At 42.1% G+C, this 71,824-nt stretch overlaps 2 protein-coding genes across 6 annotated transcripts; both read left to right on the top strand.

Annotated features, from left to right (window-relative positions):
- Nucleotides 1–31,890: 31,890 nt before the first annotated feature.
- Nucleotides 31,891–54,944, top strand: FERMT1 (FERM domain containing kindlin 1). Of its 4 annotated transcripts, XM_049800338.1 has the most exons (16): nucleotides 31,891–31,929; nucleotides 33,365–33,496; nucleotides 35,772–35,944; nucleotides 38,745–38,978; nucleotides 40,523–40,669; nucleotides 41,262–41,475; nucleotides 42,535–42,637; nucleotides 44,242–44,349; nucleotides 45,255–45,386; nucleotides 45,527–45,576; nucleotides 47,782–47,906; nucleotides 49,234–49,340; nucleotides 50,079–50,300; nucleotides 51,002–51,126; nucleotides 53,073–53,214; nucleotides 54,493–54,944. In XM_049800338.1, exons 2-16 carry the CDS (start codon nucleotides 33,369–33,371, stop codon nucleotides 54,664–54,666), a joined length of 2,184 nt encoding a protein of 727 aa, XP_049656295.1. In that variant the 5' UTR covers nucleotides 31,891–31,929; nucleotides 33,365–33,368; the 3' UTR covers nucleotides 54,667–54,944. The 4 variants fall into 4 exon arrangements, with proteins under 4 accessions (XP_049656295.1, XP_049656297.1, XP_049656299.1 ...); XM_049800340.1 differs by lacking the exon at nucleotides 33,365–33,496 and having other exon boundaries at nucleotides 31,897–31,929; XM_049800342.1 differs by lacking the exons at nucleotides 31,891–31,929; nucleotides 35,772–35,944 and having other exon boundaries at nucleotides 33,455–33,496.
- Nucleotides 54,945–60,028: 5,084 nt separating this feature from the next.
- Nucleotides 60,029–69,307, top strand: LRRN4 (leucine rich repeat neuronal 4). 2 transcript variants are annotated; one of them, XM_049800337.1, is made up of 5 exons: nucleotides 60,029–60,258; nucleotides 62,097–62,676; nucleotides 63,904–64,108; nucleotides 65,375–65,515; nucleotides 66,670–69,307. In XM_049800337.1, exons 1-5 carry the CDS (start codon nucleotides 60,241–60,243, stop codon nucleotides 67,994–67,996), a joined length of 2,271 nt encoding a protein of 756 aa, XP_049656294.1. In that variant the 5' UTR covers nucleotides 60,029–60,240; the 3' UTR covers nucleotides 67,997–69,307. The 2 variants fall into 2 exon arrangements, with proteins under 2 accessions (XP_049656294.1, XP_049656293.1); XM_049800336.1 differs by having other exon boundaries at nucleotides 61,953–62,676.
- Nucleotides 69,308–71,824: the final 2,517 nt, after the last annotated feature.

Genomic DNA, 71,824 nt, shown 5'->3' with positions numbered 1-71,824 from the left:
CAGCATTCGTCTGTGACCAGACAATCCTCGTTAGCTCCTATTTTATTAGGATCACGTGCTGGAAAGAAACAGGATGACAGCACACAAGCTAAGCAGCCTCTAGTCTGCATGGCAAGTTTAAAAAACAGAAAAATAAAAGCTTAAAACCCCCAATTCATTCAAAAAAGGGAAACAAATAGTCTCTTTTCTTAGCAGAGAGGAAAGAGGTAGAAGTATTTCAAATACCGCAGTTTAGCACCTTACTGAAGCTAATCTCCCTAGGCTCCCTGGCAGTCCATGGAGAGAGGAGAGAAGGTTCCTCTGAAGATGATCCACAGCTGGAGCCCCCAGCTCTCCACTGATGGTACAGTGAGCATAGGGACCCGAAATAAGCACCTGAGAGGCGTAGGCTGCGCCACTTGTAGATCCAGGCTGAAAGAAATCAATTTGTACCGGGTCTATTCCAAACTGAAATTCATTATACAACCTTTTGACGACATTTCTTTGTTTTCTAATTGATTCAGGCTTTCTTAGACTGATCTCTCGACACAGAGTCTAAATAAAGAGAAACATAATCAAATGCTTGCTTTTGCAGCAGGGTGGGAAAAAAAAATCACGGACATTGCTCTGTCTCGCGCTGAAGCTTTCCTGTGCTGCTCCCATCTTTATTTATTGTTCTTCCTTCACACCATGGGTTCTTGGATAGCAAAGAAAAACAGTCCCTGTCTTCAAGAACAAAAGTTGGCAGGGAAAGCAACTTAAAAACAGCAATCACATTTGCAGTGGTGTAGTCAGCTAAAATAATCAACATTGTTATTTATACTGTGCCTTCACTTCAGATATCAAGTAGCTCAGACTCCTGTTATGCCAGCACCCTGTGAATGGAAAGGGAACAGCTATCACAAGCATATGGAAAGCATACCTGGCCAGTATCTTCAGGTGCTGAAGCTTTAAAACATATGAACATGCCCTACTAATTCCTTTATTACCAGCTGCTTTCAATCACCTGCCAAAAGCAGGTGCTTATATACTTCCCTGAATAACAGATGTAATACGGGTTTTGTGAATCGGGGTGCAAGAGTCAAGATACGACAGGCAAATGGGACAGGTTGGTGGAGAAGGGAGAGAGGAAGAGAGGACAAAGGTCAAAGTCATAGGAAGATTTAGTATAAACTTGTCACATAGGACACTCCAGCAGAGAGTTCTCAGTAGCAGCAAATACAAACCACGACACGTTTGGACATAAGTTTTCAGCAAGGCACCTGAGCAAAGGTATTGGTATAGTCAGAGCAAGAACGTGCAGCAACCTTGGTTCAAGTTTGTTCTCTGCCACAAGCTTTCACGTAACTTGGGTCCAGTCACTTAGCCTCCGACTGCTTTGGCCCCACAAGAGTAAGCCCATGCCAATACTGACCTCTTTGCTCACAGGCTCGCATCAGTAAAGGCAGTATGGATGACCAGCAGGTATTTGGGACACCTAGTGCTTGAGGTTGTATAGCTTCCTTAGATGTAACCAGCTATCCTCTCAAGTCTCTGGGAAATAGGATAATTACTCCAAAACAACATTAAAGCTTCTTCATCAATTTGTGAGCTTTTTGCTTCTAGCTGAGGCAATTCAGGCCAGTCCCCCAGAGCCAGGCAGGCACCAAGCTCTCGTACGTAGTTTAAAGAATGATAACCTGCTTCCTATCTTCAACCGTCATTCACCTTGAAGAACCCATGGGAGTATTTCCACTCATTCAGCAATATACAGCTGCATTGTACTGGTCCTGGCTTAGGTAGCTCTTGTATGATCAAATCTTGCACTTAAAGGAAAATAAAATAGAAACGCACGTTCAGATGGCAGTAATGGCGCGTGAGCTCAAGGGCCCAATTTTGATTTCACATACGGTATTAGCAAAAGCCAGAGAGTCAGTGGATATCAATTCACAACAGCTGTTCCTCCCACCTATGCTCTTCTCATATACGAGAGGTTGGCTGCACAGAAGGGAGCAAGACAACTTCAGCTGACACAGGGACCCTCCGGAAAACAAGAGCCATCTTCCAGCAAGCCTCTACCCATCCTCTTTACCTGGACAAAAAGTGCCCACAGTCTGTTACCGCAGAAAGGGCTTAGAAAGGAGAGCAGGGAAACTGCTGCAGCTCAGTCACTGACGTAGGTAAACCCACCACCCTTGCTGCCAGAAAGAACCATTTCAGGGACTCCTTTCCACAATATTGGGAATTCCTGCAAAACTCCCATTTCTGACGCGCTGCTCTTATGTGAAATATCCGCAGTGTTTGCAAAGAAGTGATTATGAATGACTAACCAGCCATGCATATATTTCCAGAAAACTTGGAAACAACCTTGTTATTTTTGGAAACACGTACGCTTGTTCAGGGCAAGCTGGCAGGAGAGAATTACTGTGGAAAGTTACCTAAAGAACAGAGAGTCTGTAGTGCCACCTACTGCTTTACTCCGGATTTTAACTTCTGATTTCAAAAAAAAACCCAGAGACACAAAGTGCCACCCTGGAGTAGACCCAAGCTGATACAGTCACCCAGACCTGACAACCACCCACACCAGATTCCTCACCAGAAGGTGCAAGAATGCTGCCACAGATGACATAAGAGCTAATCCCACCTGTGAGCTTTGTGGCCCAAAGCACGAAGCATGACAGCCCTTCAAAAAGCACTGTTAATTTTTGTTATGATAATGCTGAGTATTCTTGTTACGCACACGAATACTAAAGCTGATTTGGACTCTTAGTACCTCCTCAACTTCACCACAGATCAGCAGCAGTAAGTTCCAAAGATACTCCAAAAAATATTCCAAGAGTATTCCAAAGGTACACTGTATGAAAGTGTGGTTCTTTTTTTTTTTATATATTTTAATTTTAATTTTTTTTCCCGTAATTTAACCATTTAATGTAATTATAAGCCTTCCTGCTACACAAGACAGAGAACAATTTCCTGGCCTCCAGTCTGCTGGTCAGTCATTACCATATAAACTTTCACTAGGTTCACAGCTTCTCAGCCATTTGCACAGAACTAAAAAAATAATTAAAAAAAATAAATAAAAAAAAAATAAATCCAAAAGTAAAGCCCCTTTGTGTTTATTTTGAACTGCCCAGTCAAATATATGACTGTTCCTTGAATACATTTCCATTTTCCTAACCACAAATTCGCAAAATATAGATGATTCCACAAAGGAAACAGATACTCCTTTTGGATTATGAATTACAAACCAGAAAACAAAACATGCAAAAATGCAAGGGGAAGATTGCTTTTCTCCCCCAGCTAACAGAGTATCAAAGAACCATAATTAGAATTTGCTACTCAGTACAACATATTATCAAAATCACTAAAGAGAACATACCCATTTACTCATAAATGTGGTCTGGATTATACAGGCACTGTCGATGCTAGGTTGTATGTGTGTCTGGTCTGTTTTGTGTTTGGTTTGGAATCCATTCATTTAGTCCTTAATTTGCCATTAAGGAACTGATACAGCAAGTGTGCACATTAAACATTCAAATACGGGTGCCCAGAGGCATATATAGTTAAACAACTGCAAGTGGTTATCGCTGAAAGTTTAAACAAGTGATTTTCCTTCCTCTACAAAGATGAGGTTAAAGGTTGGACTAGAAGACCTCCAGAGATCCCTTCCAGCCTAAATTGTTCTATCATTCAAGCACATGCAAGTGCAGGAATAGGCAATCAATAAGTAGGCGCAATATAGAGTATAATGCTCTGGAACATCACTTCCCATTTATACCAGGACTGGACAGAGTTCATACTAAGACTGGTTCATACATACAGATATCAGGAGACTTCAGTCCATATCTTCAAAAGTATTTAGGTGAAAAACTGTCACTGACATCAGCAGGACTTGAGCTCCCGTGTACCTGGGGGGGGACGCAGGACCCAGGGTCTTGTACAAGCTTCCAGACTACAGACCTGTCGACAAAGCTCAGAGACACAAAGTTCACCACAGTCCCAGTGTCGTGAATTTAAGAGTTCTCATTTGGAGCATAAAACAATACAAATTACATATAGACCTGAGATGTCTTGAAAGCCCGCAACTGGCATAGTATGCTTTTCACTGGAGAAGGGTTAAATCCACTGGAGGGGATTTTAATAGCTAGTTTACAGAAACTTACTAGTTATGTTTGATTATATTGTATCTGTACCCTGTAAAAACTGACCTGAAACCCTCTTGTGCCAAATGCAAAAGTCCTTCTACACAGATTAAGGGGGGGATCATTCCACAGCCTGTAAGAAGTTTTCCCCATTTATCTTAGCTAAAAGAAATTCTACACGGATCTTAATAAACCTTGACTACTGCCACACTACTTAGAATGACATTTTGGTGGAATACAGCAACAGGAAAATGTATCACATTTCATAGTCTGTCCTTCCAAAAACTCCTACAATTTGGCCTGTCTTAAAAAAAAAAAAAAAAAAGGGGGGGGGGGGGGTGAGGAGAAGAAAAGCCTGCTTCAGCTTTTAATTGTGCCAAGCTTTTAACGTGTCCCAAAGCAATGCAGCTTAGAACAGAGAGTGAAAAATACCAGATCTGTACAAGAGAAGACTGGGGACAAAAGACCTTAACTGTAATGGAAGGAAGACAGCATAAAAGAATCATCAGGAACACTTGCCCTCTACTCAGCACTGGCAAGGCCAGTTCTGAGCTCCCCAGTATACAAAAACAATGGGTTTACTGCTGCAAGTTCAATGAAGTGCCACAAAGATGATAAAGGGACTGGAGCATCTTTCACATGAGGAGACACAGGGAGAACTGGGACTGTTCAGCCTAGAAAAGAGAGGGTTCAGGGAGATCTTATCACCTGATATAAATACCTGATGGGAGAGAATGAAGAAGAGGGAGCCAGACTCTCCTCACTGGTGCCCAGTGACAGGGCAAGAGGCAACAGGCACAAACTGAAACACAGGAAACTTCATCTGACGATAGGAAAAATACTTTTTTTACTGTGAGAGTGGTCAAACACTGGAATAGGTTGTCCACAGGGGTTGTGGAGTCTCCATTCTCAAAACCAGTATTCCAAAACTCCTCGGTTTTCCTTGGTTCTTTTTAAAAGTGCTGATAGAGATCAAATTCTACTCAATTAGGTCATGTCAGAATCATTAAACTGCAATAAAGATCAATAAAAATGCAAAACTGCAGACCAGATGTAACATATGCTGAAGTACCTTCAACGGCAGGTACACAAATGAACGGATATCATGGACTAAAAAGACTTGCTTTTACCTCCATGTTTGAATCAGAAGGAATGAGACAACTGTTTTCTGGTTCTGAGTAGTACTAAGTTTAAGGGTTAGAAATGGGTCTGAGCAAATACAGATTGAAAGAATCTGCAATTAATAGAAACATTGAATACTGACATGAACTCCTCAGTTTAACTCCATTAGTATCATTCTTTTGTGCAAAATGCTTGAATTTAATGGCAAAGCTTCCAGAATAAAACACATAATATACATAAAAGTGTCTTGCTCCTACACAGGAACTAGATCTGATCCTGCATCTATTTAAGAAATTGGCAGGATATATTAATTATGTCCCCAAGAACAAGGTTTGGCCGACTATCTTTAGTGCCTCTGTATAACCAAGCTTTAAATAAGTCTCCAGTATGTAGGCAACAGTGTGCAGAAGTCAGCAAGTGGCACTTAAAAAGCACAGCATCAATTCACAGTACTTAGCAAACAGCCATGGTTTCCGTGGTGGTTATAAGGAATTTGCCTTTGAATCTGCATTAAATAGCCAAATTTTCTACATCCTGTTTGATGCATTTAGAAAACATCTGTTTTGATTAACTTGAAATCAGTGCAGCACGTTAACATCTCAGAGGAAATTAGGTTCATTTAATATGGATTTTAAGGCTGTGCTCCCCTTGTGCTGGTGATATCAGAAAGGGCTTTATATTTAGAAATTGTGCTTCTGCAATGCCTAGTGATGGTGGAAACAGAGTACTCTGAGCATAGAGCAAGATACACTGAGCCAAGATATCCCTTGATTTACTTCCCTGGGTGGTGGGTAATAATTCAAGGGAGAAATTGGCCAGAGGAGAGTTAAATCCTGTGGGATCCAGACTCTGATTGGGATCCTAAGTGGTGTAGTTTCCCCTTTCCTGGTTTCCCTTAGAAAGACAGAAAACAGCAGGAACTTTCACAAGCTGATCTTCTTGTTTTCAGGCACTCAAGAAAAGGGGTGACGCTAGACAATTCTGAGAAGAAAAGGAAACAAACTGAAGCAAGCTGCCACCATCTTGTGGGTAAGAATCACTCCCAGAGTAAAACAGCTTTCCAATTGTGTCTGTCAGGGTGCAGCAAGCTGAAAGATGGGCTTTTTCCACAGAAAAGGTGATTTTCTTCTGGAGGAAAAAAAAAAAAAGAAAGAAAAAAGCCAAAGCCAGCAGCAAACCCATTTGAAAATACCACTCCAGTGTTACAGGCATCATAATTCAGTTGCCCCACACTCCAAAACTCCTCTATAGGCAACTATCTCTGGTTTGATGAAAGCTCTCAATATGTGCTGCTGTCTCCTCCCAAGGAAAAGAACGGAATCTTCAAGTGTGGTTCACTATGGACATCTGATTAGGCAAGCCTGCTCAATGGGACATGGGCACTGACACAGGCTTTTGAGGTACTTAAGCAGGTTAGTGAAATCAAAATAATATAGCAGTACCAGTGTGAGCATCTATGGAAAACCTTCAGAAGGCTGTGACTAAAATATAATGAAAATACAGCATTAAGAGTATTGCAGGCACAGCTTAGAAGGCAGGGCCTAAAGCAAATGCCCGAGGATGTCCCTTTGTAGCTAAGGTACATTTTGATCCCCCATTTTCTCAGACCACTCTCTCTCATTTTTATCCTTTGGGTGCTACCAGACTCCTGCAGCTAAGATTTTCAAAGCAGCTTAAAATTATGAATGAGTTTCAATAAAGTTTGGTAACAAAGCTCCCTCAAGCTGACTTGAAAAGCTCTCCTGTGCCTGTTCAGCCTTTGGAGATGTGGACTAATCTATCGTGTATTTCTTCACATAGAGTCCAGCTCAGCAAAGAGGGCTTCAGCTGGGAGGTTGTGCATGTTGCTGTAGTAATGATGGCAAGTTTGAGTTGTCTGATGAAGCTTAGCAGTTGGTGATGTTTCCAGGGTTTAAGCTTCTTACTACAGCAATCATAGTAAGGCAATTTTGCAGACCTTAGTTTCTTATTTCCCCTCTCATTTCAAAAAACCATCTAGTTTTCAACACAGCTCTAATGATAACTTCACAAAACTCTGTGGTTTTGCTTTGTAGACCATTTAAGTATTTTTTCTCAAGTTGCTCCACAGCTCTACTGTGTCAGCTCCAAATGAATCAAAGAAATCTCAGAGCGCAAGCTGTTTGAAACTGGTAGTATTCTTCTGGATTCTCAGTGGAACCACCAATTTTGCCTGATGAGGTTCACTCGAAAGACTTCATTGACTTAAGCAAATCTTTCAACATGCATGGCAGGAGTTTAAAGTTTCTAATGAACCATGAAACCAGGCAAGTTTCATAGGAGCTTTTTTGAGAATGCTTTTCTTAATTCTAACTCCACATCACCTAACAATTTTGCCACCAATCTCATGATGCACAAGACACATGGGAGAGTTGTACAAGTTGTTGAGGAAAGCTATGACAACTGTATTAGAATATACAGCAGGCCCAGGGAGACCAGAAGCCATTCACCATCTTGTAGGCCAGAGCTCCAAGAACCAGTCAGAGAGCAAGATAAGTACTGTTCAGAGCAACATTGATCTCCTGTAACAAATAAGAACAAGACTTTTTTTTTTTTCCTTTTTAATCGGGGTTTTGTTGTGAAATGCTGATTCACCAATACTTACCATGATGCACTTGAATCCAGAACACAATTTCTGGACAGAGAGGGGGACTCCGCATTGCCACATATTCTCTGGCATGGTCCTGAAGTGGCTTTTAAGCTCACTTTTTTAGAAAGATTAAAAGCTACAGAAAACAATTCAGCTGCTGAAATCCAAGATCAGTGTTTTGCTCTGTCACAGTGTTCCTACACAAGTTAGTTTCTCTGTGCTCTATCTCTTCATTTTCCAAGCAACTGACACTTCCTACCTCATGGAAGTCATGTAAAGATAGAAGCTTTAAAAGACTTTCTGGTGTTCAGCTGTAACAAGGACTGGGAACATGAATACCTCATGTACGTTACCAAGAAGGTATAAAATTCACAATGAGTCTCACCAATGCTACCAAAACATAGTACTGGCCACTGGTCAACACAAGCATTTTGAGTGAAGTTGGAGGCTTGACCAGTTTGAAGCCAGGTTTTAGTTTATGCTTGTGCTCCATCCTAGAGGGATGCTAAGCATAAGCAGAGTGATAATAGTTTTATGCTCATTTTGAATTCCAGAATACGCATCAGCATATGGCAGTTATCTTCAAGCAATGAAAGAACAATCCTTTTTATTTCTAGCTGAAGAATTCACATGCAGATTCTTCCACAACAGAGCTTGGAGAAGTCTGTTTAGCAGCAGACCTGCTCAAGATCTGCTACTCGGTCACAACTGCCCAGTGTTCAAATACAAATCTGCTGCAGCTCCTAACAGCAACTGCATTTATCCTTTTGGTTACAGAAGCGGCAGCTCCACCAAATTCTAGTTCCTCTTCACTAGACAACTCTGGACTGACCTTGCACTCCCTTTTACTGCAGTTTAAACACTGTAATCTGTATTTTCTTTACTTGTTTCTCAAAATTCTTCTGTATCTATATAAGAAAGGATACGTGAAAGAGAGAAGCCTTATGTTCTTTTTAACATATTAACTTAGAGCAGAAAGATTAGAAACCTCTTGGTGACACAGACTGGAGTCAATTAAGACAAAATATTCTGTGTGCATACACTCCTCAAGGCAATATCTGCAGCTCGTATGTAATGCAAACCATGTTAAACAGCTATGTCTAGCCTGATTTCTGTCCAGCTATCAAGGATTCTGACTGAATTTCACCAGACAGAAATGTGCAATTTTTTTGTCATTAGAGAGCACCCAGGGAAGTAGCACAACAAAACGCTTCCTGCTGCTGTTAAATGCAGGAGGCTGTGATTTCAGCTCAGTCATCTGCTCTCACATTGAGTAATCCACAAATATTTGAGCTTTCTGGCAGCATAAACCCCCCCACAGTAGCAGTCTTTTTCTCTAAATGGTCCAAGACATTTCCATGTTTGCCTTCTCAGGCTATTGATAGTAAACCGCTTAATAGGAGAGGGCATCTGTGATGCTTTTCCTGATTATCGATAACATCTAGAAGGCTTAAACATGGCCTTTCCTGCTTCAGTTTTTAAAGGAGGTTAATTGAGATCAGATACTTAAAGCTGAACTTAATAGCAACAGAGTACATGCACAGTCCAGACTATGGAGAAAAAACATGTTAAAAAATATTTAGAATAGTTAAATATATCCAGATCAGCCACACTTGATAACTTCAGAGCTCTTAAGAAGCTAAATGAAGGACCCGGAGCCATTCCTGGTTACCTGTAGAGTGCTCACTGAAGACATGTATGGAACTCCAGGAGACCAGAGAGCATAATTTTGCTGATTTTTAAGAGATAGGGAACAGTTTGGGAACATTTAGCCTGGTCTATATACCTGATTATAACCCCTACCATATAAGACAGTAAGAAATACCTTGTACACATGCAACAGACAGATCAAAATTTTACCCTTTACAACATAACTACCCTACAGAACATAAAGAAATTATCGAGGCAAGCAAGGCTTTGAGTATAGCCCTCAAAACACAGCTCCTCTAAGAAAACAAGAGAAAACACGAACTTTCTGAAATTATTATAAAGTAGCAAAGCAAGTGGTTGAGAAGTTGTGTTCAATGAGTCGGTGTTAACCGTTCACTGGGAGACTGAGAGAATGTATTTATTAGGGTGCAATAGTATTCAGAAGTCTTTAAAGTGCTTTTGAGAAAGACTTTTTCTTTTAATTTAACAAAAACCAAACCAAAACACAACCAAGTGTATGATGCCAAGCCAGGAGAGAGTGCAAGTACTTTGGAGGACAAAATCAGAATTTGAAGTTACACTAGTCAGCTGGAGAAGCCAGCACAAGAAAAGTTCAGAGACCTGTTAGGCACCTTTGGAAAAAAGTAAATCAGTAGGAATAACAGCAAATTTTAGCAAATCAGAAGACTGAGAGAGTATGGAGAGGGAAAATTAGAGGACATCTTGCAGGACACCAAATTTGGTGAGGGGAGTCAATTATTTGTTCTCTTCCTCCCTCATGGAGAGGACAAGAATAAAGGGCTAAATTTTAAAGACAAGAGAAATTCCATTGAAAGGTCAAGAAGATTTTTTAAAAAGCTAAGTAATAGTTACTTGGAGAGATTGCGAAATCACCTGTCACAGATTTCTAGAACATGCCAGGGTGGTTTAGGCTAATTATTTACTCAATTATGGGTATACCTTCCAGCCTCCAGTACTGCCCTTCTGTCCCAGCACCTCCTCTTGCTCCTCCTTGTCCCTGATATCCCCCTTCATTTCTTCTTGCCTCACAATATCTTCCTTGCACCACTTCTTCCCCTCTTCCACCAGGGACGGGGAGGGGGAAATCAGACTTTAAATAATTCTGCCTCAAATGACTAATGAATTAAGCTAGAATTAGTGTCACTAATGAGAACATTTTTCAGCATTTATTAGACCAGTAGCTACAGTGATCTCTTATGCTAGGGTTATACAGTTGCTTCCATTCCAGCATCCCTATTTTTGAAAAGTCATGAACAACTTAAAAATGCACACATTTTGGCTGAAATTTTCTAGTCATGAGGTAGAATTTGTAGGGACATCAATGGCTTCTGCATTGTGCAGCTTCCAAGCTTTTTCCAGTTTGGAAAAAATATTGTGTCACTAGAGAAATAACCTGCGATCCTGTAGTTAAAGTCTATATGAGAATAATGCATGTGCACAAGGCAGCAGAATTAAGACTGTATGTCTGACTGTGGCATTTCTTACCTCTGAGAGCTTAACTGTATAACTTTAATGCTCTATTACCATCAGCTCCTTCTATGGGATCTATTTTACAATGAACTTACAAATGGCATGTGTAACAAATGATATCTATTGCATTTTATTATTCATCTTTTTCCACATATTGACATTTGAGATGTAACCAGGGACTTTGCACAGAATATGTCTGGCCGAAGTGGTGTGTACTGATTAATGTCCTTTCGGTGCTGATATGAAACACATGGGTTATATTAGCAAGGCAACATATGAAATGATACATTGGAAATTACTTACCTATTCCATGAACATGACTTACCAAAGTCAGGAATGTTCTAGCTATTAACTCTTACGAATGCATGTGAATTAAACCACTTCTTTCTGGGAGAAGGGTAGCATTATCAACAACCAATAGGCTGTAACAGGTCAGCCCTAAAATCTTCTGAATTAAATGGCTTTGATGGTACAGTGGCAAAACTATACATTCAGACAATAAGTAAACTAAAACAAAGGGCTATTATTATTCCTGTTCAATTTGACAAATTGAAGTTATTTCTTCTTCAAATTTAGGCACAACGGAAAAGAGAATCCCTATAAAAGTCCTTAGGCATATGCTTAACTCCTATTAAAATCAACATCCTACCAAAATTGTTAAAGTTAAGCATGTGCTTAAATATTTTCCTGAATCTGCCCAGTGGGTACTTACTTGCCAAAGTTTTATTTTCTTTATTGATACAATATTAACTCCAAAATGCAGTGGACACATAAATATTAGCCAAAACTATTAACTTTTTCTGGATTTCTTGGCCTTCTAAAAAATCTAGTCTGGCAAGAAGACTGCCTTATCATTAAACCAACATAATAAATTCCTGTGACAGTAAAATCTATCTATAGACATACAGTAACAACAAATTAACCTCAATCTGACATGAATGAAAACAGTTTCTAAGTGGTTATAGTTCCTAAAACAGAATCTATATGCAATAAATATAATTATTTCACTGAAATTGTTAGCACATGTTTTTCTTTTGCAACAGACATGTTCACCGTACCATCTTTGTTGTATTGATATGTTCTTTAGTAGCCCATTCTGTGCCTTCATCTTTGATTTAAATTTATCGTGACACATTTTTAAACAATAGCAGGAAACCTCACTTATGACTTTAATTATAAAATGGTGTTATAAAATTATATCCACATTTTACTTTTGGCAGTTGGCAATCCTCATTTAACATAAATAACCCTTCTTGGCCTCAGCCGTTCTCTTTGGTTGATTTCAATGCTTACTGTATGTAATTGATATAAAAACACAAGGTTTAGGAAGCAGTTATTGGAACTTGTTAAAAGAAGTAGTCAAGTTCATAAACGCAGTCATTTTGCTATGTTACATGCCAAGAGAATTAATAATGTACGTTTGGGAATAAGGGAGAAATTCTGGCTTTTTAAAGAAAGACTGATGTAACTACAGTATTCCACTCCTATGTTAATTGTTTGGCTCGCAAACCCATGGCTTTGTTTCTCTTCCACCCACAGCTGCTTCCAATAATCTTCTAAAATCTGACACATATATACACACACATCCACATTATATGCAGACATACATTTTTAACTACACAGATGCACTAATACCAAAATAATTCTGTTGTTCTATATTAAAGAACAAGAGCAAATATGTTAACCTTGCTGTATAAATAATAGGAAAGACAATCACATCAGAAGACGCTGTCCTCAGAGGACTTACATTTAGCAATACTAGAGATGAAGCTACTTCAAATCACTTCCCAAAGCGAATTCCCAAGCAGTTCACATGAAGGGGCTGATTTTCAACTGAAGACCCCTGAAGTTGCACAGAGTCGTCTTTGTCTGCCTGTCTTTTGCACACTAACAGTGCTGGTACATGAACATGCAAGAGTTACTTGTCTGCATGAGCAATTAAATAACTCCAGAATCAAGTCCTCTGATGCACAATGGTCACACAAGTGTATGAGAAGTTGCCTGTACATAATGCAGAGACAGACCATCATTTGAAAAACTGAAGCTTAACATTAAGATGCAACACCTACTTAACTGGTGTTTGACTATTACACAGAATTACTCACAGGATTAAAGATAAGCACGTACTTATAAGACTTCAATAAACTGGAGACAAAAACCAGCCCAGTTCTCAACAGTGCTGGGCCCTCCATAACCTTCACTGAGCTGGTGGGAATTACTAATCATCCTTCACTTTTGAAAACAAGTCGCTCAGGTTAGGCCCCACTTATTTTTCCATCTGCCATTTTAAGGACCCAGCTTCAAAAATTCTAACTTACTAAAGCTAATTTACAAGAAAGAATTCAAAAACTGAGAATATTATTTTGAAGCTTCAATTTGGCTGGTTTATCTCATACCTCAAATAAAAATCAGTTTAAGACACAAGAAGGGGACTTAGTGCTTTTTGTACCAGGATCCACCACCTCAGGTCATGAGAGGGATGTCTCCTACAAGCCAACTCACACAACAGGACACAGCCATAGCACAGGACTACATTTGTGGACAGCCAGAGATCTGTGATGCCATAGATTGTCACTAACAAATGCCAGATGTGGATGGTTGGAAGCAGAGGCAGCTGGGGAATTCAGAGGAAAGCCAAGATGCTTAAAATGTACGTGCTGTCAGTAGTACGATGGGAGAGAAGGACAGAGGGGCCAGATGTGCGAGTCTCACACAGAAAGAAAGAGACTAGACAGACCTGCAAGACAAAGCTAAATAAAATTATTAAGCAAATTACTATTTCAATTATGGGCCATTACCTTGGAGTAAAAGCTCAGCTTTAGGAACACAGAAGGGACAAATACTTTTCCTGCCTCCTCTGACATAACCTAGCCCCAGCTGGTTTTATACATCCAAAATGTAACATAGTTGATATTTACTTAGTCAAGGCCGTAAGTACCTATCAGTCACATGTAAACCAGTCTCTTCAGCTCGATCAGGTGCCAACGTGCATCCTATCCCTTTCCAGCAAACGGGGAGAACACACCAATAAGATCAAAAAGAAACGCCTCCATCGATAGCTTGCCACTGCCAACCAGTGCTGGAAGCAGGAGCCAGCCTGTGCCTTTGGCCACTCATTGAAACACTCAGCCAGGAAAGCTCGAGGGCACTTGGATTTCAAAAACTTCTTGCATTCTCCCTTCTCAACCATGCAAGGATGGACACAATCCTGTGTCCTGTGACATAATAAAGTTCATTAAGCAATGAAGTTCATTAATCAATCTTAGGAGTTTTAATTCTTCGCCATCACTGAACTGTAACATCCACTTCAACCTCTCAAACCTCGTCCCTAATCAGCTGAGACCTACTGACTTTAACTGGGGCTCTGCCCAAGAGAGAGGTGCCAGATCAGCCCTGCTCCCTGTAGAACACAAAAGACCCCAAAGCCAGCAGCTACCACCCTAAAACCAGCAAAACAGCTGCCAACTCTTTGGTTTAAGTAGTCTGGACTGCCCTCTTTCTTCCCTGGGCATCTCCAGGTTTGTGCAAGTGTTAAAGCACAAAACAGTGCTAGGGAATACGTTGCTTTTTCCCCAACTGCGAGGCCCTGAGGTTCGGCCGAGGAGGCCACACAAACTAGCATGTCTTTCTCTCTCCCACAGACATTACCGTGTTTCTGAATAAATAGGAAGCTGACTACCTAGCAGTGGAAGAATTTACTTCAGGGGATGCTGAGACTCACGGGACGTTCACATTTCCTAATATGAACTTTGATTTTGCTATTTTTATTGAAAAGAGGGTGTTCAGCAAAGGGGGTAGTGCTTCCTCCTCACGCTTCCTATTGATATATGCAATATTAATATTTTAACCTTATAATTAGAGATGGTCATATTTTGTGGAACCTGAGGTTTTGCAGACCTCTTGAACTTCTGCAGGGGGAGGAGGAGAGGGAAGTTACAAAGCATGAAGCTCACCACATCTTTCCTTATAAGCCTGTGACTTTCTTCTCCCCTGTGAAAGGGGATTCAGATTCTTTCTTTTTAGCCATCGTATTTTTCTGCCTAAAGACCTGTCTCCAACACTTGGTCTAGATATACTTTTGAGGCCAAACCCTAAATTGCTGCAAACTGTCAGTGTCCCTGATATCAGTGCTACCAGTCCATCCCGACAATCAGCCCCAGTGTGCCTGCCTCCGTGCTTGGCAGGGTAAGGGGAATATCAGTCTGCACTGAGGAATTCACCCATCATTCTGCAGAGATCAACCACTACTACTTAAAAAAAAAAAAAAAAAAAAAAAAAAAAAGGCAAATGATTGGCTTTGGCAGCATTCAGGAGGCATCTGGCCACAAAATCCCAAAAGAGAACTAATCCATCAGAAAAGCAACATTCAGTCAGTTATACTCCTTATTTAAGAGCAGATTCCACGCGAATAAAAAAATGGCATCACAGCTGAGAAACTTAGGTTTCCTGACTTAACCAACAACTGAAATCAAAACCCAAAGCCACATCCTCAGCTAAGATAAATATGGTGCAACTGAAGCTGATAGAGCAAGGCCTGTCAAACACATCCCAGTCCCACTGTAATCCTTTTTAACAGTGTTGAGGCAGAATAACTTTCCTAATGCACAAAAGAAGGGAACAGTATTGCTCTGTTCACATGCTTGGGAAAGGAGGCCACAGTTTTGGGTTTGCACTGGCATCAAGGCATTTTCATTCACGTACTCGTTAGAAACAAAGTAATGGACAATGGTAGGCATTAGAAGTGCTGAAGGAGAAAGCAGGACAAAGAATATGTTCATTGGCTCACTATCAAAGAGTTGAATCCTCCCGGTTGGCCCAACAGTCTCAAAAGTCAAAAAAACATTTCAACTGAAGACAGCTTAAAACCCTCCCTCCTATCTTAACTTTAAAACTCAATAGTGAATTAAAGGATTGTTCTACTACAGTGAACAATTTTTAATGCATCAAGTATTTAACTTTCATATTACTTTTATTTAGGAAGTAATTTCACAAAATTGAGGTGAATTCTCAAAAAAAAAATTCTAAATATCTATTTTTACCATGGGGGGGAGGGGATTTTTTGGTTGGCTTGTTTGGTTTTGGCAAACCAGATATTTATGCCCTGCAAGAGTCCTCTAAATTATGGGGCCCACCTCATACAGAAGATACTTGACTGGACGTATGCTCTCAGTTCAGGGTACAGCTAATTACACATAAACAAGGACTGCTCTCCAAGTTCATCAACACCTCAAAGCACCTACCCTGTTGTATACATGACTCAAGGCTGCTCCATATCTGCAGGGACTCCCACTTCTCTTCCTTGCCCGATAAAGATTCCTTTATATAAGTAGGCTGATTTTTTTTAATTGCTCCTCAGTTCTCACCTGCACACCAGATATCAAGAACAGCTGAACAATTCCACACCACCCCCCACCCCCGAACTTTCTGTGGCAGCATTAGTCCATTGCTGCCATCAGAGGTATCCTCACACAAGGCACATACAAATTCACTTTTCTCAGAGCCATCAGTTTTAAATCCCTCCTTAACTTCAACTTCTGCCATGACGCCTGCTTATCCCTCATATGCACGTAAAAGTTTCTCTAATAATAGAAGTGTAACGTTTCCCTCGATTTCCATTCCTCCTGCTGATTGCTTATCCAACACACAGTCTTTGCAGTACTGGTGCCAATCAACAGCACTTCTATAAGCAGTGCTTTACTGGCTGAAAACTGGCATGACAAAAAGCACTCTTTTTCCAGGACCAGGGAGATAGTTCAGTTGCAATTCATTTTCTAGAGTCTCAGAAGTTTTCACTCTTCCACAAAATAGGCTCTTTTGTGAGTGTAACAAATTGTCCAAAACTCTATAAACCATCAGGCTAAAGAGCCACAGCAAATGCCAAAAGACAGCCTCTTGGAGAAATTTATTGAGCAACAATGTCCTCTGCTGGCAGGAGCTAGACTCAACTCATAACACTGAATTGCAGTACCTTCCCTGTGATTCTGGAGACATCATCATGAATACATCATTAAATGGACTGAACAGGAAGTCAAGAACAGAACAAAATCGATAAAGTGGCTTACTTCAGATGAGGACAGAGGTCAGGGTATATTTGATGCATAAACCTCTGATGACAGGAAATAAATGTGAATATGACTCAAGATTAGCCTATGTGACTTCATGCCCCAGTGAACAGGGCAGCAACATGGAAAGGGAATCAAGATTCTACTCTCGACCTCACCACTCATCAGGTCTCTTCCATCTATTTAGATTTTGAAAGCATCAGAAGAGTGAAGACATTATTTGTCCAACTAAACCTTACCACAAAAAGGAGCTGAGGTATTTTAAAGAGCACACAAACAACACGGGAGTCTGGGATTTATTTACAAGTGTTACACACATACTAAAGACTAGATTTTCAGAGCAGTCAGGTTCCAAAAACACATCCAGGCCCTTACCTGACCCAGGTGCTCCCAGGAATTCCAGTAACAACCTAACTCCTGTTAATCCTCTTTAAACACAGTGAGGTTGACAGCTGCTTTCTTGGGTTCCTCCATGTCCCTAAGTGCTGGTCCTGAAGAGCCTATGTTTTGGTAACTCTTCCCTAAATACCTGCTCCAATTCTCAAAATAAAAACCAGTGTAGCTGAAACCCAAGTTTAGGTCTACTGCACCAGATGGCTTCTGGAAACAGAGGGGAAAAAAGCAGCCAAAGGGAAATTCTCCATTTTCATTCTTGGCAGGCAGCTGTCAGGTGTTCCTCATATTCCTTGTATGCCTCAAAGGGGCAGTCACACCATCACACGTGAAAAAAAGCCCATGAATCCCAATTATCATCAAAACCAAGCATTATTATAGTTCTAGTTAGGCTGAGGATCTAACCATAATCCCAAAAGCACATAATGACACGCTTTTCCCATCCACAGACCTTGACAATTCTGTTGAAATTCAGGAAGGTAAACAAGAATTATCCAATATATTTAGAAAGAGCAAACAAACTTTTCAGCTTAGATTCACAGTGTCAGATCCCTTGAGGTTCTGAGTCTGTTTGCTCTTTCCAGCTACATAACCTGGTCTAAGAAAAGCCATTACCTCTCCCAGTAAACTTTGTTTCCTTGATATCCTTAACAGTATGACAGCTACACCACCACTATGACAAAAGTTTTCTAACTCTCTTCAGCAGCCAATAGAAGTCATCAGTGGAAGAAACCTCCATCACCTGCAAAATTACTACATCGTTGCTTAAGAAAGCAGAAACCAGGCTCAGAATAAAAGAATTGTGAATCAGTGCAGCAGCTCAGAATTGGCAGATTTTAAGTGTCACAATGACAGTGTCTTGGCAAGGAACAGTGAAAACTGCACTGTAAGGTTGTATGAGACAAGGTGATCGAAATAAAGTGAGCAAGTTTAATCGTGGAAAAAAAGAGGAACTATTTCTAATGATCCTTTAGCTTAGTCATCAATTCTATTTATATGTTTTAAGGGACCATAAATATTTTTATCTGCACTCAGGACACAAAGGGAGTTTTCCAGTTTCTATATAAAGAAGTCATTTTGGACAGATCAAAACAATAAAGGCACAGGACTCCTGGATGACAGATGCCAGGATGTTAGTAACCATAAATGGTTTTCAAATATGGCCCCATCACCATCCCCCACAGTAGCCCTTTCAAGTGGGAATTACAAATTGCTTACTTGGAGAGGAAATTTCAAACAGGCCACTTATCAAAAAGTGCCAAATAAACCTGTCATTGGGATAGAAGTTACAAACCATTCCTAAACTCTGCAGACATTTCCTGAGCCTGTGAACTCTGATCTTGGCTTCTAATAAACATGACATCAGCTCCCCTGTACTGCAGACACAAGACACATGACCCACCACTATGTTATCGCTTCCTCTGCAGTTTCTTCTAGGATCTTTTCTAAAGCACAACATCAATGGAAGACTTTCCACTTATTTCAAAATTGGTTTTGGATCAGGCCCTTAAAGGGAGGTCAGAACAAGCACAGCATGGTACCACTCTGTGAGCTACAAATATTATTGCAAGTATCCACTTAAAAGCAATACTGAAACTGAGACCTTTGAGGAGTTTTCCAGGTATTGAATTAGTAAGTGGGTTAAGACAAGACTCCTATTGCTGTCAAAGACTTATTAACTGCTAACCTCTCATGCTAGAAATGTAACTGAGCCTTTAAAAACTCTGATTAAACATGTATATACTGGATGGCTACCGAATAATGTCTCAAAACATGTTAAGAACGATTACAATATGCTAAAAGATTTCAAACACTGGAATGACAGTCACCTTAATTTCCAGAGAAATTCAAAGGAAGGATTAAGATAACTAAAGCTCTATGGTTTACTTTTTCCGTGTAGGTATATCCTTTGCAGCTAAGTTTTTGGGGTTGAAACTAAAGTTGGAAAAGTAGATTTAAAAGAAAAGTTCCCATTTATCCCTGGGCTGGAAGCTTGACCAAGAACCCTATCTGATACACTAGACAAAACAGGCGAACGAGTCAATAAGCTAAGATGTCAGTAAGCACAGAACTAGGGGTCTTGGAAAAGTAACTTAAAAAACACATTATCAAAATAAGATGTTCGTAAAGACTATGGAGTATTTATCTAGAAATGGAGCCTCTACTTCTGCCTAAAGGACAGACATCTCCTTCACACTTGGATATTCCTAAAACGATTCCAGATCAAACATGGGTCAGAGCTGGCAGGTTATAATATGCAATGAGAAAGAAATTTTGTTTTAAAAGCTTCATGATTAACAAATGAATCTTGCTGGAAAGGACATCTCCAAAAGTGACCATGAATCCTCACAGATAGTAACTTATAGCAGATGCAGATCTAGAAAGCTGTCCAGAGTCCTGGGAGCACGACTGCCCATTTTTCATTTCTATGTTTACCTCTTCCACCCTCATCAGTTCAAAACCTGCAATTTCTAAAACCAGGAAAGTCCCATTGGTCTGTGTAGGTCAGAAAGGAGACCTAGCTGCTCCACAGAGTAAACCGACTGCCAACACCTCTAGTCAAGCTTGAAGCAGTTGTGCATAAATAGCATTCTAGCACAAAGCTGCTAAACACCCTCAAGTCACGGCAGCCTTGGCACGTGCCTAGCCTGACAGCTATAATGCAAATGTTTCACCCTTCTCATGGCAGAACACCACCTGCCATTCACTGGGACACAAAAGAGGAGGTCACTCTGTGAAACAGATACACAAGGAGACAAACATATCTACCGCTGTCACAGGATTGAGTAGGTGCTTGGGAATCTGCAAGGCTCAAAGTCCCTCCATGCCCTGCTGCGGGGAAGGGGAAGCTCCTCCTTGCTCCTGAAAGAGACAAGAAATGCTTGAGTTTCAGGTTGGTGGATTTCACTCCAAGGACTTTTCTTAGGAAAAGAAATTCACAGAAGACACAAGATCCCTGGCCTGAGTATGCTGACGGTCAAACGAAATTATCCAGTTTATGTTTTCTGATTACAGCTCTGAAACTAGAAGGCTAAATAAAAGTACATGGATCTCCCCAGTACTAAAAAGGACCAGCTATTCTATACCAGCATCACGAATCTGCAGCACTTTAGCAGGAACACAAAGAGCAAATGATGAAACCAGACTGCCAGGGAGGGGACTGCAAGGAAAGGGAGCTTACTGGAGTCAGGCGTTGGTCAGAAGAGCCAGGCAAAGCCACACTCTTACTAAGTGAGCCAAGTGATCTTTAATGACCAGGAAAAATTCAGTGCTTTGGATTTAATGACTCATGGAGCAATACAGTACCTCCTACCAACGTGCTGTGGTATTCATACCCAGAAGGAAGTGTGTCAGCTACTGAGTCATGCAGCTCCAAAGGATTGGCTGTCGCCAATCTAAATACAAACTATGCCCAGCCCTGTTCCGTCCTGACATTACCGTAGCCCAAGGTTAAGCTCATCTTGCAAGAGCTTCCTAAAATAAAAACCTTTCTGGTTTTAAGCAAAATACGATTTCCAAACTCAGGCTACCGGGACCACGCTTGAAAACCCAGCAATTTCCCTGCACGCACATTCAGCCTTCTAACATCAAAGCGCCTGCAATACAACCTGCCGAAGGGACTGGAAGCAAAACTGATTGGCCACTTGGGAGGAAACTTTAATACAGGAGTGGGACTTGGGTTTTTACACTACTGACCTACATTTGCAAATCCCTGGAGGTAATTTTGTCCAGCCTATAAAAAGGAAGAGCTATAAAGCCAACTATATTAAGTTGTTATGCAATAGAAAGCACAGCTGCACTGAACAAAAACAGCCTATGACAAGAGGAGAAAACAAAAGCCATGATGTTCTCCATAGGAAAAACTAATATGTTTTAGCTAACAAAAGAAGAGACTTTTAATTAACTTGTTCTCATTGAGTGCAGAGATAATTAAATTACAGAAACAACCATATTAGTGTAATCAGTTTAGAAGAACCCACATACAGAGACAAAGGATTTTTCAAGATCCATCTATAAAGAAAAGAAGCTCCATTCGAACTGCTTTACTATCCCTTTGTGGAATGCATTCATGTGCCTTCTTTTAAGGGAAAGAAGATCCTAACTCCAATTCAGTTTAATCAAATCCTTGAAAGACCACCACAACTTCTGATCCAATTCTTGAGATATTTTGTATTTTTAAGATTATTTCTTTCTTCTATTCATGCAATTACTCATGAATCTCCCCTCCTTTCAGCTGCACAGTAAAGACTGACAATGTGACTGGCATGCATCCCAAGGCTCAAAATGACAAATAAAACCCAAAGTGACAAATAAAATAATGAACCTGGGAAGACTTAGTTTGCTAAAGCCAAAATATTGGGGTGGGATTTAATTTTTGGGAAAGTGCAGCTCACATCTTGAAATCTTCAAGGCTTGATAATGGGCGCTTGCCTAGCTGCTTCAGAAGGGAGTACATTTGTTAGGATGAGCATGTATCTGAACCAAATCATGAGGGATCCGCACTGCTTGAACTGCAGTATTATTTAGCTAAAACAATAGCCCACCTTTCCAGTGTCAGCCACAGTAAAAGTCACTCATGGTTTGGTCCATGAAAGTCCAGCAAAGAGTTCATACCAGATCAAAGCACAAAGGAACACCTTCAACAGGACCATTCATCTTCTTAAGTTAAGCATCTGTTGAAGTGCTTTGCAGAACTGATCCAGAATACATAATCTTACCCTTAGGAAAAGGGGCTCCTGTTCAGAAGAACTCAGGCTAGGAAAAGAGAATCCACTGATGGTGTGCTCCTTGAGGTCTACCCAAACATGTTACAGGTACTCAGAGCAGACAGAGCTCCTCTGTGAGCAGCCACAAAACACCTGCACACACCTGCCTGGTAGGTGTGATGATGAGATGCAACAGGAAGGAGGCATCTTCCATCTGAAGTAAATTGGCTGGAATAGCATCTGGAAGCGTGTAATACCCCAAACAGAGATCGGTCCCACAGCCAACTCCTTTTGCCCTTAATAAATTCCACACAAAAGCATGAATGATGTAGACCCAACACCACCACATCCTCAAGTTCTCCTGCCACCTGTACAGTACAGCTGCACTAGTTCTAATCCCAGTTTCCCTCACCGCAGAGTCTTCTTCTAGCAATTTAAGGTCTTTTATGGGGATATGTTTTCTATGAGCAACAAGTTCTACACTTTGGCTTAAGATGTACTTTATAAATAGATAATGCTCCAGACAAACTTCATAGTCAGGTGGGTTAAATGTATATATTTATATATACACAAAAATCAGAACTACAGAAAATGATGTATGGCTTCCACTATTTGCTCTTCTTAAAAAAAAAAAAAAAGAAAGAAAAGAAAAAGAAAACATATGTATATAAAAAAAATTATAACAACTCGTTTTTTAATTAAATAACATTTCAATGGAAGATCTTTTCTCCCAAATATCATCTTTATACTTAAAAAAGCCCAATTCAGGTCACTCACACTATTTCACAAACATGCAACAGCCAGTGTTTATCAAATCCTGAACACAATGCCAAGCACACCTATCACAGCAGAAGCCTTCAGTGCTTGCTGGGCCCAAAACAATAGTAACCTGGAAAGAAATATAAATTGCACTCCTTGATGTGGGGGCAGAGATATCATCATGGATCTCACTTCTATCATAAGGCAAGGGCAAGCAGAAAACTCAGACAGGAAAAGCAAGCTTTCCACAGCGTCCTAATTAGGAAGCGTGTCATCTGCCCTAAGAATTAATCATGCAGATGTGTACGTAAGGTGGTTTTACCCCATGTCTATCCCGTACACCCCTAGCATCAGGTGGCATGGCACACGCTATCATCAGCTAACATGACTGAGAAGGCCACCAGATGGCTCCTTCCTATGCTGCAGTTACATTCAGTTATAGCCATGGTGTGGTGGTCCCTGTTAGTAAGGCTGCAGTGGCATCTACTGGTCACAGCCCATGAAGCAGGCAGTATTTTTGTAGCTTCAAAAGTTTCTGTGTGACAGAAGAGCTTTTCAGGCTTCTTGCACCATTTTTTTCCTCCACTGCTATTCCTAATTGTTGTCATTTATCATATTGCTGTTATATATATAAAAAACATATACACACACATATATATATTGCTGTTAAGTTGCTTTGGAGATGTTACGGCAACAGATATTACAGCCGCCTGTCGTCAATGAAGAGATAAGTAAAAACCTCAGGATATGAATAGCACTCCAACCAACTCACAGGTAGCCTGCATCCTACCAGTAGTACAACAAAAGTCAGTGCCATTTTATGCCTGGATTAGGTGGGCTTCTGAGAAGGCCTACAAGGCCAGTTATTTCCAGCCACTGAGCTGGGACATTTGGACCTCCCTTGGTATTTGTTTACCACATCTTGCAATATTTTATTTCTTCAGGTACTCAGAAAGATCCTCATGAGAGACAGGATGTGATTCAGTTACAGGTAGAGAGGAAAAAAAGCTGAACTCAGGCTGGCATGAACGATTAAATGAGACTTGGGTACATGTGTGTTGGTACAAGAGAGTAGTTTGCCATTAGGGAGTTTCTTTTTTATCAGCGCTCAGCTCTAACTGCAAAGCAAAACTAAATGAGGGCCAAGTTTGAAGAATGCAGTTAAGCATAGTATTATAGCTCTCGGTTTGTGGAAATTCAAGTATCCAACACTCACTTGATCTTACAAAGAACTCGGCGTTTTCTTCTGTCACAGGGAATAAAATAATAACTGGTCCAACCGCAAGAGCAAGCGCAGGCAAGTAGTACAACATTGGGTCAGGTCCAGAAAACAAGAGAGATGCAAGTAACGCCACTATTACGACAACCGCTGTTTTAGTCATCTTCAAAGACGACTCCTTTTTAAAGAAATATTTAAAGCAGTACTTCAAGGCTTGAAAACTTTGCCAGTCTTTAAAGAGACGTGCCCTGATGAGATTTTTTTTTTTCCCCCTTAAATTAGTTTTTAAATAAGCAATACAATATTTGCTGTTCAGTTTGGAATACACTTGAATCATATTTCCAAATTTTCTTCACTGTCCTCAAAGTCTAGCCTTGCTCTCAGCGGTGAAGCTCTGAGAAACATGAATTAATGTGAGGGTAACAATAAAATCGTAAGAGTTGGTAATCCAGCCAGAGACTTGGGGGGGGGGGGCTGAGGAGGGAACAAGAAAAAGCCTACCCTTAGGCACATGAATCTGCAACATGATTTTTCAGAGCATTAACTATGTTACAGCTTTCACTGGTCAGTCACAACCCTTGCGGGGAACTCCAAGTACTGCTCAGCCCTTTGGAAAGGGCTGACAGCGATTTAAGTGACAGCATAGAGACAGGAAAGTCTTATGTAAAGCTTCTGCTTTTAAAAGGCTGGGTCTAGCATTTAAAAAAAAAAAAAGAAAAATATAGAGTTGCATGTTGGGATGGGAAAACCAAGTTTAGCAACACAGCATTCGCATTGCTTTCATCAGAAATTATTCATTCGGGAGAGTTGCACAACCTGCTTCTGCAGAAGAATAATTTTTTTTTTTTAAAGTCTGCTTCATAAGCAGATGCAGTCTTCTATTCCACACCAAGCTGTATGGACCAGGGAATGTCTCTTCACTTGAGATCTCCTAATGTAGGCCCCACGAGCCTAATCCAGCCAACAAGGCACACTTACGTGGCCCCTCAGAGGCAGAGTTGTTGCAGCTCTGCTCTCTCCAGGGCTGCGGCCCAACAGCCGGGACACGGGCAGAAGCACTCACAGGTCAGGAGCTCCTTGGAAGCCAGCACAGATCCCACCACCACCACAAGTCCTCTGTGAGCCTCAGGGCTGTGTGCCCAAACCCTGCCCTGAGGCAGCAGGACTCGCCTCCCACCAGCCTGACCCAGAGCTGGGGGCTCTGCAAGACCTCCCAAACTGGAGCGGGGGAACATCTGTCCAACTCTGCCTCTACCACCTGTGGCTCAGAAACACCTGATTTACAACTGGACCGCTTGGCAACCTCCAGTCATTCTTGCTTTTGTGCAAACGGAATAAGGCCACTTCTACCCTGAGAGGTCCCCCTATAGCAGCTCCACTCTCCTTGGGGCGAAAGACTGTCTTGAGTCAATCTGCACAGACTTATAACATTCAGTTTCTTTTAGATCTTGTAAGTATAGCTGTAATATTTAAAGTGTCTAAAAAGGATGAAGAATGACTTAGGGTAGTATTAATATGAACAATTTTAAACTGAAAAGGTCAAACAAAGGTGAGTCTGTCTATCTTAAAAGCTTCCATCCAAATAGCCCCAATCCAGCTTCAGATAATATCTCAGAATGTCACTCCAACAGAGAAATAGTATCCTAAGGAAAACAGTTATCATAAGAGCATGTAATCAAACAATTATTTTGAACGCAGTCTTTCGCATTCCAATTTTGGAAGGAATAGTACCAAGTCCTATATTTGCCTTCGGGATTTTTTTCTTCACCTGTTCCAACAGCTAAGAGTACAACTGCAAGACATTCCCATCAGATATGATACAGTACCTTAATAATAGACACAGTCCAGCACACCACAGGATAAGACTGTACAGTTTTACTCACCCCAAGATCTCAGAATAAGCTTTTAAACATAAAGGAACACTATTATGAAAATTTGCAGGACAGAGAACAGACGCTCAGTTATTTGTTTGGCAAGCAGCAGACTCCAGATCAGCATGTGTAAACCAAACCCATGCCACAGCTAAAGCTCCAGACGTGGCATCAGCATTTTAGCCTTAGCCTCTGAAAGGCATGTAACTTTGCACAGACCTGTAGCCACTCCAGTCCTCGCATATTCCCTACTTGCAGAATAAGAACTGATACTTCTTTTCTCACAACTGCAACAAAGCTGTCACGCACGTGTTAAATTTTGACTTGGAATCTACAAGAAACACAACACAATAGGAGTGCTGCAGACCAAATCCATTGGCCAACATTTTATATAACGCTATAACTTGTAGCCTGTAATTTTTCTGTCCACAGTCAGGCACAATAACTTTTAACTTGACTTTTACAACTCCACAGCAGGTGTTCAGACTCTAAGGGTGGAGAAGGAAAAGGTATTTCTTTTAATTAACCATGCAGATATGTATTTAAGGGCAGAATTTTCAAAATTGGCCAACATTCACTTGGTACCACCTCCTTGTAGCCCTGACGTGAGAGGAACCCAGAAAAGGTATCACCAGGAATTTCTGAAAGTCTTACACCATCTAGCACATTTGACAACCAAGCCACTAATTATTTTTTAAAAAAAAAAAAACTGGAAGATAGTCCAAACCACCTTTTTTTGCTCTGTGTTGCAGTCACTGGACTGAAGGAAGGTAAAAGGCTGAGTGGTAGGAAGAGTTCATCCTCGGTCATGAAAAAGCAGTTCTACTTGCAACTAAAGCTTTGCAGAGCTTCATTGCTTCAGCTGAAAGCAGAACGACAGATGCCCGAGTCATTAAATCAGCTGTCTAGGGAACATATGCATTGTTATGGTCTATTTCAGGCATTATTGTCATTGGCCTGTTCTGTGTAACGACCCCTCCCACTCACCCTTCTCTGTTCCTCATATCAAAGGGGTTTCTGATAACACTGTTAAATGACTCAGACTTTGCACTAGACATGTCCATGTTTCATCATGAGCTGCTTTTCAAGCATGAGACAGCCAGAGACAGAGGTTCAACTTTCAAAATCCTTCAGAAGCACGTATGCCCAGAGGGTAGAGATACTCTTTGCAAGCTTGACACATTATGGATCATTGCTGTCTGCTCTGCACCGAGGGAAACCCAGTCACATCAACCTCAGGCCCCAGGTCAGATCTGCAATAGAAGCTTGAACTCTCCTAAACCAAGAGTAAGATTGGGGGATTTCTTTATTTGTCCTTTTAATACGAGTACTGCTCACAGGACTTGGATCCAGAGATCAATTTTTCCAAAGCTTCAGATATTTAGACTGTGGCTACTGGTTTCATCAACTGTCAATACAGCCAAGGTATACCAAAAGATAAAGTATTACTGCCTCTCATCTTGGCCATTTATTACAGAATAGATTTTAAACATGGAGGCCTACAGATCCACTGTGGTAAAGATCAGCTCTTCTCAACAGTATTCTCTTGTCAGTATTACCTGGTACTCATTCCAAGGTTTGCATCGATTTTTTTTTTTTTTTTGGTCAATAATTGGGGTGGGGATACAAGAGATACATACATTACTTCTTCACCCAGAGCAAATGAAAAATATTTTTATTTAGCACAACAAAAGTCATCTGCCTGCCTAGTGTCTCATAGGCAGACTTCAGAAATCACATTACAAAATAACACAAATTCTCCATGGGGAGAGAAGGCACCACTCTTACATCTCTGCTCTTTGGTTTTGATGCCATTACATGAAGAACAGGTCTCCGATGACCAGCTATAGGACGCAAGTACATGACACTGACATTCTCTTCTCAGCTTTATCAGAGTCTTCACCTGGAATCTGAGCCAAGATACTCACCACAGTGACAATAGTTTCTTACCTTCAAGGCTTTAGTAAATTCAAAAGTGCCAGATACTTACAGATGCCCTTGTAAGTACTTTACAAATGTCTTTGTGTAACTTTCACCTCAAAGGCTACACGCAGAGCTTGCCGCCTGCCCTCCAAACTCAGGACACTCTCATGAGTAGTTACTTGGAAAAGCTGAATGAGTAAGCACATAAAGAGACGTGGGGGAAATTACCAACTTGTTGCAAGTGCTGTATTTCCCCCACCCCTCCTGCAGTTCTATTCTGGATCCACTTTTGACACATCCTGACACACCCCAAGTGGGAAAGTCTGCTTACAGAGGAGGAAGTATTACATCTATTACACAGAGGATGTGAAGAGAATCTAAGTAAGGCAGGCTGGATAGCAATGGAAATTTGGAGAACAGATACATCCATGAACTGAAGTGACCCCAAAAGTACTTTAAGTTTAATACTGAGCAAATTTTTTTCCCCTAGTTAAGGTAAGATCATAACAGATCTACAGAGGCCTACCAAGAAGAGAGAAGACACTGTCTCCACACCTCGTGTTTGTTAATAGGAGCATAAACACAAGAAACAATAGAGCCAGTCTTACATGCCCACTTGGTGATAATTTAAAACACTGGCCTAGTAGAAGTAAAGAGTAGCTATAAAGTGTATTGTAAAGAGAAATAGGTCTTTTACAAAAAATTGAGTATTTATTATTCTTTGTCATGTTACATTACCATGCTCTCAAAATACACATTTGTCTACTAAAAGACTCTTATCTATAGGCATTTAGTAGACCCTATAGGAAAGGGAATCAAACTCTAAACAGATCATATTGAGTCTTAGCTAACTCCAAAAATGAAGTCATATGTTGCCTATATGCAGTATGTTTTACCTATATGCAGTAAGCCTCATTTTTGACTCGAGGAGGGGTTTAGCATAGGAACTGATTAAGAAGGTGCAAATGGAGGTCTCCTGTCCTTTCCCACAGGAGCTCTGGCAGAGAAAAGTTGTTGCTCAACTGCAGTTTTACCCACTCACCATCTCAAAGGATGAGACAATTACAGGTCTCCAAATCTGATGTCCTCAGTCTCCTGTGAGATGGCTAAAAATGAGCATGCTGCCTCCAAAACATACCTTAACTTTGCAACTCTTCAGAAGCAAACCATCACTGCCTTTAATGCTGTAGATATGGTCAATGCCGACTGAAAATCCACCAATTCCCTGACACATATAACTTGTAACAGTTTATGCTAGATTCAGAGAGAACTTACCCAAACTTCTTTGTTTTCTGGCTTTTTTTCCAGATCTTTTCCTCTTCATCTAGCTCCTCCAGCATACAGTGAGTGCATTTGCCTCCCAAAGGGATCTGACAGACGGTAACAGAGAGTTTTCTCCAGCAGTCCCAGAACAGTTCAGAAGGAACATGCGCCATAGCCCTCCCGGCACAGCAGAGTAAGGCTGACATCAAACTCTGCAGTCTCTTCCTTCAAGGTAGGTATTCACAGGTAAATGGCGGGGGGGGGGGGGGGGCGCGGGGGGATATACAGTGTTTGTACTTAGAAGAGGTCAAGACTTGGACCAAACTGGAGATGAGAGTCAATGTTTATTAATACTTCTGGCCTGGCAATCACCTTTGCTTGTATCTATTATCTCCTGAGCATCTTTTTTGACCAATTTAATCAGGGGCCTGCAGTTCTGCCTACAGGACAGATGCTTTATTTGCTTGAACAACAAAGCACAAGATTTGTTTCTGAGCTGAGCAGCAGCAGACTTGGCTGCTTACAAGCTTCCCTAGACCTCTGCATCTTGTCTCTGCTTAGGCTGAATGGAGCACCAGGAAAAGTTTCTTAGTTTTGTGTCCTAGCCATCTTCGTAAGACAAAACAAGCTCACATAGCCAAGAAGAACACACACCAGAATACCCTGGCCCAAGAACAACCTTTTAAGCTTTTCTAAGTGCTTTTCCCACTATTGAAAGTGACTCAGACCTGAATTTCATACTACCCCATAGCCTTTTCCATGAAAAGTCATTTGCTCATCTGCATACATACCTGTATTAAATTTTCTTGCCACTCCCAAAAGAAACAAACCCAAAACAAACAGATAGCTTACCAAACCGTCCTATAAAGATTGAAAAGCCATTGAGTCAAGGAACTGCCAAGGAGCAGCAAACACAGAGCTGCTCCATATGGAGGGAAGAGCTAGGGCTGGAGGGTGACACCTCCTCCCCCTTCAGTGCTCCCACCAACCAGGGCACCCACAACATCATTCAAGCAAGAACTGAACACTTAGCTTGAGCTTAACTAGAACACCTGGAATTGGTCCCAGGTGAGTCTGGGTGGGGCAATTAAAGGCCTAGCTGTGCCCTCAGGTGACTGAGAGCCCTAAAAGGCATGAGCTGTCAAGTTCCTGCCTCAAAGGGTGTCTGATACTTAGACAATCTTGGTGTACGCACACCAATCTGAAGAGTTGAGTGTAGCCAGAGCAGCTCAGTGACTGAGTCAAGGACAGCGATACAGGGAGAAAACATCCTGTGATTTTACCTGTGGTTCGGCATCTGCTTTGTTCTAGCGTTCCTTCGTTCCTTTATACTTCTACAGCCTTTGGAGGTTCTTTTTCCAGGATATGAGTTTAAGCTGAAAGAACTTTTTCCTCTGTTTTCCCTATTTCTCTTTAGAGTTGTTGGGGCTTGGGCTGTTGGGTTGTGGGTTTTTTCTGCACTGTGTTTTATCTAGTCACTATACCACCAAGCAAGTCAAAAGTTTAAGGAAAGAAAGGCTTTCTATGGGAATCTGCCTCTTGGAGAAGCACTTGCCCAGTTCCAGCCAATTCAACCCACTTTTATTCTGCGCATTGTGACACATCCCTCCATCGCAAATACACCTTTCCATTCTTTGGCGCTGCACCCTCCCGACTGAACTTATTTTCTCTGACTAGTCTCACATCTCTCAATAACTGCAGCCTAAAAGCAACAACCCTTTGTACACCCAATGCGGCTCAAGGGCCTCGGAGTTAGAGGGTTGCAGTTAAACATGAAGGAGGTGGAGTCCCCTAACAGGCCCTCCTTGCTACAGCATGCCTGAGCGTGGCTTGCGTGGGTATTTCAGTCACGTCTACCAGTTTCACACCCAACATCCAGCACCCGACAGGAAGGCTTCCAGGACAGAAGGAGAAAACCTTTTAGCCATGGTCACTACGGAGTGGCTTCTATCTACGTAGCTACATGTTCCAACACCAATCGGTCTTAAAGTAGCCTTGTAGATGTTTCAAACTGACCCTAAAGTTAATATTTAACTTTTAAATCGCATTTCTGGTATCTTTACACCGGCTCTCACTTCCTGAAAGGGAGATATAGAGGTATTTCAGATACGGCTTTACCACTCTTTGTTCTTGAGGGTAGCTATCAACTTCCCCCGGCAGCCTTCAGCCGTGCCTCAGCCACCTCCCCCAGAAAGAGCCTTTTTCACGCCGCTACTTTCCACTGGCCGCTCCAGCCGCACGAGCAGCCGCCGGTCTGCGGTGGCCGCCGCCGCCGCCGCCGCCGCCAGACAAACGCTTCTGGCGAGTCAGCAAGCTTCGCCAGCCCTGCTGCGGAGAGAGGGGCCGCGGAGAACGACGCCGGCGGGCGGCTGCCGGCGAGGAGGGGAGGTGAGGACGGCGCTCCCCGCCGGCTTCTCCCTACCTGCCGGCACGGCGCTGCCCGCCGAGGGAAGGGAAGGGAAGGGAAGGGAAGGGAAGGGAAGGGAAGGGAAGGGAAGGGAAGGGAAGGGAAGGGAAGGGAAGGGAAGGGAAGGGAAGGGAAGGGAAGGGAAGGGAAGAAAGGAAGGGAAGAAAGGAAGGGAAGAAAGGAAGGGAAGAAAGGAAGGGAAGAAAGGAAGGGCCGCCTACCTCGGGGGTGCCGGCGGTGGGGCCGGGCCGGGCCGGGCGCCGCTCCTCCCCTCCCCGCCTCTCAGACGCCAGGTGGAGGCGAAGGGAGCGGGAGCCGGGCAGGGAGGCGAGGGACGGCGCTGCCATCGGAGGCCGTGAGTGAGCGAACGAGCGAGCGAGCGAGCGAGCGATCGCGGTCGGGAAGGGCTGTTCGCCGCCGGCGGGGAAGCGCGGGGCGGGGCGGGAGCGTGCGTGTGTCCCCGGGCGGGCGGGCAGCCGCGGAGGGGCCGGGGGAGGAACGCCGGGCGACCAGGTTACGATCATTGTTGTTGTTATTATTTTCCAGCGCTTGCAATCGCTGCGGTTTGATCCGCTCCCGGCCCCCCCCCCCCCCCCCCCCGCGGGGAACCTCCTCCCCGGGGTCACTCCAGCAGCGGCAGCCTGGCACTTACTTCCTCGAACGCCGGCTCTGCCCTCGGAGCCGGGCGGGAGGCAGCCTCTTCACCCCGTGCCTCCCTCCCAGCAGTTACCCTCTGGAAGGTGCCAGGGCGCTGCCTGACTTAGAAACAGTCAGAGAAGCACCATCCTCTGCCTTCCCCCCCTTTCCCTTACAGCGGACCTATTCCCGCTCTAGTACGAGTGACGCCCTCCTGCGTTTCCACACCAAGTTGGAAGTTGGGGGCTGCGAGGGCGAAAATGTAGGGAGAGCTCAATCTGCAGAGTAATCGCTGCTTTTTTATAGCTGTGTTGGCTAAAATGCTCCGCAGAAATACCGACTGGAGGCAGCGGTAGCCTGAAGACACGTTTCTGGCCTTTTTGATCTCCCTGTGCCAGGCCATACAGCTGCAACCCGCCTGGAGCCCAGGAATTGGGGCGCGTTCCCGGAGCAGATCCAGTCTTGGCCTGAAGGTTTTAAGACATGGGGCGTGCACAGCCTGCCCTGGCAGTTTGGGGTGGTTTGGGTTGTAAACACAATAGTCAGTTGCCCTCGTTGCTTAGCTTCACGCTTTTTCGAGACTAGGCTTTGTTTGTGTGGCGTGCTCTGATAGATTTACTAGTGTTTGTGTTTTCTTATCATCAAACTAAAACCTCCTGGTTTGAAGAGGAAGTGGGGAGGAGAGCAGCTTTAGGGAACGATGGAGTGCCAGGATTAGCTGCGCTGAGGCCATGGTTTTCTAAGCCAGCATGAACGAAGAAAGAGTTTCACCCACCCCTTGGGCTGCTCATTTTCACCCGTGTCAGCACAAGCATTTGTATGCAGAACTAGACCGGGAAGCTAAACCAAATTTTAAAAGGAAAAAAAAAAAAAAAATCCAGATCAGCTCCCAAATATTTCCACTGGCACAAGAAGGCAGATGAGACTGCTTCTTTTCTGTAACATTACCAGCTCATAGTGGACTAAGCATAGGAAAAAATATAGTTCTTCTGCCAGATTTCATACCTATGCTCCTGAAATGAAATCACCTAGTTCTCATGCTTAGGCCAGCTGTAGATTTATTTATTTTTAAAGCTGTTGTTGACGCTTAGGAGTGTGACTAGTGGCATTTTGACTCTTCTGAAGTGAGCATTTTTGTTTTGCTATGAATACAGTGCAATGATAACTGTTCTCTACACCTTGTACTGCCCTCGTGCTGAAAGCCTCATCTGCCCAGGAGACCATCTCGGGAGCTGTGTCTTGGACTCTGCGCCTTCAGGAGAGGCACAGCCCTTCCTCTCCACCAGGTAGCCCCTGGTCTAATGCATACCTAAGCTAGTATATCCACGTGGCACACAGCAGCACAAATTCAAAATCCCAGCTCTATCCCAGAGGCCTGAGAGCCACATTTGTTTTCCAGTGTCCAGCACAATGTCTTTCTTTACCAAGGCAAAACAAACAAACTCCTTGGATAAGGATCAATCCTTGTTGGTTTAGTAACTGTTTGGTGAAAAGGTGTAGGCTGGCACATCCAAGAACCTAATTAACAGTAGCATTTGTTCCTCGGTGTAAATGAGCCTCTTGGAGTCATATGATTATGAAGTTGCACTTTTCAGAGCGAGGGCTGTGTGTAAGTCATCATGATTTTAGAATTTCAGGGCAGACTCCCAGCACTGTTTTAGCGAAACTCCTTGGTAAGGTGATTTTCCCCTAAAGGGATGATTTTGAGCTGGACAGATTGTTTCATTTATATTGTCATTCATTTGAGGGGGGATCAATCTAATCTTTAACAGATACAATTTCATCGCCTTTACCTTTGGAATCACTTTTCCTTTTTAGTAGAATTTGTCATTACCACCATATTTCTATTATCCCTTTGATATCAAATTTTATATCGGTAGGATTGACACCAGGCATGGCCTAGGCCCAAAAGGAGCTCAAGGAACCAAGTCTACAGATTTTATAAGAACTCCACTGAAACAGTTAGATGACTTTGATTTATGTTGTACTCCATAATACAAATACTGCATGATACATAAGTTAACAAAGTATCAGAAGTCTTCCTGTTGAAATTCTTAAACCATAAGACATTAAGAAACATGAATAACACCTGAAAATCTGGGGAAGATTAAGCTGTAACAGGCTGGCTGTTCAGGTACAAGAACCTCCTTGCATCTCTGGAAGGGAACATCAGAATTAACACTGTACTGGGCTCTGCCCAGGAGTGGTATCTTTTGGCACTAAAAGCCTCTTTTATTATCTAATCAGTAACACAAAGGTTTGCTATTATAAATTGGGTAAATAGGTGAACTTAAATTTTCACCCTGTTTCTAGGCATGCTGTATTTAACCTTTAGCTTAATTTTACATTAGTGTAACCTAAGCTAGTCTGATCTTGTCCTGCAGTCAGTCCTAGAAAAGGTCGTTCCTTCTCTCACTCCTCACCTGTGACAACTGTCCTTGATTTTTCTGGTTTTGACCTAACTTTTAGGCTAAAGGTTTTAAATTACTAAATACTTCTTTTTGAAAGAACTACAAGTCTGTTAATGTTGTTACAGCCCCTCTAGCCTTCTTCATAAACAACTCCTAGTTATTTTTTGTGTTAGAAGCAGCCTGTGTACAGCACCTTTAACAGTCTCTGTCTGTGACTTGGGTTCTCAGGTGCTGCTGAAAGTCTGCAATAAACAGAAGTCATCCACTTTATTGCCTAAACTTCAACTGCAAAGGCTGGTTTCTTAGGGTTCAGTTTGACAGGACACTGAGTGCTAATCTGGTATCTTCTCTCATTGGTTACATATCACAAATCCTTCCTGCAGCATCAGTCACCTTATACCTACAAGCTCATTCTTCAGTAATTAGCAGAACTCTAGTGATGATAACCAAGGCTTCTACTTTGAGCATCTTCTCTGGTTTGGCTTGGCATGATTACTGTTTATCTGTCCTGGCAGGAGCCTGGTGGGATCTCAGACGATTCACCCTGCTGAGACAGGATACATGCCTACATCTCTGTGCAAGAAACTGCAGATACGTGCCTAGATATTGCTGGCAGAGAGCCATTAAAACTATTTGTCTCACCTCACCTCTACTCAGATAGGTAAAATTGCTCTCTGATTTTGGTCCCATGGGACCAAGCTGGCAGAACTCCGAGTGTAAAAGTTCATTTGCAGCAAAAATTACAGCTGTAAGTGTACGAGTCAATGAAATTCCTTTGTTCACTGGACAGATTGCCAAAACAGATCCCACCCACAACTGCAGGCTTTACAGTGTCCAGACTGACAGATTAGCACTGTATAGTGGGGAAAACCTGGGTAAAACTGGACTATCTCTACCCAACTGGAGACACTTGAGTTGGGAGGGCGGGGGTGTCAAATAAAACCAAAAAAATCCCACATGCCTATCTTGCAAGAGTAATCACAAGAGCAGAGTCTAGTTCAGAGGTAACAAGATTACATATCTGAAGTTCCAGCCAAGGCTACTGCGAAGTCTTGGCAGCGTGGATGTACTTTCAGACTATGGAGAAATTCATTTGTTTCGGAGAGTGGAGGGAAAAAATCCTTTTTGTTTGTTTGTCTTGGTTTTGTAGAGCTTACATAGACCTTTCCAAAATGATTTCCTCAAGTGAATATGGGTCTCACTCCTGGGAGCTCTTGGTGACAGTTGATCATCAACATGAAGAGGTACAAAAGGAATTTTTACTGCGGGTCACAGGGGACCTTCATATTGGAGGAGTGATGCTGAAATTAGTAGAACAAATCAGTGAGTAAAGACCTGTTTAATTTACACAGTGTTATTAAAATAATACATGCAGCTTTCCTTCTACAAAAAGAGGCTCCTGCCATTTTGAAATGGCACTGCCTCACTTACTTCTTTGTAACGGTACACCGAGCACATCGGTGCTGCAGACGCAGGGTTTTTATGTGGCCAGAACCCTTCCCTGTCTGTGCCTAAAACCCATATACTATCACAGTGCAAACAAAACTTTGGTTTGTTTTTGTCTTTCAGTTAGACAAATATAATTGGCCTAGACTAACTATTCGACTCCCTTTCCAGATAGACTTACAGGTGGCTAGTTTGTGGAGCAATAAAGGTAGCTGATGCCCTATTTATCCACCTGCAGCAAAGAGATGGGATTAGTTGGTACAAAGGCACTTCAAAAGTGACTGTTTCCTGTGCTATAGTGGCATTCTAGCCAAAATCTGAGCTATGTTATCCATTGCATATGTTCAGTAGGGAACAGCTGTGAAGAGCAGAGACTGGCCGAGCCAAAGATGCGAAATGAAAGGTTAAATGTCCTGTGTACAGTCACAGCAAGTCAGCGCTACAGGCAATAAGAGAATCTAGGTTTCTTTAACTCAAAGCCATCAAATGGAGCTGCGTCCCAAAATAATCCCCTGCACTCTGAGGCTGCAGAGTAATAGATACAGACAAGATAGTATGGTATTTGATTATTATATCAATGTCACAGGCTTTTCATATGCAACTCATTCTTCAAGAATTGGTTTTCTTCCTGGAATTCTTAAATCTAGAAGTCTTCAGTCACCAACGTCACACAGAAAGGCACCTGTCTGCTAGATTAGACTTGCCAAGTGGGAACACCATGAGCTTTGTACTACTATGCATTGCTCTAGAAATACACGATTTGTGGCAACAACAAAAAATGTCAAAAAAACCTCCATGAAACTTTAGTCTTTTTTACATAGCTTGAATTCAGACAAACAAGAAGAGAAAAACTGAACTATAATAAAACCCTTCAGCAAAATAGCATCAAGAAATCTAAAATCGGCAGTTTAATAATTTCAGAGTTCTTACTGCCAAGTGAAAGGTTTTGTTTTCAAACACGGATTTTGAAGGAAACAAAAGGGAGATGCACAAGATATTCTTTCCAAAAGGCTCCCATTCAACAGAAGGACATTTTTACACCAACACCCTTTGTGATGGAAAAGCTCTTACTTGGAGATAGTGGTTTTATCAAGGAATCTCTTTTCTAGCATTGAAGCAGGTAGTAAATCTGTGATACATTTCTACCAACATCTCTGTATACTTACACGCACAATTCAGCGAGCAAACCAATGGTAGCTGGAGTCCTCACTGGGTCAGAAGGCTAATTTTTCACAGTATTTTTATAATTAGTGTGAAAAGCTTTCTATATTAAATAATATTTAAAGCAAATCTGTAACTAAGCAATTTGTGTCAGCAGCTCTCTTGAGACACAATTTTTACCAAGAAACTCCAAAATAGGATAGGCCTCTACCGTGTTATAGACATGGTGAGGGATAGCCTCTACCTGGCAGAGCTAATGAGGAGGAACAAGAAATGATGCCGAAGACTGAAACAACTTGACCAAGATCACACAGAAACTTTACCTGCTACTGCACATCATTGGCATCTGGGAAGTCATCTAATCTTGGAATTCCCCATGAAACCGAGAGCAGCAATGCTTTATCTCTTTCCTTATGCATGTGCTTCTCATGCTGATTTAGTCAAGGTTTTGACACCTTTCAGTCAGGATTGCTTACTGTTCAAACATAATCAGAGAAAAGCTCGAAAACTCTTAATGTAAGTCATGAACAAAGTCTTCTATCTGTTCTTGATTCAGCAAGCCTTACTTTATCTGTATGTTTTCGAAGTACAAAATACACAAACATTTTTTACTTAAGCAAAACACAGGCAAGTCCATATTAGTGAAACAAGACAGTCATCTCTTGGCAGGCTTGTCTTCTCTGAGAAGTTTCTGTAGGCAACCCTTGTCAGTCCCTGGTCAGTCACACCAGCCTGCCCTCCTGCACAGGCTAATAAAAGATTTAACTGTACCATATCGCATCGTGCCCATTCTACCTCCCTTACAAGTTTCTACTTCTCTTACAAGTTTCTCCATCCTGTGTGGTAGAGAAGGTTATCATATTGGTTAGAGAGGTTGTTAACTATTTCCTGATTGTCACAGGGCTTACTCCCAAAACAATAATTCTTCTCCTCGATTATTTAAAGAATGTTGCCACTGTAAAGTTGTCCTAAGTGGGCTGCACTCAGGTGAACATCCATGTTCACAGCCACAGAGAAAAGCTGAGAACAGCCCTTAGCTGTTGTCACCAAGGCTTCAAGGGACTCACTGCTGGTTCTTAACGCTATAGAGACGAGCCGTTCAGTGGTGCTTCCCAGGAGACTGTGGAAGAACTTGTGCCCATCGGGTGCACACAAGGTTTTGCAGGAGGATTTTCAGCTTGCGCTGTCAAGTTGTGAAGTGGCTACCCTTGTTACTAGTCCATATACCAGCACAATCCAAGCAGCATTGGACCATGTATAGCACCAGATTCAGGAGAAGAACTGTCCCTACGGATATCTGCAAGACTAAGGTAGTGCCACAGTCAGCACCCAGGTTAACTCTTCAGAGAAAACAAAGTTAGTTCCCAGTGACTGCCACAAGTATTCAGCAAATGGGCTCTAGGTCTCAGAAACTTTAATGTAAATAAATTCCCCTGTTTGCAGAGCACTGTTTCCAAACCAGGTTTTTTGTATATTTGCTTCATAGTTTATTAATAACCATTTTGTATTTTCCTAGAAATATCACAAGATTGGTCAGACTATGCTCTTTGGTGGGAGCAAAAAAAATGTTGGCTTCTGAAAACCCACTGGACACTCGATAAATGCGGGGTGCAGGCAGATGCTAAGCTGTTCTTTACTACTCAGCACAAAATGCTGCGGCTTCGCTTGCCAAACATGAAGACTGTGAGACTGAAAGTTAGCTTCTCTTCTATGGTATTCAAAGCTGTCAGTGACATCTGTAAAATTCTCAGTAAGTAAAGCTAAATCCCCTCTGGCATCTAAGTTGGAGCATTTTGTTAGGTGACTTTGTTTTGATGTGAAGTCCTTACTCACAAAACTGTTTAGCTCAAGGAGAAATTTGATGGAGTTGACCCAAGATCAAAAGACAGATATTTTTGGTTTTTAGTATCCAGTGCATGTCAGTTATTCTCAGTTTTATGATAACTGATGCAAACAGTATCAGCAATGTGTCCCATGAGCTGCAGGAGTACTGGAGAGTCAAAGACCTGTTGACGGTTTTGTAGGGATCCTTGTCCTTGAGCGGGACTCAGTCCTGCTTATTCTACGCCATTGGCTAAGAGCTTCAGCTTACCAACCTCCTACACCAGCCTTCATCATAGGCAATTTTACTGGTGTCAACTGATTTATCACCTATTTTCACTAGCATTAATGATATTCAACTTGCCCTATCGGTTATATGTATTCACTTCAGAAGGAGCACGTTTTAAATATTCAAAACTTTTATATGCGCAAACCTCTTCAGACCAGGGCATACCTAACTACCTCACACAAGCCCATGAGTGTGTTGCAGCACTGAGTCCCCAAGTCTCTACTCTTTCCAATAATGGAGCACCTCCAAGTAGAGATGAGGTTTTGGAGCATGCCAGACCTGTGTGCCTGTGATCAACAGGAGTAAGTTGAGTCTCCAAACAGCCGTCAGAATCCCTTAGTTTTAGGGTAAAATGGGGATTAAAATCCTCATTTTAATTTAGATCTTCAAAGCTTAGCCCAGTAACACATTAATCTTCAGAAGGAATTTACCACCTTGTATTGACCACAATGCAGCTTTCAATTTCATCTTCTAGCAGTGGATTGTGAAAGGTATAGTATGTCTTTATTATACTTAACAGCTCTGATAAAATGATGCCATAATTGTTCAACTGACATTTGGCTGAATTAAGTATTTCTACCCACAGTTTTCTTCCAGACTGAGTCAGGACAGGAACCCTGTAACTTTCCTCATGAGTGAATACTGTCAAAAATGGTTTTGCTTACCCCAGGAAAAAAGTGTTTTTCAGAAACAAAGTGCCAGGTTTGCAACTGACAATACATGTCTGAATCAGTAGTGCATTATGAAATAGTATATAGCCAAGACAGAATCTTGTACGTGAAATATAGTGAATAATAAAAGGCATGAACTTCCAATACAGTGGTTCCATTTCTGTTCCTGCTTAATCATAAGTCAGACATTTCATTGGGGTTATTATGCTCAAAGGTGATTGCAGAGCCATTAGGGAGAAAGAGTTCTTCCCTGGTGTTCTAAAATACAGTTAGGCTTGCTACAAAAGCAGGCTTAAATCCTGTCAAAACTCACCCTTACAGCCCAAAGTCTTTGGCCTTGTTACTGAATTACTGGATTTTCCACGACTACTGCTTTCAACCTGCTAAAAATAAAATGCAGATTGCAACATGGAGCTTCCCCAAATGCTATTACCAACCATGGGCTTTTTTTGGATATAAACTGCTAAGTTTCAAATGTTTCATCTTGCTTCACTTCCCAAATTGCCATTGTAGATATTAGGCGGTCAGAAGAACTCTCTTTGTTGAAGCAATCAGAAGACATACTCAAAAAGAAAAAGAAAAAGGACAAGAACAGCAAAGAACCAGTTACGGAAGATATTTTAAACCTGTGTAATTCTCCAGTGAGTTCTGGATTATCAGGTAATGACAAATCAATATGATTTTCTTCTTCTGACTGAAAGTCAAAAAGAAGAAGAAATTCGTTTTTACACAATTAAAACCAGGGAGACCAGTTTGACGTAGGATGGTAGTCAGAGAGACACAGTTGGCCTGAAACTCGTGGCTTCAAGAAGTTACTGAAATCTCCAATATATCAATATTTTTCTGTTGTCTTTTAAAATGTTTTCCTTTCCATGGATATGAGAAAGGCCATACCAGAAAACAGGTGACCAGCTGCGGCCCTGCACACAGGATGTGCTGCTGGTCTTTGAAAATGTGAGACGAGTCTTAAAATATCCAATAAGTTTGGCAACCTGCAAGGAAAACAAGAAATAAAGGCTTGAGAGTATGTGTTTCCTATCTCCAATACAACTGAGATATCTCACAGAACAAGAAAGGGCACTTCTGTCCCTGAGGTCACTTCACCTGCGAAAGGACAAGGCCTGCTGTCAACAGCAGAGATAGGAGATTGTCTTGAAAGAAAAGGGTTGATCTTTTATGATGGAAAGTGGTAGACTGCCGAAGTCTGAAGGCAGTTTTCCCTGGAATAACACATTATTCTTTTAACTTGCAGGAAGTCCAGGTTTCTATAGTAAAACCATGACACCTGTTTATGATCCCATCAGTGGGACACCAGCTTCTTCTACAATTACTTGGTTCAGCGACAGTCCCTTGACTGAGCAGAACTGCAGCATCCTTGCCTTCAGTCATCCCAACTGTTCTCAGGAAACACTAGCGGAGATGTACCAGCCTCGGACTTTAGCTGACAAAGCCAAACTCAATGCAGGGTAAGATGCCTCTCTGAGATCGTTGTGAGCTGGCTTAACAAGGGTAGCATTAATCCAGCTTTTTAAGCGTAAAGCAGAATTTGAAAACAAACCCCTGATACACGGCTATATTCATACTTAAAAACATGCTTTGATCTAGGTTTTGTTTCAGAAATACTTACTCTTTTTAATCTTTTTTCCTTATACAACGTTCTTGTATTTAATTTAAATACAATTTAAATTTAAATTGTAACAAATTTAAATTTAAACAAATTTAAAATTTTGTTTTATAGTGATGAATGATGCAATTGTGCAGGCTCTGGACTAAATTCTGTTGTTAGATGAAGGCAAATCCAGTTTAGCACTGTGGGCACAGCTAAAGGACAGTTTGGATACCAAACACTAAAGGCTTTAAATTGACAGTAGAAATATACATGTGGATAAATTCAATGAAGCTCTAATGCATTACAAATAGGTGGCTTACTGAGTTATGCACAAGCAAACGTTGCTTATTGTTCACCAAAGAATAATACAGAGCACTAGGGGGTTTAGTGGTGCAAGTGTTTGAGAGGATTGTCTCTCTAGCATTAAAGTGTGGCTTGTAATTTTAAATCTGTGGAGTGTTTAACAGTGACTTCAATATTTTCATTGGATTTCACTGCAGAATAGAACTAGCTAGAATTATAAAACTGCAAATACGCAAATGAAAAGTGGAAGTTCTAAATATTACAGGCACACTTTTGCCCTGGCTTAAATGAACCTCCCATTTCTGGAGATCAAGAAGAAAGAATCTTCTTGGCATAGGTCACCCCACAACTAGTTACTGCTCAGTTTCTGGCATCTACTGCTGATGTTTTCAATAGTGCTGGAGAAAAATATAAGATTGCAGGTATTGTGTTTATACAATGAAAGTGGGAAATCCATATGAACGTTCCACCTTCTTGAGTTACATGAATTTTCCCCAGACTTGCAGAAATTAGAGCTATTTGTTCCCACTTTTGTGTTACAATTACATTAGAGCTCTGCAGGTGTGATAGTTTTTCCTGTACAGATGAATCTGTGGGTTGTTTTCTTCCACAGCTGGCTAGATTCATCTCGATCACTTATGGAACAAGGCATTCTGGAGGACGATCAACTTCTTTTACGCTTTAAATATTACACTTTCTTTGATTTGAATCCAAAAGTAAGAGCTTTGTTTTTATTGCTATTCATTGTTTGCCTGCTTTCATGTCAAGAAGCCATAGCACAAGGATACCGGATTTTAGCTAGGATTTGTTACAGGCCCTTCAGAGATCAAATTCAACTTCTTCCCCTCAGCTAAGGCTGCACTTTTCCCCTCTGGACACTGAATCACCATTCCTCACCTGAAATAAGATCTTAAGTATAACGATGAGATCTGACGAGCACCAGAAACAGTATCCAGATTTCCAGAGGGGCTGGCTTGCTTTCTGCCTCTCTTTTAACAAGAAAAACTAAGGGGAAAACAACTAAACCAACAGTATCCTAAATGCTGTAAAGGTATAAGCCCTATTTTTGAAAATGGACTTAAAAATTACATTTATGTTCCACTGCCCTTCACTGAGTATTAAGCTTTTCTGGGCTGAAGCCCTCAGAAGCACTCAGACATTTAAATTTGTTTCAATATGACTGGGTGATTAAATACCTTTGGAAAGTTCAGCAACAGTGTTTAAGTCCCATTTGAAACAAGACTTAGTCTTCAAAAATCACTTCAATGTTTTTCTCAGGTTGCCTCTCATTTGCCTTTATCGCCACTGCAAGTCAGTCATGGTGGTTGTGTTAAGCCAGTGTTTTTACGGCTGGGGTGATACATTTAGTGAAATTAAAGCACAATCATTGACCAGCGTAAATCAACAAGAGTTGAAACATGAATTTTAGATGATTTGGCCTTCATGTTGTTATTTTCTGTAAATTCTATAAAACTCTCTCATTTCAGGCATCTCAGATAAATAGAAGGGCACTTTCTAGTTCAGGTTGCGTGGTTTGGGGTGAAAAGCCATCCTCACTAAAATTCAAGTACGTGTCTCAACTTCAGCAGCACAAACATTTCCCTTCTCTGCCCCAGCCAGCCATGGAGCCATAGGACGAAATAACACAAAACAGCTTCAGGCAACTTAATAGCTCGCCAGCACTGGGAGAGGTCATGCTCCAAGGTTTACCCTCCCATCACCTACCTTTCGCCAGCTCTCGGGCTCAAATATTTTTGTGAGGCACTTCAGCTTAATAACCAAGTAGATAATAAGGAACAATCACTATCCAAAAAATGGATAGTGAATTAAAGCAGTTCACAGCAGGATCTGACAAATGTCAAGCCAGCGCAAAGATAGAGCCAGAACCGAAAAAAGCCAAGAGCAAAAGAGGGGAAGTAAGGAATATGAGTTTCTGTCTTTTGGCAGTAGCAAGCTGTTGAATGTCACGTTCTTATCAGCCATGTCACATTATTTTCACTCTCATAGTGTGGTTTCACATTTCAGTTAAACCAGCCCAAGGCCTACTACTACAAAAGGGGATGTCTTAATCTCCCCTTCTGCTTCAGCCAAGGACTCCTGATTAATTTTTGGTTGGATCAGCAAGCCACTGTGACCCTACACACAATCACATGAGCTAGCAGAAGAGAAGGATGGGAACATACAGCAGGGCAGAGGTGGCAGGAGGAAGGAAACAACCTTTATGGCTTCAGCCCTATGTTAATGTTAGATCAGCTGCACCTCATCGTGAATCTTCATCCTGATGGTTGTTAATGACCTATGTTGTTCTTTTTTGCTACAGTATGATGCAGTGCGAATAAACCAAATATATGAACAAGCCCGTTGGGCCATCCTGTTAGAAGAAATTGACTGCACAGAGGAAGAAATGTTGATCTTCGCTGCACTACAGGCATGTACTTGACCCAAGTTGCAAAACCTGTTTCTTCAGGAGGCAAGCACAAGCTAGGACAAGACTAGGATAGAGCCCAGGCCAATAGCTCTGCTTGGATTGGGGGTCTGCTATTTGAGTGAGAAACAATAAGCAGCATCCTTCAACTAAACCAACTAAATTCAGTAGCAGCTCACCATTATTCAAACTGAAACATACCATTGTGGAACCATTTACTAACATTATCTAAAGCAAACTGTAACCAGGATGTAACTTTGATACCAGTTAATTCTGAAGGGGATTACTATGAAGTTTTGCTTCCCATACTCACAACCATCCTGTCGCATAGTCTTCCTGAAAATTTCTCTAATACATAAATACATACGTTCACAACAGACCAAAAAAAAGCTATAGCACAATGTGAAGATAGGGAGGCTATGGAGTACATAGAAATTTAACATGACCTAGCGTGGCTTAGTCCCTGACTGTAGGTAATAAGGCACAAATGTTTCTTAATAATAAATTCCTTCCTTTTAAATGTAAATGGAGCTGCCAAAAAATTCACAGCCAGACACTGCAGAACACCACAGAACCTCGCTGCCAAGTTTCCACCTGATATGGATGGCACTTACAGCTGACAGTACTGGGGATGCAATGTTAGCACTCAGTCAGCCTTACAAAACAGGGACGATTATACAGTGAAGGACTAGAAACACTGGCAATCAAAATAGGAAACTGTTATCAGTAATTGCAGTGGAGATCATAGTGGACATACCTGCTTCCTTGTGAAAAACCCCGTGGTTCCATGCTGCAGAACTTTACGCAGCTGTCCAAGACCCAGAAGACCAAATGGCCTATTTTCAGATGCTGTGATTGTGTGTTGCTAATTGGTATATTGACTACTTGATATTGATATTTTATTTTAGTATCATGTAAGTAAGTTATCATTATCATCAGAGGCACAAGATTTCACCTGTGAATCAGAAGTAGATGAAGTAGAAGCTGCACTTTCTAATCTGGAAGTGACACTGGAAGGTGGAAACGCAAGTAACATTTTGGTAGGTCCTTTCGGATCCCAGAATTGCTTTCACTGTGTCAAATGCATTGACTCTGATGAGCCTACCTAGTTCCTGATTTTTTTACAGAGTTTCATTACAAAGTGCATTGTACTAAAATTATTCCTAATTGTTCCTACTAGGAGGACATCACAGACATCCCGAAACTTGCTGATAATCTCAGGCTAGTTAGGTGAGTTATTAAAACTAATAATAAAATATACAAACCAAAAAGCTTAAGCATACAAGAGATCTCTTGAGTTTTTCATTCTAGATCCTACAGTTCTAAATTAACAAATATACCAGATAGATCTAACTAGCCTAATATCATCCTCTTCAAATCTTTCTCTTACTGCTTCTGAGCAAGATTCTTAGCAAATCTTTCTAGCTCTTGGGGTGCTGGGGTAGCTATAATTACACTTATTAAAAGACCAGGCTCTTCATATTTCCTAGTGCTCATCAATCATCAACTCTAAACAAGAGAGTCTACAATTTTGTTTTCAATCACACTTTACTGTTTTTTTCCAATGAAAAACTAGAAAAAACTTTCAGCTCTCCCTGAGAGGAATTTCTGAAAGCAACCCTGGGGATTTATTTATATTTTTAAACAAAAGAAACAAACAAATTACCCCTTTCTAATCAAACACGGAATCTGTTTTATTCTAATATCAAAATGAGTTTTTGTGATCCCACTATAATATCTTGATTTATGGGTTTTTTAAATGACTGCAGTGACCTCAAGTCTGTAATGCCTTTTATCACGAAACAGTCTTTGTGTTTTAGAAAAATAAATATTTCTATTGCACAAATATTTATCAGATTCATTCTGTTAACAAATTGTACTTGTAGTCAGTGAACTGAAAATTGCACCTGAAAATTTTTAATTGTTGTTAACTGTTAAGAATTGTTAATTATTAATTTCCAATTTAGGAATTTTATTTGACATTCGAATTACTAAGGTGGCTTAAGATGAAAGGAAATTTAAGCCTTTTAAGTTCTGTCAGTTACTTGCCTCTAACAATGGAGTGTTTATTTTTCCTCAGCAGTACAGCAGTTTGCTTCTAAAAGCATTCAGCAGTTAGTTTTCATCATGAAAGATTTCCTATGTACATGATAAATCACTTACTAAACCTAAGACATTGTAGAAACTAGGTAAGGTGTAAAATATTTCTTTAAGGGAACAACATTTTGTTACTATAATTATTTGATTAATTGTAAACCTAAATGCAAAGCTCTGCATGTCGTAAACCTAAATGCAAAGCTCTGCATGTCATACTGCTGACTCTATTCATATAGTGAACTTTTATTCACATTTATTCACAGTAGGCACCACATTAGCACAGTAGTAAATACTGCTTTCAGGTGGGTGACAATATTGTGGAGAATTACAGTATTTTTTTTAAACCAACAAAAAGCTTTCAAAAAAGTTTTCAGCAACTTTTTTTTTGATAGAAAAATAATTTTAGTAGTCTAAAAAAATTATAGTCCCTTATTTTTGAAGAATGTCACTGTATTGGAAAATTAAAAATGTTTGCCAGTTTTGAAAATCCAAGGGTTTTTTTTTAATTTAAACATAAAAATCACCATTTTCTAGAAAGGATTCTAAACTAGGATTTCTAGAAAGCCTCTGGAGAAGGCAAGAGTGGGTATAATAAACTACTGTTTTCCAGCTAGCTGTCGATTCTTTGTACCATCATCTTAGGTTTAAAGGGAAGTACTAAACAGACAGTGGAATATTTTTTTTTCTTTTTTCTTCTTTTTAACTTCATTGTTGACCTTTGTAGCTAGTTGTGAAGTATTTCGCTACTAAAGTAGTGCTAATACCCCTGGTTTTCCCTCCTGAAATATACTGAACCTGGGATTTCATTTCCCCGTCCCTGTTCCACCCCCTGCCACCCGTGGCTTTGTTAGTGTATTCTTAGTAGAATTAATTATGATTTTTATCTCTTACTGAAGACAGGTGGGGCAGGCACAATGATTATGTCTGACTATTAGTATCTATCAGTTAATTCTCAATTCCAAAGCAGGTATTTTTAAATTTACTGTATGAAAGAAATCAGTTTGCATTAGCAAAGTATTGAAATTAAGTAAGATAATTAAAATGAGGATTTTATCCGTCTATATACCTGTGTGAGGAGCTGGAGTAACACTGCCCTAGTCGAAGAAGATGGCTTAAACTACTACCTTTTCTTGGAGTGCTACAGAACCTCTATAAACTTGGGTGCGATGTTGGTTCCAGGTGTTTGCCACCCCCCTCATTGACACAAGTATGAGTAACCCAACTAAAGCCATGTGTGTGACCTCAAAGCAATTTGAGATCCACAGTAATACTTGTGAGTGACTTAGCAATTTGTACATTTCCATACAAACAAATGTGATGGTTTTTTTTTCCTTTTAGGCCAAGGAAGCTGTCACTCAAAGCTATCAAGCCATATTGGTTTGTCTTTAAAGACACTTCAGTATCTTATTTTAAAAACAAGGAATCCGCACAAGGAGAACCTATTGAGAAACTAAACCTAAAAGGTAGGAATTTTCTTTTCCTTTCTTTCCTTTTTCTATTGCTTCGTGAACTGAATAAATCAAGAAATCCCTGCAAGACTCAGGAAGACAAGCATAGTAGCACTTACTCTTGGAACTTTTTTAGTTATTGAGACTCTTAAGCAGGCAGACCCCATCTGCAGAAGAAGCCTAAACAAAAAGGATTCAATAGCTTAGCCCAAATCAAGATTATCTGGACCTGGCTTTAAAATGCCATTTACTGCTGAATTCACTTAAAGATGAGTCAGATAGAGAATGTGATCTGTGTGACACTTTTATTTCCAAATATTTTTACTCTATGTTAAATAGTAGTACTCACCTCTGTCCTTGGCAAACACACACTGGTAGTAAAGGATTATGAATGATGCAGTGGGCAAGAATGCCATAGGTTGCATGTATATACTGCTGTGCAGGGACAGCTCCAAGACCTTCTTTGGGCCTTGCTCATTTCGTGTGTGGGGATTTCCATAGCTACAACCAGCTTTAGGTACTTCTGGAGTAGAAACGCCGGGTGTACACAGAGCAAACACCAGCACCATATATAGCCTCCATCTACATCTACTCCTGTAGGGACATCATTTGTTCAGCGTCAGGGAAACAGTGATGCCCAGGATTCATCCTAGAAGAAACTTTTGAAATATAAAGAAGGTTGACCCCTGTGAACAAATGGCTCTGCATACCTATCTGCATATCCTCAGTAGGTCAGATAAATGCATGGTAAAACTAGCCAGGGTGGCTGGAACCTCACCAAGTAGCCCACAGCCTTGGTGTCCCTTGACACAAAAGGGAACTGTAGGCATCCTCGACTCCAGCTGAATCCAGAAGGCCTGTAACACCACCATCAGCATGAAATACCAAGTCCCAGAGTTCTCTGGGATCCCTGAACTGGCCAGCTCCATTGTAGATGTCACATACATCCCACTGGCAGTACTAAGTTTCTTCTGCAAATAGAGTCCAGGCTTTCAAGTCAGTTAGGGTAAAATTCCCAAAAGTGCCTATCTTATCAGTTCCTCTCTATTTTAAGTGTTAAGCGTTTCCTAAGATCAGGCTGAGGTTTTGAGAGCACTTGCATCCTTTTTCTTCCACATTGACTAATATGCTCTTTCAGCTCAGAGCATTCATCACCGTGGCAAGCCAACCAGGCAGTGAACCAGAACAGAAACCTTTCATTAGGCCTCAGCTTCACAAGTCTTGGCCCTTGATCTCAAAGAAAAACAACCATTAAATACTGTTCTTTAGTATTAATCAGTACTTAAAGTTAGTGATGTAGTAATTAAATAAATTCATTTATTTCTGATTCTCTGTGATCTAGGATGTGAAGTTGTACCAGATGTAAATGTTGCAGCGAAGAAGTTTGGAATCAAATTACTAATTCCTGTTGCTGATGGCATGAATGAAGTATATTTACGATGTGATAATGTGAGTAATCAGACAAGGGAAAGTTTGTATTCCAGACTGATTGGCAGACTATCTAGAAGACCAATTGCCCTGTTCTAGAATTTGTATAGAAAAATAAGGATGCTGCAGAGACTTTATTATCTACGTTTAGTAAAATTTAAGAATGATATGGTGTTCTAACAAATACTTAATGGTTGAGGGAATAAAAGGACAATAATTCTGTGTTTATCATCAGTTTCCAAGTAAAGCTGCTGGAAAGAAAAAAAGAACAAACAATCAAAAAAGTGAAAACAGGTTAGAGTATTTTGTTCCAGTGGTTTCAGAGGACTAAGGTTTGGGCTTTGTTCTCTTCTTTTTTCTTAATTAGAACTCTCCCCATTCAGATGAGGGTAGTGTGATAAGGATCTCACATGAGTTTTCTATTTCAGTTTATTTCATTTGTATTGAAAAGTATAAATCCAAATTGTGTAAAAATGTTCTTTAGGTGGAAAATAGTCATGCAATAAAATTTCCAAAAGACTCTATTCCAAAGTACTGGATTTCTTTGAAAATTTAAAACCTAACTATTCTGCAAAGGCAGTCCTGTAGGTGGAACTAGCCCAATCAGGGAAGAACAATAGTACTATAGTAATTACACATCCACACAAATTACGCGGAATAACTCCAGAGTGGTTTTATCGTGCAGTGAAAGGTGCATAAGCAGTAACAATCTTCATAAATTGTTTGTCCGAAAACATCAAACAATTGTCTTTGTTGCAGGAGAATCAATATGCTCAGTGGATGGCTGCTTGCGTTTTAGCCTCAAAAGGCAAAACAATGGCCGATAGCTCTTATCATCCTGAGGTCCACAAGATCCTTTCATTTCTAAAGATGAAGAACTGGACCATGTCTTCTCAGGCTGTCTCTGATCCAGAAAGCATAGATATGAAACCAGAATGCTTCGTCTCACTACGTTATACCAAAAAATACAAGTCTAAGCAGGTATCCTGAGCTTGATGGTTGCGTATGGGTGGTTCCAGTGACTGCTTAGGGGTGAGGCTGGATCGAAGCAGCAGTTGGAAACCATACAGTAGAATCATCTTGCAGTACTCATTTGTCCCTTTGCAAGAGGCCTTTTCTTTAAACGGAACACAGGGGCAGGTCTCTCGGCACTTCTTCCAAGTACTCCTACATCCACACCGCCTCCTAAGTCACTCATCGTGTTCTCCTCCTGATAACGCTGTCCCTGAAAGTCTCTTCAGAGTAATAAAGGAAGGTTTTTAAGGACAGGAAGTTACTGTCTGCATCTTAAACAGTGTCTTCCTGTCCTCTTGGCCTGGGTGCCTCTCCTTCCTCTCCACCTAATTCCTTGTCCACTGCTTTTGCTGCAAAAGAGTTCAGCCCACCCATCCTCAGGACACAGTCTCCAGAGCAGTATACTGGAGCTTGACCCAGTGCAGCACAAACCTGGACCTGAGACCTTGCAGTACAAACCTGGACCTGAGACCTTGCAATACTGTTCTGCCCTTGTAGCTCGTAGCTCAGGATCTGTCCCCAAGTGCTCTCTGCAGTACATCTGCATCAACAGTGACGACTAAGTGTCTGAATGTGGCATCAGAGCTAATGATATTTGATTTAGTGAAAGCAAGGGTATTTTTGTTCTCCAGTCAACTGAAACGTTTTTCTCTTCCTGTGTTTCTCAGTTGGCTGCTCGTATTCTGGAAGCCCACCAAAACGTATCCCAGATGACCCTAGTGGAGGCCAAGCTGCGTTTTATTCAAGCATGGCAGTCCCTCCCCGAGTTTGGCTTATCCTACTACATTGTAAGGTAATCACACTGTTACAGCAATGTCAAGCTGCCATAACATGTTCACGCTCAGTGAGTTGCAGGAAGTTCTTTGACTCCCTGTTCTAGAAACACTCTCTATTTTTTCCCCCACAGACCTTTTTTAATTCGAGTAAATTCCATACTGCTGGTTTTTTCTATAGCAGTAGCACTCAGTAGCTCCACTTCTGGAGTGAGACTCTCCACTATGTCTGCCTTCATACAGACCTGTTGGGTTTTGCCTGAACTAACATATCACTGGGATTAAACCCTTATTGACATAAACTCACTAAAATGTAAAAAATCCATGTCTTGTTGGTGTCCTCAGGTTTGCAGTATATTTGTTCATTCCAACTCTTGCTCGCTGGATTGATCAGATTTTACAATCAGATTTTTTGGATTTTGGATCAGATTTTATGATAAATTGGATCAGACTTTGTGATAAAAAGCTTTTTGCTGAGCATAATTTCTTCAGCATTTCATTAAGAAACAGCAAACACGATCCCTTTTTTTAGGTGAATCTGGAAAAGCAGTAAGCACAAGAAAGGTCCTGTTGCGTTCACAGCAGTTTCCCTGGACACTTACCTTGAATATGGCAGGGTTCTGACGTGCATTCTTTCTTCTTGACAAAACACCAAAAAACTGAAAAGTACTGACACAACCATACTTGGAGGCACCTTCCTTAATTTGTGCTTAACACCTCTTCCAGGGCTACTTAGGAATCATCGGTGGTATAAATTGAACCAGCTGGGAACCATTCTCGGGCACAGAGTCCAGCTGGCATAGAACAGCCCACATCTGTACTATTAAACTCTCTGACTTCCCAAAACCCAGTAGCCTCATGTGAACTACCAGATCATGTTGGTCCTTGCATGTCCCAGCTCCTGAGCTGTACCTGGGAGTCATCTGAGAGAGCACTGCTTGGTTGCTGCCAGAATTCTGCCTAGGACTCTTCTAGCAATTGAACAGAATACAAGTTCAGTGCCCAGGAATGTTCCCTGTTGCTATTTAATTTACTAACAAAAATATAGATGTTTTGCCCTATCTGTCAGCACTAATTCTGTTAAACAAACAAAGCCGACACCTAAACTGCATCTTGTAGCATGAGCAAAACACCTTGTGGCGATTTTCTACAAACTGATGAGCAGTATCTCAGTCAGGGGCATTAAGGCACAAATTTGGTCCAGGTCACATTCTTTCCCGAAGGGCCAGCTGCATCTAAGGAGAGAAGGTTCAGCAACAGGATCAAAAATATTGGCAATATTAACAGGAGACAGATGAGATTTCTTCTCTCTTTCAGCATGAAGGTAGAGGAAGGTGGTTTCTTTCCCAGAGTAATCTTTTCCTAGCTATTTCCAACTCAGAACTTTCTGTCCCCTGAAAGTTCTGATTCTTTTATATTTATTTTTCATCTCTAATCAGAAGAAAGTTGAAATGTTAAAATGGCTGAATATTTTTGTAATGTGATGTATATTCAGAAACATGCATATATCACTAACAGTTTTTTCAGTAAGTTAATAGCAATACATAATATAAAATATTAAATATATTTTGATATGCTTATATAATTTAGGTGAACATAACTAGAAGAACATGTTTCAACATCAGTGAAATGAAGCAAGGAAAATTATTGTTGACACTTTTCCAGTAAAAATATAATCAAATTCATGCATTTTGGCAGAACAGTAATTTTTAGCAGAAAACAATGAATTGGAAAGATTTCAGCCAGATCTACCTGCCTGATTCTTTTACATCTTATACCATGGTTCACCAGCCTACATTTTTGCTTTATAACAAATACAGTTCTAAAGAAGGGTCCAAGCTCTCCTCAATCCCAGGCTGTTGTGACTTCTCCCACATTTTCTGCACTTTCAGAGGAGGGCAGGTGAAACATTTCTCTAGAAATTATTGCAAACCAGATCTGCTCAAAGGTTTGGGGTTTTTTTCAGGTTTAAAGGAAGCAAAAAGGATGATGTGCTTGGAGTGTCCTATAACAGGCTGATACGAATAGATATAGCCACAGGAGATCCTATCACAACATGGAGGTTCTCCAACATGAAGCAGTGGAATGTGAACTGGGAAATACGCCAGGTAAAACTGGAACGGCTCTCTGCATTCAGTCATTACATTTCAGACACTGGAGGATGCTTTCAGAAAATCTTTTCAAGCCTCAGAGCAAAAAGATTTTGAATGTGTTGTGACATGTTATTAAATAAGCTGTCTAAAATTTTTCTTAATGGAGTCTGTAGTCAAAATTCAGAAAGGAAAATATCTCCAGTTTAAAAGGTTCCTACCAAGCTTATTCTTTATAAGTTGCCCTTGATTTTGATGGGGTGAAATACTCAAAGGTAAATTCCAACCCATTATGTTTACTGCTCTGTCACAGTAAAAATCTCATTTTAATTCTCTGTATAGTGTAGCTCATGCACCATCCTCCAAATTGTGGTGATTCAGTGTCTATTAGAGACTGAGGATACAGGAACCCAGTTTGTCTTTCAAATCCCAAACTGAGATTGCAAGGCCAGGGTGCAAGCTCCTCTGTGTCAGTATGCGGTCCTGAGAAAGAAGCTCCGTTGTGTGATTTATACCATGATTCTCCTGACCCTGATGAAGGCTGCTCGGTGCAGCCAGCTGTTGCCCAGCAGTCCACTGGAGAGTTTGGGTTTGAAAGCTTGAAGCAAGCTCTGTAAATTGTAGATTTCTGGGGTGGAATTAGCGTGACCTGATGTAAATTCAAGCAGCCTGGAAACTGCTTCAGCTTATACAGTTTTCCACATCCACCTGCAGGAGCCAGGAGAGATCAGATACAATCCCTAATACTCTCCTGCAGTAGTCCCTGTGCCAGAGCCTGTAATGCTGGGGCAAGCTGTTAGGCTTGCTTTAAATCCCTCCCAAAGAAGGCACAATCCACAGTTAGCAATTAACCCCAGTTTGCTGGGTTTCAGAATTGACAGTAGCTGGAAATAAAAACTTGGCCCCCAAAAGCAGATTTAAGGTCAGCATGTAACAATGAAGAGTATTAAACATTATTGGTTAAGGGTACAAAGAGTCAGGAGTGACATTCCTGCTCTTCTCAGTGTTCACTTTATACGCCATTAGAAAAACTAGTTAAAAGCACGGTTTTGTTGCCTGTCTAAACAAGCAACAAGATTTTGACCACAAGAGGGCCCTGCCGTAGTAGAAAATTAAGAAACAGGCAGCCAAACACTCAACATCCTCCAGATCCAGAAATCTTTACAGCTTTTGCTCAGCAGACACAGGTTCTGCTTTATCACAGCATTTGTGGTCCAGCTGTGCTCTCCTGCTTGCTCTTTTTCCCCAGATGCAGCCTATCTCTGTTTCTGATTTTGCCGTATGTGTTTTCTTTAGGTTGCAATTGAGTTTGATCAGAATGTATCTATCGCTTTCACGTGTCTGAGCGCAGACTGCAAAATCATCCATGAGTATATTGGGGGCTACATCTTCTTGTCCACCCGCTCCAAGGACCATAATGAAACACTGGATGAAGATCTGTTCCATAAATTAACTGGAGGTCAGGAATGAGGTGAAGTAAACTCTCTTCCCTCTGCCTGCTTCTCCCTACAGCTAAGAAGACCAGAGATTAAACAAAAATCTCTCTGATAATTGCTGACTAAAAATGTTGTACATGTCAATCCATCTTGTAATATTACTGGACTATTTACAGTTTTTGTGAAATATTGAAGCCAAGGTCACTGGATGCAGTATGGCAACTCCATAATCAACATTAAGAAAATTAAATGGTCTTTATTTTCCTTTTGTACAGCCAGAAGTTTTTTAATAAACAGTGTCTAGCCACTGGGCATTTCTGAATCTAGTATTTTTAATTACAACAATCTGTTTAAGCATCCAGAACAAGTAACTTGAGGATACTGTACAGCAAATTTTTTATCTGTTACAGCTCTGCAACTCCCACTGTTGAACTGGCCATTGTTAGAAAGGCCAGTATTTAGCAGAACTAAAGCTGAATAAATATGTATTTCAAAGCTACATTACTTGTCTAACACTTGCACTGGGAACAGAAAACATTCCATCAGTGTTTCGAAGTCCTACAGACTGAGCTATCGCAACCCAAGTAGTGATTACACAACTGTTCAAAAATGGAGCACCTGTGTCTACCTTCATCCATTTAAGCAATTCCCTTACAGCCATAGAAGCTACCAGACACCTAAAACAAAGCATTAATCTTGGCAAAACTGGATTCAAAACATTGATCTTTTGAGGAACTTTGTTAATTACCAGGTTGAAAAAAATGCTTTAGGTACTATTTAAAATTATTTGCTTGTTAAAAAGGCCTCTGAGTGTAGGCCTTTCTATTTCCTGTCTGTTACTCTGTTTCACTGTGACATCTAACAAAACTAAACTAAATTTGTTCATGAATGAGGAGCTGAAATGCCTGTAGAAATTATCTTACTCATGTATGTAATGCAGAATACAAACAGATTACTCAGTGATACTGTGCCTGAGGAACAGACCAGCTCTGCCTGCTGGAGGGAGCCACACATATCCACCAAGTTGAAAGAAATTTGGTTCTACCCTGCAATGTGTAGTGATTGGTAAAGCAAGGAGAGAATGCAGCTAGGAGGATTCCTGAAACTGCTGGACAAACCAAAACTGGTTTCACATATCTGAAGAAATACAATGGACAGGTGTTGTCATATCATCAAGAGATGTTGCAGAAATTACTGCATAATTCATAAATGTCACTGGGACTGGATAGCCCTGATTTTTCTGTCGTGTCCTCTGCTTTTCTCCAGTGCCTGTCAGTAGGCTGCAGTGGAATCACTCCCAATTTGTGCCAGTTTAAACAAACAATAGCTTTACATTTTGCAAAAGAAAGAGCCAATACAGCCTGCTTCCCAGTCCTCTGTATTTCCCTCTCCTCAGCACTGTTTACACAGGGGCTGAGGGACCATCCAGTTTTTCTTCAGTCTGAGAAATGCCTATAACAGATAGTCCAAGTCCAAACACTTGCAATATTTAAAACCTGCCGAAGGGTGCCATGGGAGAGCTGAATGCATATCTTAGTGCCAGCACTTCTTCCACACACAGCCTTCTTCCAGACTCAGCCTCCACCTAGACTTTGCAGTCAGGATCGTGACCATGCCTGCATTAGAGCCCCTTATTCAGCAATGACAAGACTCCCATAAATTGTTCATCGGGAACCCCAGCCCCATGCTTGCCACTCTTGGAGCAGAGCTTGTCACACAACTTTCAATGTAGTTCTCGTTAGCAGAGTGCGTGGCTCATTTTACTGCTAAACAAACATGCCTACTTGCAGTCCAAGTTGTCTGGACTGGGATTTCAGAGAAACTATCAAATATTTCCATTTTCTTTCCTGCCCCTCCCTTAGTCTCACTCCATGTGTCACTGTCTTTCAAGTAAAGAATTCCTGCTGCTCTGCAAGGAAGAGCTCTGCCAGCTCATCCTGGCTGGCTGTAAGCCCCACCCTTTATCATTTTAGCTTTAAGGGAATGATCCCTTGCTGCTGTCCTCTCTCCACATTTTTTTAGATCATTAGCTGTCTTTTCTCCTTGCTGTACTCACCTTGCAAGGCTTTTCCATGATAGTTAGGCAACACTTAGGAAAGAAATCTGGTTTTATCCAGCTGCTTTCAGCACTGCATGTGACTGTAGCTCCGCTTCCTACAAGCAGTCCCTGGAGAGGTCAGAACGGGAAGGCACGACCCAGGGCACTCCTGCACCTCCACAATTCCAGGCTGGATAGGGTCGGCAGCTCCTAAGGGGAGGCCTGCACCAGCCTGCTCTGCCTGGCACTTGTACCAGCCCAGCTAAGGGCCAGCCACAGCATCTCGAGTCATCTTTCATCCCACCCCGCGTCACCCAGCATGTCCCAGCCAGATTCCAGACGTTACCCTTAATGGGCATGAGGTACCACACCCTCCCTTACTCATGCGATAGCCTGCTTAGACTTGGCTTTCCCTTGTTTGTACCACCTGGATTATACATAGGGTTAAAGACCATAGGCTCCGTGGTCTGGAGCAACGGAGTTACTAATTACACAGTGCCAGATGTGTGAGATGTTTTAGAGAGAGTGAAAGCAGGACAAGGGCGTCTGCCCTGAAATTTCACAATGCAGAGACAAAAGCCTGGACAGGAATGTTGTTCAGATGATAACAAAAACCTTTAGGAAACTAATACCTCGGTTCAGCTGCAACCCTATTCTGCCCATCGTGCTTAATTAAACCAAAGTCAGGTCAGGGTAAAACACTACCGAAGTCAGATGGCTGCTGTCTGTTCTTACTTACAACAAATTCCGTAGGGGATTTCACCGCTGCCTTCAGCATGCGTTACTGCAGCGGACAACACTCCCCCCCCCCCCCCCCTAGTTTTCTGAAACTTCAGGCTAAATAATCCTGTTCTTGCATTCTCTCCCTGTTCTCTGTAGGAAAATGTCTTGCTTGTGCTTGCTCTGTGGACTGACCTGCAAAATACTTCTTTTCTTTTGTTGGCTTTAAAAGCCATTCTCCAGATTTTTTCAGGATATTTTCGTCCTTAACCATCACTTGGATCACGGCCAGTGAGAAACATTCATCTCTTAAACTTTACAGCCTGGTACCATCCTCACCTTCTCCTGCTCTCCCCATGCTTCTGCTTATCTTGGTGTCACTAAGGAATGCAGGGCTCATCCCTAGCATTCCTGCAGGCAGAGGGGGTTTGTGCAGCACTGAATCAGCCCCGGGGAGGGGGTGTCTGGTTCAGCTCTTTGTGCATCATCCATGTGAAAAGGCTGACAAAAACGTCTGCCTTTACTAAACGTTCCCCCAGGTTGCCACTGGAACTCTTAGAAAAGTAGAAAAAAAGAGAGGAATAAACTGAAGAAACGCAGCTACATGAGAACAGGCCAAAGTGACTCACAAAGGGGAAATCTCTGCCTGCTGCTACCAGATGATTTCAAAGAAACTGGTGAGAGCGCGCTGCTGTCTGCCCTGGGAAACTTTCACCAGTATCTGGGCAACTGTTTGAGATGTAGTACCATAGCAGTAAAGTTCCAGATGATTAGAGTTTGCAGCTAGGCAAAGAGCTGGGAAAATACAAAGCCTGCTTCAAAAACTAGGCATCCAAAAAGCAGAGACAAAGGTGGAAGATAGAAATAACAAAAGCTCATTTTCCAAAGGTGCTCTGCTTCTTTCAAGAGGTTCGTATCACTCGGAAATCAAGGCCTCTGGGCAAAGACTCCACCTCCCTTCCACCTTCACTGAAATGAGTGGCCCACTTGCTGGGCCGCTTTTCCAGTCTTACAAGGCTGCTTGTCTCAGCCTCCAAAATTAAGTCAGTAAGGTTGAACACATTAAAAGCAAGGCAGCGTTTGGCTCACCAGGTTTCATGGAGTAATTTTATAAGAGATTAAAACCAATAAAATAACCAATGAAAATTCACTGTCCGTAAATACTGAGTTAAGGGCAGCAAACGCAACATGGGTACTTAATTGCCCAAGGCAAAGCAAGGCCAACTCCCCGCTCCCTGCTTTCTCAAAGAGGAGCTTTGCAGCCAGCAGGTCTGCAAAGCCAAAGGGAAGGTGGGATTTCCACCAGCCTGGCAAGGGCTGGATTTACCTCCTATTATACCAAATTCTTCAGATTTTTTTAACCTGCTCCAGTTTGCCCTTTGAACCTAAGAGAGTGCAGATCTCTGAAGGTACCTGTTAGTGCGCACGTGCCTGGCCTGCATGCTGCCCTAAACCCAGGCCTGTGAGCTGCTCCACCAGAGTTAATCTGTGGGATTAGCCCCTCATTTAGGAAACTATTTGTCTTGCCTTAGAGCCATTCCACACTGGAACAACCTGTACATCTCTCCCAGCCTCCAAGGGAACTGCAATGGCTCCAGAAAGTCCTGCTACAAGACTATATCTTGTTCTGTGGATGTTCTGGTGTTTTTCAAGGCTCCCTCCTCATGCAGATAATGAATGACACGGGTAACAGATAAGGTCTGTGTACATGCAGACTCAAGGTTTTTGGGAAAGCAAGACCTTTATCTGCACTTTAGCACCAAAGCATACAAGTCTGTGAGGTCTGTGTCATGGAACTGTTTTGTTGTCCTGACAAATGAAAAGCACTGACTACTGTTCTCCCTGAAAATTGTAATCATTAATTGTCTTATAGTAGCTTCTGAACAACCATCCTTTTGCATTTACTGTGGAACGATCTCTTAATTCATCCCTTTCCAGCTCCTGGCTTTATTCTCAGCCCTTGACCAGCCTAACTATTATTTGAATGGTGGGAATGCTAAGAAACCCAGCTCAGGGCAGGTCCCTTGGTGGGAGATGTTTTACATTGTCAGTCTTACTTATCCAGCAAAGGATGAGAGAAGGAGCTGAATGGGAATTCTGCCAAACCACGCAGTACAGCAGATGCAGAACAGAGAATGCAACCCACGCACAGCGGGACTGGGAGAGGCCTCCCATGTTTGTCACATGCAGTGTGAGATGCTGCAGGCCCTCTCCATCGGCTGAGAGAATTCCTCTCTGCAGGAGCAGCAGGTGAGAGCTTCACTTTTGAGATTTCTGAAGGGCCTCTTTAGAAAAGTCATTTGTCCTGCGTGAATATTTCCAGGACTTATTCACAAGTGCAAGAGTCCTAGGGAGAAATATAAACACTTGAGGCCTTTTATTGGCGCCTAGAGAGCAACCAAAGCCCGTGTCAGCAGACAGAGCCTTAGCTTTACATCATCATGACTTGTCAGCAAAGAAACACAATAATTCCTCTCCCTTCCCCCCTATCAGTGGAAGACATGAGAGTTGGGACTACAGACACTGATCTTTTCCCTTTACCCCCCCTCTGCTTAGACAAAGACAGACCAGCAGTCCTGCCTGAGGATTGGGAAATAAGAGCCCTCCCACCCACCTCCTGCTAGGGCCAAGGGAGCGGGAAAGCTGCCTGGAGCCACCCCCTCTCCAGGCAGGGGAAAGCTGGATGCGGGGGAGCGAGCCAGGAACAAACCTCGCCTGCGCTGGTAGGCAGAGCCACAAGCAGGGAAAGCCGGGAACAGAAAAGAGGCATTTCACGCTCTCAGCTGAGTCACCGAAGTGTATAAAATCAAGGCCAGGCAATCGGAGCCACACACAGCGGAGGCACGAGGCATGAGAACTTCTGGACAGGTATGTGCAAGCGGATGCGGTTTAGAGCCAGGGAGTAAGATTAAATCTAAGATCAGGATCCAGCAGTCCCATTCCTCCCATCCTCTCCCTGCCATGTGCTGGGAATCCAGCAGCTCCGGTGACCAAGAAGCCCTCAGGCTGCTCAGCCCTTGCCTGGTTCCTAATAACAAAAAGACACAGGCAACCAAATTATACTACTTTGCTGGTCCCTACTTCAAACCTGAGATGGCAGCAACAAATGACAGTCTAGGCAAGACCTGGCACCATTCAGGGACAGCAAATGGCTATTAAGGTTTGGAATAAGTCTGATATTTTATACTACATGGGGCTTCAGTCACCTCCCTACACTGTAATTATTTTTGGATGGGGAATGATCGTTATAATGCCTGGCAGCACAAAAGACAGCTCAGTAAGAAAAGCACTAGTTTGGAGCTCTGGTTAATTCCCTCCTCTAACAAAGACTACCTGCACAGCCTTGGAGAAGTCATTTAGGACTTTTCTTCTTTCTTTCTTTCTTTTTTTTTTTTTTTTTTTTTTGTTTGTTTAAATGACAAAGCTGGGGTGGGACAAAGAGGAAACTGTAACACTGAATAACATGATTCTTGGTACCGAGGCCTTTGGGGCCCTGATCCAGGAGCATACTCCCAGTTTCTGACCACTTTCACGGAAATGTGGTTCAGGACCTCCATTTTCAGTACATCCTTTCCCCAGGAGTTGGAGTGCATAGCATGCCTGCAGCTTTCACCTGCAGCAGGGCCCCAGCCCTGCCACCGCCTGGCAGACAGGCTCCGGGGCACTGCCAGCAGATCAGGAGCAGAGGAGGAGGGCGAGTCTCAAAGTGCCTTTAGGGTCCCCACCGTGGCTGTCACTCAGAACGGGTCAGAACTGCCCTGGCAGAGCCCACGGGAGCCCTGGGCTTTTGCTGCTTCAACTTCTGCCAAGGGAAGAAAAGCCCTTCCTAACATAGGAAAGGCACTTTTACCTGCCCACCCCATTGCAGCTCAGCCCAGTTTGGGCTCCTATGTCCTTTAATGTTTGACAACCCTCCCCTGCCTTTGGATCTGTACATTTGCTTTGTACAGCCAACCTCACAGAAAAATACCCCTTGCCACGGTCACACCTGATCCTAGCCCTGTTGCTTGGGTATCATCCCATTAGATAACTCTTCCCAGCAGACCACCCAAACTGGACGCTACGCAGCAGGACAGCCCTGCAGAGAGCAATACGCAATCACGTATAAAAGCCAACTCCCATAACATGGCAATATCCCTCTCCTGCAGCTTGTCCAGTATAGTACCAACTGGTATTTTTATACTGGAGTAGCACTGGCACTCACTTGTACCCTGTGCTGCTGGGGAGCCCACCTTCTATGCTGCTGCTGTTCCCGGTGCCAGCCTGGTGCTGAGGGTACTGGTGTGGGAACCAGACACATGATACAATTTGGTTGCTTTCTGCATGAAAAACTGTAGGTACACTCAAACTAAGATTGCATGATACTTCTGTCCCCAAGGGTTCATGTTTACTCAGGCTTAATTACAGAAGAGACATTAATTATCACTTCCGATGTCTGGAAGTAATAGGAAAGGACTCGCAAATGTTTCACTTTTAAATAGCTTGTAGCTGCCTGGAGGGATTTAATTTAGCTCTTAACTGTGATGTTTTGTTTTCCCCTCCCTGAAACAAAAACCAAACAGATCTTGCAAGTTAATTGCAAGCCACTCAGGAGAAGGATGTTTTCATATTTGCTCATCCTCTCTCTGCTGGTGGGGAACACAGCATCGGGCCCTGTGAGCAGAGCAGAGCCTGCAGCATCCAGGGTCGTCACCACCTTTTTCCAGCTGGCTCAGGAAGACTCTTGGGAGAACGTTAATCTCACCAGCATGTCCTGTGAGGATCAGAAGAACAGGACCTGGATCACCCTGCAGCTGACCAACAGCAGCCTGACAGCTTTCCCTGTCTGCCTTCCGGAGACCCTGGAGACCCTGGATCTCAGCAACAACCTCTTAGAAGAGGTGAATGGCATGGAAATAGCAAACCTCCCACAGCTGCGCACCCTCTCGCTGAGGCAGAACCATCTCCAGGCAGTTCGATGGGGATCTGAAGCCCTCAGCAGCCTCCTCTCCCTGGACTTAAGCTTTAATAAGCTGTCCTCTGTGCCATCATGCCACAGCTCTGCCCTGCCTAACTTGAGGTGGTTGTCCCTGGCTGGAAATCCATTGATTGAAATCCAGCCACTGGCTTTTTCCTGTTACCCTCAACTACAGTTCCTGAACCTCTCTGCAACACTGCTCGGGCAGGATGACAGCAGAGGAATTAGGGAGTCTGCTTTTACCATCAGCACATCTCCCAGTGAGGCCACGAACAGGCCTGGAAACATCATCAGCGTGCTTGATCTGAGCGGGACCTTTCTTGAGAAAAGTAAGTTTCTGGATTTCCCACTGTAACATGGGGCTTGGTCAGGCCAGGAGGAGCAGAAGCCTTGGTGGGATGATGGCTCCCATCCTGGCTAAGCCCAGGCTGGAGGGGGAATACCCTACACTGAAAGCTGCAAACAGCTGGTCCAAGCATGCAATGCACTCTCCAGCTGTGATGCAACCGCTGGGGGGAAATCCTCACGCAGACCAGCCTCCGAAAAGAAGGGCAGAGAATGGACACCACCAAACAGGAATATTTGTCCCACTGTTGTTCCCCACATCTATCCTAATTCCACCATCAGCCCTGAGATTAGCTTTGGGACATGCAGGAGGGAATTCATTTCTCTTTCCAGACACACTGCTGAAATCTGTGTCTATTGTTACACAGTTACACAGTTACACTCTGCTTTATAACACTGTATTGCAGTAGCACAGAGAGAGGCTTTTTGTGTCAACCGCAACCAGCCAAGTACTTCCGCACAGGGAGACAATCCCTGCCCTGAGCAATTTACAGCATGGTTTTTTTCTTTTGTCTGCCTCCCCTGCCAGGCTCAGTTTATAATTGAGGTGCTGAGGCGGACATATGTTAGATGCCTTGCCCAGCTGCTCTCAGCCTGAGGCAGAGCCAGGACCTTAGGGACTCCTCAAGCTAGAGGTTTCACCTCAACTCCCATTTAACAGATACACCACCAAATTGCCTTCATGAATTTGCCTAATCCCTCTTGTGGTAGCAAATTACACAATTCAGTTGTGGGGTGGAAAGGCACTTTTGTATAAGACCTATTCTTTCAGTTTCATGCCTCCCAGCTCTTTTTCCTGTGCTAGGAGAAAAATGAAGTTATTTGCCTTTCTCACACCAGTCAGGACTCTGTAGACCTCTCTGATCAACTCCCAACCACTACTTCTCCGAGCAGAGAAATCCTTGTTCATTTAATCTCACTTAATAGGAAAGCTAATCCATACCTCTTATCAGCTTCATTGCTCTTCTATATTCCCTTCTTTTCCTCTGCCCTATGACAGGATGACCTGCAGGTAATATTAAAAAAATGTGATTGCATGGGTGTTTATATACTGCTGTATTTATTTTTGTTCTATTCCTTTTCCAAAGAGAATAGCTGCAGAAGATCACAGAGATATTTTATATCTCTGTGAATTCAAAACTTTTTTCTAGGCAGAAATCCGTAAGAATGCTCTATTTAGGCAACACGTATAAATCTTTTTTCTGCTTCAGTTCAACTAGAGTGGGCCAGAGACTTGCCCAACCTCCGATCACTCCACCTGACAAAGATGTCACGATTAAGAAGCCTTGATACTGACTTCTTCAAGTCCATGCCTGGTCTCCACGAGCTGAACTGTCAAGACTCCCACTCACTGGGTTTTGTGAGGACAGAGATGTTTGACAGTGCTCCTCATCTGAGCCATCTCTCGTTTGAGAAGTGAGTTATTTTCTTTTTCGTTCTTCCTCACATAATGTTGCCTTTGCCTCACAGCACCATGGTGCCTAGGAGCTGATTTTTATGCAGAGTTTGCTTGTTATTAAATATTTAGGAAGGAGGGATGGGCTTGCATGCCATCGAGAAACTGTCTTGTACTCAGATATGGCATGTAAAGCCTGTGATGTAGACCTGACAGAGCAGAAGAGCTGATACAGCCAGAAGAGGTGGCATGAGACTGATAGCACAGTTACTGGTTGCTTGCAATTGCATCCATCATGTTTCCACTTTTCTGCCTTATCTCTAGTCCAATGGATGAATTCATCTAGTGCTGTTAAGATTAGCATAGATCCACTGAAGCACACTTGCGATACAGACCATGCTTCCAACATCTACAATGGCAATGTCTCACCAGAGGAGAAGCGGGTCACTGAGGATTCCTTGGTCTACAAAGGTTGAATGCTGAGAGTTTCCTAAAATCTGCACCTTGGAAGCAGTCAAAAATCCTGTCTCTCCCACTTTTAGTGTGAGAGATTAATGGGGTTCCTTGTTCAGCATTAGTAAAAGCAATGGTTTAGTCCTAATTCTAGAGGTAACACCTCAGTGTGATTTACTCGGTATGTCACACATCTGTTGAAATACTAAGGGAAACAAAAGGTTGAAAGTGATTTATCAAAATAAGAGTAGGTAAACTGCACACATAACATTCAGCATAAAGGAAAAGTCTGGAGAGCACCATAAAGATTTCTGTGATATGGGCCCAGATTATAAGTATATCAGAACCAAACACTAGAGCACTGGCTGTGCTCTAGGAACCAGTTTCAGGAGAATAAATGCATTTAAGCAAAAAACCCCAACAGATTCCATCCCCCACCAGATTGCCACACTGAATTTACACAGCATTTTACAGTACCAGCAGGAATACAAGTTCAAAGTGCTAGTAAAAACCAAAGGAGTCATAGACAGAAGAGAGCATGTGGGCACTCAGACTGCAGGGAAGTCACATCATCACACTACTTCTGCAGCTAGGGCAGCTTAACAGTAAAGGCAAGCAAGGTCTTATTAGTCATTTGACTTCAGTAGGTGACAGTCTATATTATGAAGGAGGCAGTTAACATGAAGAGGATGACTGGTGTAGAGAAAGTCAAGCTGTTACAAGCAGACTGAGAAAGAAGCTACAAAAATGGTATAGTAAAAAGTGTAGCTGAATGCATGATAGCAGAGAGGAGAGCTCAGAGTTTGCTAATTATTGCATTTGTCATCTTGTAGCTGTAACCTGAGTTCCTTTAATGCTTGGAATACCACCAATTCATCAGATAGCATCATCATCAACTTGTACGGAAATCCTCTGTTATGCGACTGCCAGCTCTCCTGGCTGCTCTCCAACCCCAGGAAAGTTGTGCTGCAAAAGTAAGTGAATTCAAGGAGATAAAGTAATGCTCTTCATATGCAACTTAAATGTGTAAGTTATTTGGGGACCAAAGATTCACTACCATCTAAGTTATTCAAATTCCTTGTGTGTTCCTCCCTTCCAGGAGAGGTAGAAATGCAAAATAAAGTCCCCTTCAGGGACAAAGCACAGCTGAATTACACTTGAATGTTGACAAATGTGATGGGCACATGTAGAACAGTATAAAGTGTTATTAGCTGTGGATTCTACTTTAAGGTGACAATAGCTTATATTGTCTCCATTTTGGTTCATATTTCTCTATTAGCTGGAGACAAAAAATGTGCTGGCTTGGTGGCCTTGATGGGCCAGCACTGGGAGCAGGAACTGGAAGATTTTGCAAGAACTTTAGCAAGTTATTTCCTCCTTGCCCTTGCATTCCCATCAGCACAGTCAGTCAACGAAACCCCTTGCAAATAGCACCATTTGTCACCTATTGTTTTCATGCTCTCCTACAGTTTTACAGACTAATTACAATAAGCTGTAGTTAAAAGAAGTACTTTGCATATGTATGATCTCTCTTCCTTTTGAAAGGCCACCAAGAAGATTTGTCATCCGTAGGGGAGAGAAGGGAAGTAGGGTGTTAAAATTAGATTGTTTCTCATCAGTATGGGCTTAGCAGTTGCATTCTTTACAAAAACATGCGATGTGTGAGTAAAGAAAGAACTCGAGCTTAGTCATTTAAAAGCACATCCCGTGCCAGCACAGCTCCAGCTGCCTAAACCAGCTGGCTGAAGGATCTCGGGGACCCTGTTACATCTCTCTGCATGTGTTCCCCTTTTAGGGTGGCATTAAAATCTGACCCTTTACAAGAAGCTGCCTTGAACCCCGACACTCTTGCTAAGGTTCACAGTCCTTCTACCAAAGGATGCTTCCTCTCAGGCAAAAGATATTCCTGCACCTTAAGAAAACCAAAAGCCATTCCCAGTGCTGTGGAAAGCCATCTGCCAAGCACAGGACTATTGTTAAGACAACCTAGCTTTGGTCTAGGTTTCATGTCTTCTTTAATATAAAGACTGTTTTGGGACAGCAGGTTGCCAGTTCCAATCCAAGTAGCCTTACAGGAGCCTGTCATGTTCTTGGGGATCTTGTCTATTCTAATTTGTCTCCTCTGCAGGGCTTGGGAGACTTTTTGCAACACATCCCACAAAGACTGGGGCAGACCTTCAACATCTTTTTCACTGCTAGAGCTCTACGATAAATGCCAGTCTGAGAGAAACGTTACACTGCCCGATTCAAACACACCCTCTCCTGAACACGATGCTTTCAGCCTTACCAGTTATGATGCCACTACTGTAGTAACAACAACAGACTCTGCTCCGCTAACCAAAGACACTTACACCAGCTCCCTAATTCAGAGGAACGTAACAAGCACGATGGCAGCCAATCCAACTGAGCCGATGCTCAGAAAAGCCAACAGTTCCTCCCACGAGGAGGCATTTTCTGAATCCACGAGCAATCCCCCTTCCTTCGCATCCATAACCATCTCCTTGGGTATTCTCAAAGAACTCTACAGTCAGTCCTCAGATTATGGCTCCACAAGTCAAACTGAAACAGATCTGCTGAAGAGAGATCTCAGAACAACCAATGCGATGTTTCCCCAGGAAGGCCCATCCAACCAGCCTACTAGTGATTATTCTACTAGAGCAACAGGAAACCCCGATGCAACTAACCATTATATCCACACTTCTGCCACTCATGCTGGGGAAGGTACACCACAAACAACCCTACAACACCTGAACTCCACAAGGAGCAATGCTCGGTCAGAGCCTGCATCCACCAGATCACTGATACACTATGTAGACGACTACGATTATGATGAACAGTCGACGGAAACCCCAGTGCAACTGGCATACACCTCCTGTGACTACAATCCTTGCAGGCACCTTCAGAAACCATGCAGTGAACTTCAGAGTGCATCCCAATGTTTATGTCCTGGCATGTCGAGGGAAGATGAGGTTCCAGATCCACCAAGGCTCAGAGAGGTGTCTGAAGTTACAGACAGCTCTGCACAGATACGCTGGTGCGCCCCAAATTCAGTTGTTCACACCTATGAGCTGACACTGTCCCACAGCAATGAGGACAGACAGTTTGTCCTGGACAATATTTATTCCACAGCAAGGCAGTACACTCTGTATAATCTATTACCATACACCACTTACCACATTTGCGTGACTGCTTCAAACAAAGCAGGGTCAAGCCAGACAGCAAGTCAGGGAATTCCAGGTAATTCATGCACCAGATTTAAAACAAAACCCAGCTACAAGTCTGTCTTTGTTGCTCTGTCTGCAGCAAGCGGGCTCTTTCTCATTTCCACAATTATTTTGTCTGTATGTCTGTGTAAGGCATGTAAAAAGCCTCAGAGTGAGCAATATGGTACACACTTAGTCTCTTACAAGAACCCAGCATTTGATTATCCGTTAAAAGTACAAACCACTAATTAGCTCTAGGTGATTGTTCTATACATTCAAAGCCCACCGTCTCTGTCACCTTGGTATGATTTCGTGCGACTCTCAGAATGTCCTTCAGCAAAACTATGAAACATTAGACTCCATATCCCTTACGTTTCTAAGGGAGAGAAAAACACACAAAAAAGAAAACTAATAATGAAGGTAGTCAAACAGAAAAAGCCTTTGGACTCTTGTTCATGTGCTGAGCAGCAGCAAACCTAGACACTAACCTTAAAAAGTTGTTTTTATAATCACCTACAAATACACCAGCATACATTTCACACAGTGAGAGGCTGCCTTGCCAGCTGTCTGCCTCCAGTATCTCTCTCTCATGGATACAGTCTGCTGAGAGCCATGATCCAAGATTCATCTAGCTAAGCACGATAGGCTCTGCTTTTATTCACATAAGTGAAGTTGGGTTTTCAGTTTCTTCTAATGTCCATATAAAGGTATTATCCAAAACGAAAGTATTAGTGGAAGGAGAGAAAGGTCTCCTTGGGTTCAGTGGCAAGGTGCTGTGCAGATCTAACTCCATTAAATAACTCCAGTTGACTGCAACTGCTCAGCCCAGCTTCAGCCCAGGAAAAAAAACAGGAAGGTTAATTGTAAAAAAGGACAGTGCAGGATCCTTAGGGCAGGGATAATTGTTTTATTCTGACTTTGTATGATGTTGTCCACAACTGAGGCTCCCAAGTACTACCACAATACCACTTTATAGGCAGTGAGGCGTTTCCAGTCCAGCAGTAACCCACAGAAGGGGGGGGAGTACATTAGTCTTTGCTTCACAATTGGTTTTAAGCAGTGATGATTGCTCAGTCCCATCTACAGATTTAGCAGGCTGATGATTTACCTCATACGGAGGCAAAGAGCCAAGTAATGAAACAATTTAATGCTTATGTTGCTGAGACTTGGAAAACTGAAATCCCATCCACTAGCAGCAGACTGTTATGCAGACATTTTTCAAATGTACTTTTGGGTGCTAATTTCTGCTAAAAAAATAATCAGAAATGCTGAGAATTTCAGTTCTTCAGCAGCTTGGAGCTTGCCATTAAAATTCAAAGAGATATTTGTGTAAGGGGAGGTGTTTGTCCCCATGAAATAATTCCTATTCAGAGACCCATAGGTTTATGTTTCAGTAGGTGCGTGTTTCTGCTACTGCATACTGCTGCTGTATATATACAATATGTAAAATTGCCCCAGATCTCAGAGAGTGAAAGCTGCTATACAGTGTAAAAGAGTCTCTGTTCTGTTAATTTTTTTTTTAAATGCTTCCAGTATTAATGGAAATAAAAGCTACAGAGTTGAGTTCTGGTTCTTTGTTAAAGACCTAAATCTTTGTGTTGTCTTTACCATCTATAACATTTAGCCTGAGAAACTAACTCAAACATTGTGTTGTTTTGGAACAGACTTTCAGCCTAAAGTAATGTTTTTATTATGTTAATTTGTGTTATCTGGTGTCATAAGAGCTTTCATTTTGTACGTGCTTAAAGTGGCTTGTGCCATCCTTACCACTACAGGCTTGCAGCCCTTTCGTGCAGGTTCCTCCTTTCTACTACACCAGTGCCGGGAATGACACTGTCATTGGACAGATGCTTGTTGCAAATTCCTGTCGTGTGTGTCCTGAGCTTGGCTGAGCCCCATGACTCAAAACTCGCAATAGAGGCGAACTGCAAATGACAAAGCTGGGATGGCGTCACCTTTCACTTTGAAAATCTCTTTTATTTTCACATTCTGGTAGTTCAGACCTTCCTTTGTTTGGGCTTAGTTTTTCATATTTATTTCCGGTCTGATTTTTCCTGCATTTTCTGAAAGGTCTAGTGAGCAGGCGCAAATGATGCTTTATTTGAAGTGAGCGGGAACCTTCAGTCTTTGACTCATTATTCCAAAATGGGACAAAGATCATATACTCCCTTGTGTTTGTCCAACATAGCTCTAAGAGACCTTAACTGGGGTCTTTGGTATTAGCCAGAAACAGAAACAAAGTGGAGCAAAATAAGAGATTTGTGAATAGCAATTTACATAGTCTTGAAGATTAGCTCTAGAAGAGGACAACAAAAAAGATACTGCAACTGAAAATAAAGATTGTTGCAGCTTCACTATGAGTTAGCCCAAAGCAACAGGACACCATTTAAAATGAGATTTTGAGAGGATATGTCTAACTACCCTTCATAACATTGCAACTCATAATTACTGCAACATGTAACTAGAAAGCCACAAAGCCCAGCAGAAAATCTGCCAGTAATACGATTTGACTTCCCTGAGGCTCAGTGACCAGGGGACACTCCAACCTGACACTACCCAGAAGCGTGACCTCGTATCAACCTCAGTCTCTTGAACCTTTCCCCACTGTGTGATGCAGGTTTATCACAACTGATTTCTCCAACCAATTCTCACTCCAGCCTCTCCTGACTTTTCACAGACGTTCACTCCTTTCAAGCCAAGAGCCTCCCATTCTTTAAAAGTGCCCTTCCTGGGAGCCAAGCGAATATCTAAGTCTCACTCGCATGTCCCCCACTTGCTCCAACTTAAAGTAACCCTCAACAGCCCAGTTTCATCTGGGCTGATGAACAATCCTGAAGCACAGATCCCCTGGCCAGGGGTAGTGCTTCCCTCTGTTTGAATCAGTGCTTCTCTTACCTCACTTTTTCCTGATATTTGTGCTAAGCTACAACCACTCTTCCTTGGATATATTATATACACACTCTGAAGTAATTTTCAAGTTACAAAAGCTAATGGCTTTATTCTGCCATGCATCAAAAATGCCAGCTTGGATAAAAAAGTCCCCCCTGCACTGCCACCCAGAACTTGTGTGTCTTGCAAATAAAATAGCTGCTGCAGCCAAAGAACAGGTAAAATGACAATTATTCAAAAGGGCAACTTTCATTTAAGTAAGTCACAATATTTGCAAAGTAAATCTTCAAGTATAAAACCTTTCTTTGAAAGCACTGCCTATTGCTAGTTCTTAAAACTGTTGTATACTTCTAGAAAAACTGAACCACTTTATCCCCTCTAGATTTTTTATTGTAGCTGCACCTACTGATTCAGAAAGTAAACCCTAAAAAGCAAGCAGTATTTTAATCAACAGGGTACAGTTATCTTGAAGCCCACTTTCTGGCTTCTACATAATCAAATATAACTGCAGAAAAAAAATTAATGTCATCCCCATTCCCCAACCTCAAACCCCAAAGCTGTCATTCTTGGAAACACAACTAATAAGCAGTTTGGACGTCTCCTGTACTTTCATTACTGTGGATCAACACAAGCAGCAGAGCCAGCTCTCACAGTGCTGCTTGGGACTGGGACGGTGAGAAGAACAACCAGGGAGCTAAAACGGAAACTTCCCCACCCACACATAAAGCCATGTTAGAAAGCTGCCCAGCTCTGCTCTGCCTGGTTGTTCCTCCCCCTCTTCCTGTTTGCACCCAGCAGCAAATCCTGTTTGTACCTCCAACTCCAAAGACACGAACCTTTGGCAGCGTGACTGGGATACCCACACATCTCTGAAACAATTTTAGAAGCTAACAAAAGCCAACCCATTAAAAAAAAGGTAACTAATAATCCACTTACTGTTTCACAGTTCAACTTGTCCTGGTTTTCTGTGAGAAGATCATCACTTGGGGGAAGTGTAGAGAGCCTTTGACTGCTTGTGTTGGGTTTTTTTCTGGCTTTTCTTCCAAAGGTTTTCTTCTTTCTACAGAACCATGTTCAAGCAAAGGAAGTCCAAAATGGCCAACGGGGCATCCCCTGGGTGACATGGCAGAAGTGCTTGCTGCTCCATCTCTAACTCGGAATTTGAAAATCAGCCACTGAGTCTCATGGAGC

The sequence above is a fragment of the Accipiter gentilis genome, chromosome 5 (assembly GCF_929443795.1).
Source record: "Accipiter gentilis chromosome 5, bAccGen1.1, whole genome shotgun sequence".
NCBI classification, from domain to species: Eukaryota; Metazoa; Chordata; class Aves; order Accipitriformes; family Accipitridae; genus Astur; species Astur gentilis.
This window is presented reverse-complemented; position numbering and strand designations above follow the sequence as displayed.

Coding starts and splice junctions, on each gene's coding strand:
- LRRN4 (XM_049800336.1), top strand. Junction 64,109..65,374: donor AGCCATCTCTCGTTTGAGAA/GTGAGTTATTTT, acceptor GTCATCTTGTAG/CTGTAACCTGAGTTCCTTTA. Junction 65,516..66,669: donor AGGAAAGTTGTGCTGCAAAA/GTAAGTGAATTC, acceptor TCTCCTCTGCAG/GGCTTGGGAGACTTTTTGCA.
- FERMT1 (XM_049800338.1), top strand. CDS start 33,369: ATGATAACTGTTCTCTACACCTTGTACTGCCCTCGTGCTGAAAGCCTC. Junction 33,497..35,771: donor CAGCCCTTCCTCTCCACCAG/GTAGCCCCTGGT, acceptor TTGGTTTTGTAG/AGCTTACATAGACCTTTCCA. Junction 41,476..42,534: donor AAAGCCAAACTCAATGCAGG/GTAAGATGCCTC, acceptor TTTCTTCCACAG/CTGGCTAGATTCATCTCGAT.